This window comes from Triturus cristatus, chromosome 6, assembly GCF_964204655.1.
Source record: "Triturus cristatus chromosome 6, aTriCri1.1, whole genome shotgun sequence".
NCBI lineage: Eukaryota > Metazoa > Chordata > Amphibia > Caudata > Salamandridae > Triturus > Triturus cristatus.
The window spans coordinates 1,175,442,643-1,175,514,731 of NC_140589.1; positions in this window are offsets into that span (position 1 = coordinate 1,175,442,643).

Here is a 72,089-nt window from a genome sequence, read left to right on the forward strand (position 1 = left end):
GCTTAAAATAAGAACCATTATGTCTTCTAATTAAAGCATTATACATTGTGGTCAAAGCCTTACTAAATTATTTCCAAATTTTACAATCTGCTACTGTAAAAAAAACCAATAAGCTCGTGAATTGAACTTCTGTTACAGTCATATTTCACATATTTGAACTAACTTTTCATTGTAAATGAACTTTTTGGTGAATATTCCCCACTGAGGTCTAAAATGAACAGGGGCAACAAATTCTAGCGGTGATAATCGATATACCACAAAATAGAATAATTAACTATAATGCATTCAGGAAACAAATGCAGTTTCAAGTGCTTATTTGAAAGTATTACATTTGTATGTACTGGAAAAAAGAGCACCATATTTCCAAGGGTTGAAATAAGTAAGAGGAACTAGGAATTAATAAATGAATAAAGGAATTTGATAAAGCAAATTAATTTACTGTGTACATAAGAACAATTTAGGCTAGAATTCAGCAAAACAAAGGATTGTGCTCTTGGGGACTAATTCCACATTTGAAATACCTTTTCATGAATCCCAAAATGTACCAAACTATTCTTACAAACATCTCAGTTGGTAACAGACGCATGCTTTGCATTGTGTCAGATAAAACTAAGTAAATCCTAATTAAACCAAGAGGTTCAATGGTATTTCACAGTAAGAGTACTCTACATCCTTATCCCGGCTTCTGAATATGCCTTGAAAAACAGGAACATGCGCACAATGGTGGGGGGGTCCAAACAGGCGGCCTATAACCTACTAGTGTCCCATCCTGTATATTTAGAAATCAAGCATCAAACAAAGTTTGCTATATTTCATTAAAGGCATCTCAAAAGGAAAGCACTATGCATTGCCAAGCCGATTCATCTCACAAACCGTGCTCTTCCATTAGTGTGTACAGGAGTGCTGTAAACATCCAGACATGCAAAAAGAACAATTGATGGACAGAATACAGAACGATGTCATACATTCTCCCCAGTACAGAGATCTAGGCCTAAATCCATCGTTTTTTTGCTAACCATAGCATTCCTGTTTGGACACTGCCGTATGCAAATCAGTTTTGACCCTGCACCCAATGGGAACAGTCCAGCCTGAACTGCCAGGCCAGTTCCTCGCTGGACTGGAAACAAGCATCCTAGGACCTGTTTCAGGGTTTCACCCCTCATCAGCCAGGATAGCTTGACTCCAGTGGCATGGAGAGAACGATACCCACATGTGGGGGTACCCTTCCCACTTGGGGTGACAAATGTAAAAAGAACAATTGATGGACAGAATGCAGAACAATGTCATACATTCACCCCAGTACAGAGATCTGGGTCTGAATCCTTCGTTTTTTTGCTCACCATGCCATTCCTGTTTGGACCCAGCCATATGCAAATCAGTTTTGTAGCTGCACCCAATGGGAACAGTCCAGCCCGAACTGCCAGGCCAGGACCTCGCTGGACTGGAAACAAGCATCCTAGGACCGGTTTCGGGGATCCCGGTCCGGGGAGGACCTGGCTTGGCAGTTCCGGCTGGACTGTTCCCACAAGGAACAGGGTCAAGACTGATTTGCATGTAGCTGGGTCCAAACTAGGGTGGTGTGGTGAGCAAAAGAATGATGGATTAAACCCGGAACCTTGTGACTGGGGGTGAACGTTTGTATTGTCCAGCATTCCATCCATCAATTGATTCTTTTGCATGTGTTGCCCTGGGTGAGGGGGGGGTGTGCCCAGACGTGGGTCCCGTGCTCGCTATGCCACTGGATTCGAGCTTGCCTGGCTGATGAGAGATGCTGTCCTGAAACTGGTCCCAGGATGCTTGTTTCTGGTCTGGGGAGGACCTGGCTTCACAGTTCGGGCTGGACTGTTCCCACAAGGAACAGGGTCAAGGCTGATTTTCATGTGGCTGGGTCCGAACTGGGGTGGTGTGGTGAGCAAAAGAATGATGGATTAAACCCGGGTCCTTGTGACTGGGGCTGAATGTTTGCATTGTCCAGCATTCTGTCTATCAATTTTTTCTTTTGCATGTGTCGCCCTGGGTTGGGGGGCATGCCCAGACGTAGGTCCTGTGCTTGCTACCCCACTGGATTCAAGCAGACCTGGCTGTTGAGTGGTGACGCCCTGAAACCGGTCCCATGATGCTTGTTTCCGGTCCGGGGAGGACCTGGCTTGGCAGTTCGGGCTGGACTGTTCCCACAAGGAACAGGGTCAAGAATGATTTGCATGTGGCTGGGTCCAAACTGGGGTGGTGTGGTGAGCAAAAGAATGATGGATTTAACCCGGATCCTTGTTAATGGGGGTGAATGTTTGTATTGTCCAGCATTCCGTCCATCAATTGTTTCTTTTGCATGTGTCGCCCTGGGTGGGGGCGTGCCCAGACGTGGGTCCCGTGCTCGCTACGCCACTGGATTCAAGCTGGCCTGGCTGATGAGGGGTGATGCCCTGAAACCGGTCCCAGGATGCTAGTTTCCAGTCTGGGGAGGACCTGGCTTGGCAGTTTGGGCTGGACTGTTCCTACAAGGAACAGGGTCAAGACTGATTTGCATGTGGCTGGGTCCAAACTGGGGTGGTGTGGTGAGGAAAAGAATGATGGATTAAACCCGGATCCTTGTGACTGGGCATGAATGTTTGCATTGTCCAGCATGCCGCCCATCAATTGTTTCTTTAACATCCAGACATGCTACAAATGTGAATAATTACCTACCATGGTGAGTGTTATGAGGACTTAACACTCATTTGTACACGGACAAAATTGTTCAGTGTGAAAAATGCTCATTACTGACATCGGGTGTTATATGCAGATTGTGATTTCAGATTTTAGCAAGGCCATCATGGCCTTCCATCCTTCTGAGGCTGCTAAATTCAGTACCACTAAGGACTGATTTCTTCACAGAGCGCTTACTAGCAAGGGTCCAACACATGGATGCCCCTAGAAGATGTGGGTATGTGCTGAGGCAGATGCCACTCAGTACTAATTGGAAAATCATCTGACTTCTATAGGTTAAATGCACTCGTGGATTGTCTTTTCCTTTGGATTTAGCACTTTGAGGAGAAAAAAAAAGAATTGCCCATTCCCACACGGTTCCAGATCAACTCGAAGTACCTGCGCATTGGGTGAAATTGTAACAGTAACTGGCCATTAATGCATATTCACCCTTTCTGGTTCTAGATGCAGGCAGATGTCTCAACAAAGACACTTTAAATACAATGAATTATTTACTTTTTTTCTCTGAAGTGATTTCTCCAGGCTAGATTTAGCTCCCCTTCCTACGAAACAAGGGGCATGTTATCAAGCCAGGCGATAAAATTATCGCCGCTTTAGCGGCAGAAAACTGCCGCTAAAACGGCGATAATGGGCTTGATAATATGCTCTATGGAATTCCAATTGAACCCATGTTAGACGTCCTTCACATTTAACATGGGCTTCAATTGGAATTCTATAGAGCATATTATCAAGCCCATTATCGCCGTTTTAGCGGCAGTTTTCTGCCGCTAAAGCGGCGATAATTTTATCGCCTGGTTTGTTAATATGCCCCCAATTGTTTTAATGTGTTCTTTATAAAACTGTTCAATTCCTACAAGCATTGTATTAAGGAGATAAACATTCAATACATTTTAATGATTTGTCATCTGTATATTTTGGGAAAAATATTCTTTTGCACATTCACGCCTGGACAGGTTTCGCATTTGCATTGCTAATCCTGTGCAATTTGTCGTCGCAGATTTTCTTTTGATTGTCATAATCATGAACAGCTCGTGCAGACATATGTGCTGGCATCGCCTCTATTCAAATGAAGAGATTAATTTACAATGATTTGGTGTAATTATTGTATCTTCAAAGAATTGTTTTGTAGCTCATGAAATGACTAATTGCATTTAGTGCTCTAAACAAATGTATCTTCCTGTGCAGTCTGCAAAGCATCTGTTTTATCTCTTTTCGACGTACGGTTTTCTTTCATATTTCTGAGTTAAGGGACACCAGGTAATGCATGCACGTCTAAAGCAGCCACAGAAATATATGGGGGCAGATTTATGAGCCCCTTGCGCCACTTTTGCGTCACTTTTAACATGGGAAAAGTGACGCAAAAGTGTCCCAAGGGGCTCATAAATCTGCCCCATGGTTTTTACCAGGTATCCCTAAAAGAGTAGAGCACCAAATATAGCGATGTGTGAAATTTGCATAATTTCCTTTTGAGTAATCACGCAAAAAAAATCTGAAAATTAGGTCAGATTTCTGAAAACGCAAATCTAGCGTTTGTGCTGTATTTTAGTGTTATATACATCCTCATGTCAATTTTGGACGCAAGGAATGCACTTTGCTTGAAAACAAACAAACAAAAAAAAACACATGGATGCGCCAAACAAGATATGCACGTGTTATCTCTGATTGGCTTGTTTCTGTGCTCTGACACAATAATTGTATTTCCGCTTTCATGCATTAATTTAGTTCTGCCTGGTTAGTAGTTGGTAGGTTTTTCCACACCCGTTTTTTTCTGTTTAAGAAACTTGGGGGCATATTAACAACAGATTGCGATAATTATCGCAATGCGCGTTTAGCGAGTTTTCTCTTATCGCAGTCTATCGCTGGTTTACATCGCCGTGTTAGCGGCGTATTAGCAACACTTTGCTGACACGTGATGCCAAAACCAGCGATAGACGGCGATAAGCTGCATTAACGTTGGAATTCCAGCGATAATCATGCGGCGATAGTGAACAGCTTGATGATAGTCATGTGTGGACTTAACCATCCAATCCACCTCCCATTCACAGGATGGGTAAGTCAGGTTTCAAAAAAGTGTTAGATTCCAGCGATAACCACGCCTAGCATGGCATTTTTTATCGCTTCGTGGGTCCGGGGCCGTGTTGCTAATACAGCGAAGTTGTGATAGCGACTTTCTGAATGCAGTTCATGTAGGGAACGCCTACTATGCATATAATTAGCGATATTTATCTCTACGTTCAAAGATAGGCTTCTATCGCAAGTTAACATGCGGTAATGCATGTTAGCCTGGCCTTGTTGATAGTCCGTTACAAAATGTGTCGCTTTAGCGCCGGAAAGGTGCGCTAAAGTTGCGATAACGTGCTTGATAATATGCCCCTTGCAATATTTTGGGCTGGCAGGAAAACCGTCCCATTTCTGTTTTTTCTAACAAGGGAATTATGGAATGCTATCCCCTTCTAGGAAACAAATGCCCCTTTATTCTCCTACTCCCCAACCTGTCCCTCATCCCCCACCCGAGGTCGTGGCTTCCACATAATGTACCATCTGCTCAGAGCAGGTGGTAAACGAATGTTGAAAAACACAATGCAGTGACTAATTCTGTATGTTTTTACAGCTTAAATCAACAGCTCGTGGTACTTTTCCATTCCAGAGGATTTGAGTGCATGGTATTTGGGGGCATATTAACAAGGCGGCGATATGAAATTAACGCCGCTTTTGCGTCCGTTTTCGTTTTCATCGCCTTATCAGCAAAGACACGCTATCGCGTGTCTTGCTGACTTAGCGCCCGTTTGCAGCACGCCTCCGATCGCATCTCTAATGAGATGCAAAGGAGGCGTGCCTGACAAGACTCCCTTGGGAAAATATCGCGAAGGCAGCTTCGCAATATTAACAAGGGAGGGTAGCGATTTTTTAAAATCGCGTTAAGTATGCCTTAACGCAGGAATTTAACGTCTGTTAAATTCCTGACTAAGGCATACTTAACATGGGGGGTGGATTTTGTGGCTAAGACCACAGGCCCTATCATCTAGGATATCGCCGTTTTCCACCATGGAAAACGGCGATATCCCAACTATCTCTGGAATTGTTATCGCCTCGGCGATGCGCGTTGTTAATAACGCGCAAACCGGGCGATAAATTCCAGAGATAGACGGCGATAAATATGCAAGCGCTAAGCGCGCTTTGCGATATTTATCGCCGGCCCTTGTTAATATGCCCCATAGTTCGATTTACCTGAAAAAAATCAACTCGAAATTGAGTCTGAAGTGACAGACTAGAATCATTTCAACGAATCTCGCAGGAAAAAGGCAACACGAAATGTCAGAAATAACCGACGGCGCAAGGGCTCGTAAATAAGCCCCTTGGTATCATATCTTCTGATGCTACTTAGCTCATCTCTCTTTACTCATTATGACAGACCACAGTTACTGTCAATCATTGTCGCTTTGACAAAACATTAATCAGCAAACAATTTACATCAATTTTTTTTTACTGGATCCTCAAAGGAGTTCCTTAATGCTTTGCTGCTGCCCGTGGGCATGTTCTAATAAGATCCATAAACTTGCAAGAGGTAATTATCTTGCGTTAATTATTGTGTTACGCCCACACGTCTTCGCTTCGGGACACCTATGTGGTTTTTCTCTTCAGTGTACAGTGATATTTCTTGTGGGATAATTGATGTGGGCTTCTGCGGTTAAGTCGTACATTATTTTCTGTGGGGTGTGTTTTTCCACTGTTTATATACTATGCTTGTGGTAAGAAATATTATGTGTTTTTGCCCTACACATCTTTAATGCTTAGCATCAGCTCTTTGCTTCTGTGAGTAAAGCGGAGGATAGAATTTAGGGGTATTATTTTGCACTGCAACCATATTACTTATATGTTTTGGTTAAAAAATGTGTGTCAAATATGTATACATCATGAATAAAAGTACTTGTGCCCCTAGAAAAGCAAACTGGTACACAGGGGAGACAGGGGAAACATGGATTCATTTTTTTTAATTGTACTTTTTTCTACACTTTTAAATATTTTATAGTATTTTGAAATGGCGCAACTTTAATGGGCAAAAGTCCCCCATGACAAGTGTTGCCAAACATCAAAATATTGCAAATTCTGTCAGGCAAGTGCAGCGACCTATTTATTGAACTGTATTGTGATGTTTCACATGCATGAAGGTGTTTTAAAAGAATAATTTCAATATTAACAATTAACATAACAAAGAAGGCAAACATACATTTTAGCATTCAATAATTAATGCAAAAATATTTCTTAATTATGATTCTCATTTCATAAATTGAACTTATGAGGCATCCCAGAAAACATACACACTTTGACTAATTGATTGTGACTCAAGCGTACATTACATTTGACACAGTATGGGGGTGTGGCTGAGCATGCACGATGGTGGGTGCAACTAAAGGGATCTCTGTTTGATCTCAAAATATCCTTAATATCGATCTGGGGTTACCCCCTATAAATTAATTTCAGGTCTGGGAGAAAGTGGGAGGCAGAAAAAAGAAATTAAATACAAAGAATTCCCACTAGACCTATATTCCTTTTATATAGGTTGATTACAGCTCTTCAGGGCTATCCTCAATGACAACTTAACAAACTCACAATTTCTACATCTTTTGTTTTCTTTATATTTTTATTTTCTTTAAGTAGTTTAGTATTTCAAAATAATTTTTTTCATCATTTATATCAACATGAAGAAAAGTAAACAACACATTTTTGTATCCACATTTCTTTTATAAATATATATATCCAACAATTTCATCTATTATAAAAGATCACACTTATATATTATCCTGTTTCATGGACAATGATATCTGAATCATGTCAGTGCAATTTTACAGTCCCTAATGATTAACCACACTTTCATACTAGCCAATCACGCCAACATTCATACCAGTTCTTTCATCAAACCATACCATACCCTTCCAAGTTAACATACACTGCAAAGGTCACAATGAAGACAAATACACAACAGTCTCCATGACAGTGTTGTCGGTTGAGTATCAAGCATCCAGGTCAACGCACGTTTTGGTGGTTAATATTCCTGTAGGACCACCTTCTTCATGACCACTAATACAAAAAATAGTGGCGAGTGGTAGAAGAATCCGTGAATGTCAAAGCAGAAAATTGTTTAAGGATGCCCCATTGTTGAAGACATACTTTCTTCTGAGATTTCTTACTGAACAATGATCCATTGGTTTGTTAAAACTCAGTTTATTCACTCACCCTGTCATTCAAGTGTACATTAAATATGACAGTATGGGGGTGTGGCTGAGCATGCAAGTTGGTGGTTGCAACTAAAGGGAGCTCTGTTTGATGTCTAAATATCCTTAGCCATACTCACTGACTTGTGCTTACAAGTGGCTTCACTGACTCCCCCTAAATGCCAGACGGACCTTACCTGCTGACGAGGACCCAGAGTCCCTGAATTTTCTGCTGACACTGAGAAACGTGCCCTGATGGTTACTCGGTGGCAGTAGGGCCTATGATGCCATGGAAGAAGGTAGAGAGAGTCTACTGGTCATTTGAGCAGCTGGTTGCCTTTCTCTCTCCGAGTGATTAGACAGCGACTGCACTCCTGCTCCTGGAGAGCTAATGGGAGCTTTTGGCTTTGCGACATCGCCGTGCCTGCCTGGGAGTTTGCTGCTCTGGCACTGGGCCTCCTAGACCGTTGTGGCCTGCTGCCTCGCCTCCCTGGTACTGCGAACTGGCATATTGGGGGCTGCTGAGTGCCTCCCAGTGGCCTGCATAAGGACTCTGTCTCAGCCCCAATTGAGTCGGTGAGCCGGGCCTTGCACTCCTGAAACGTTGGATGACCGAGCCCTCAAAATTGGTCAAGTTGGCATGTTTGGGCTGCTGTAACCTGCCTTTGTGTGGAACAAAAGCTGACATCTGAGACTTCCAAACCCTTTCACTGACCCCTGTGCACCTGTGTATTTGCCTCATTGGGACCCTGAATGGTGGTGTACAGTCCTAAAGCCCATGGAGGTGCTCTCCTGGATTTTTAATAGCGCCATGTGGGCCCGCTTGCAGCACACTATGGTCAAGCCTGAGGCAGAGGTTTGTCGGGCCGCACAGTGTTCCGATCCTTTATTAAATTGAATACAGTAAGGACCACAGCACCATATGAGATGTGAATAACCCCATAGAGTGAGCCTAATGGTTGCCGTTTCTGAACTGGTCAAGTTTTATTGATTCTGCCTCTCATCTCCTGGAAAGAGTTGAACACTGGAAAGGCTCTGACGATTGGGGCAAACATTCCATTGATCTGATATTTCCACATGACATTGACAGACTTATTGTATTATGTCTGGATATCCTTGACACTCGGCACAATCACTAATATCTATGCCCTGACTTTCTCTACCGCATGATTTTATGCACAGCCTAATATGGCCTGAATTAGAGGATGCAAGCTCAACCTGGCATTACAGACAACCCCTAGAATTGAATTTTAACTCGATGCCTGGGGTAAGCATCTTTCTTATCGGGTCTTCAAAAAACTCACAGCAAAAAAACTGTCGAAGCTAGAGGATATAGCAACATTAAGCAAGTGCTCTCCTGCATGGTCAGTAATCAACTCCTATACCTCCACCAAACTGCAGAACTACATTACTTGTACGTACACTCTGTGGATTAAGGCTCAACTAGTGGCACTAAGACTGGGTGAGTGGAACCTGCGAGTCCACCTCCCGGCATGGTGATCCTTAGAACCCCATGATACAAGGTGTCATCGCTGCTGCCAGGAATAGGAAACCCTAACTCACATTTTATGAATCTGTCCTTCTTTGTTGCAGCAAAGAAAGATTCTTCTCCGCACTGACTTTATCCGCTTAGGAGCTTGCACCTGCCGGCAGACAGTCATAGCTAGTTTGAACCCTGCCAATACCAAATTTAATGTCAAAGCTGTTAAGTTTCTTCAATGACTGTCGCCAAACTGTACGATGCTAACTCTATCTTTGCTGCAAACACGTGACACCAAGGGGCATATTTAACGCCTCCATAGTGTCATTTTTTTAATGCTAAAGCGGCCTTTTTTATCTCCATATTTAAAAATTGTTGCAAAGCCCCTTTAGTGACATTTTCACCCAGTTAGCAACAATTTTTCACCGCGCCACTTCGGTTTGCATGACTTACCAAAAATGAGATACAAGGTAGTCGTTCCAGCGGTAAAAGTCCCACAAAACACACAGTGTGATATTTACAAGGATTTCCTTGTATGTCGCAAAAACCTGCCGCCAAGTCCCACTAGCTGCAGTTTCTTCCAGCTAGGAATTACCTGGTCCTAAAAAGGATGCTAACACGCTTGCATAAAAGTAGAACTCCCCCAATTCTTCCTTTTCAAGCTCAACTATGCCATGGATCTTCTGCTATTGCAGGTAGGAGTAGCAAGGAGACCACCACCACAGAGGCAACATCAGAGAAGGGAGCAGATTTACTGCCTGAGAATCACCATCATTCACTAAGAGGAGGTCATAGCCCATTGCCGGATAAAGAGGGGAGTCCATTGTTCGCCTTCTGAACCAGATAGCACAAAGGCTGCAGCCCACATCCCAGTGCTGCGCCTACATCTCTCCACAGAACAAGCTACTCGCTGTCCTCCACATGCTGGTATCAGGAACTTTTCAACCCACCACCGCCAGAGTGGCAGGAGTATCACAGGCATCCTTTTCCAGGTTCTTCCCACTCTCTTGGATGTCATTATAAGCCTCACACCACAGTACCTCTACTTCCCCAATGCTGTGGAGGAACTACTCGACAGCAAGCAAGGATTGTATGCCACTGCTGGCTTCCCACATGTGTTGGGGGAAATGGAATGCAAAAACTCTAAAGTGAACGTCCTCTGGGAGTAATTAAGTCCTATCTTCAGTCCACCTTGTACCTCATCAGTAACTTGATGAACGCCAGTCAATTGAAACTCAATCCTGACAAAACTGAGCTTGTCCTGACTGGCGGTACCTCCAACCCTTGGAACGCCAATTTTTGGCCCCCTCTCTTAGGTAACCCTCCTCAACCTGCTGACTCCGTGAAAGCCTTGGGGTCATCATAAATAAAGATCTGTCTATGAAAGCCCAAATTGGCGCAGTTGTATCATCGTGTTTTTTTCATCTTCGTAGAATCCGAAAGATCTCTAGATTTCTGACCACCAAGGCCCTTACCTTGGTTCTTCTGGCCCTAGTCATCTCCCGTATTGACTATGCCAATTCACTCTATGTTGGCATCCCGGCTTACCAGCTTCACCGTCTACAACTGGTCCAGAACCAAGCAGCCAGGCTCATTTTCCACCAACCAAGACATCAACATGTACGCCCCTTGATGAAGAGCCTCCATTGGCTTCCGGTTGCAAATCGCTGCGCATTTAAATTGGGCTGCACTATTTTTAAAGCCCTGGCCGGTCAAGGCCCAGCCTTTATCTCATCCCTGATACTTTGTTACACTCCTTCACGAGCTCTTCGCTCCTCTCACTCAAATTTGCTCGTTGTCCCTCCCTTCAAGCGGAAAACACACGGCGGCCTTAGATTTTCTCTCCTGGCCCCCCAACTCTGGAACGCCCTTCCTACTGAGCTCAGGCTAGTAACCTCAAATTCCCGATTTAGAACTCTTCTTAAAACCCTCCTATTCTCACAGGCATATGAGTAAGCCCTGACTATCATACTTCTGCTGTATCTCCCCAACTAGCGCCATGAAACCGTCTGGTGTTAGAGCGTTCTATAAATATTTTTAACATAACATAACGTAACTTGACAATATTCCACCACAAACAACATCCTTATTCAACCAACAAGCATTAGACATTCAACCAAAAGGATCACTGTTAACACCAACAGTCCATGTATTGGCACAGAAACCTACAACTTATACATTGATGTGCTGACTTTATTAAAAATATATAATACAAAATTTAAACACGTCATACAAGGAGAAAGATAAAGAGTTCCTTTTCCCTCAAAAAACAAAAACAATTTGATTGACAATAACACAAAGGAAATTCTTTAAAAACACAACACGAGAGTTAATAAAGACATTGCATTTTGTCATTGAGTACCATAACCAATACCAAAGGCAGGAACCCGCAGAGACCTAGAGAGCACCGCACCATCTGCCCCGCCCCACGCAGCGCAGCTCTACCTGAAGAGGAAGCCCAGCTGACAGACGTGCAGGAAGGTCCAGCAGCGTGGGGAGGACAGCAGCCTGTCGGAGTTAAGAAAAGGGCCATAGGAGAAAAAGGACCCATACGAAAGACGGACAAATATTGAAATCTGAATTATGGATTTACCACCCCCGTGCACGAAGGTTAATCAGCAATAAGGCAAACTTAATCAGTTGACCGTAGGTGGTGACATGTTCAGCGTAATTTGCAACTGGTCCAGGAATCAATATAGCCAAATGTATAGCAGAGCTTCCACCTAACAAAAGCACATATAAGCAACAGGTGAAACCAGTTTTGACTCGCTCACAGAGAAATTTGGACCTACGCACCAGTGGCCAAATAGTGTTCTGATTTCAAAGAACAATGTATCATAGATGTTTTAATCACCGAGAGTACAGTTCTCTGTAGTCTTGAAAAAGAAGGTTCAACTATACTATACCTTTGAAATGCATCGACGCCTGTTCACCATAAACTCACCGCTCTTAATTTACCCTAAATGCTGATGATTTATGACACATTAGGGTGATTTTGTATAGCCTTTGGTATTGGTTATGGCACTCAATGACAACATTTAATGTCTTTATTAACTCTTGTGTTGTATTTTTAAAGAATTTTCTTTGTGATATTGTCAATCATATTGTTTTTGTTTTTTGAGGGTAAAGGAACTCTTTACCTTTCTCCTTGTATGACATGTTTTTAAATGTTGTATTATATATTTCTTATAAAGTCAGCACATCAATGTATAAGTTGTAGGTTTCTGTGCCAATACATGGACTGTTGGTGTTAACAGTGATCCTTTTGGTTGAATGTCTAATGCTTGTTGGTTGAATGAGGACATTGTTTGTGGTGGAATATTGTTAAGTTAGGACTTAATTACTCCCAGAGGACATTCACTTTAGAGTTTCTGCATGAATCCTCGTCATTTGGGTTCCAAAGGATCCCTCTCTTTTTTAAGAGGCAATGGAATGCACCCATGTGCAACTTGTGCCTCCTGCAGAAACTGCACACATTTACAGAAACAGGAAGCACACCTAATCCGTGAATGTGCAGGCTATTGTGGATCATCTTGGTGTTTTTATCAAAGTACTTGCAAAGTACCCTGGCAGTGTGAACAACTCCTACATCTTCAGCCAATCTACCATCAATCAGTGTTTCCAGAATTGTACCTATGGGAAAGGACTCCTTGTTGGTAAGTATGACTTTAACACACAACTCACCACAAGGCATTCAATCATGTAGGTAAACAATGTCAAATTATATTGGTCATGTTTTTACTTAACCCCTTCTGTGCCCCGCCCTTTCCCCGCCCTGTGCCGGGCTTTCTATTAGCGGGCGGAGTTCATGACGAGATGGTCTCGTCATGGGCACAGCGCAACCGCGGCCCATGACGAGACCATCTCGTCATGGGCACTGAAGGGGTTAAACTGTGCATACTTTGTTGCTGTAGCAACTTCTATCTCCAATCCTATAATAAAAAAGTGCAACATATAGTCAATAAGTCGCACCAAGGGAGTAGCCAAGAAATGAAATTACTACCTACTTTGAGCCTCAAGTAAACAAATATCCTTCCAAAGTCCTTGATCACAACACTTACAATTAAAGGGCCAGCGGTCTTTGCTCCTCTTCGTATAATGCTTTCAATTGATGCATATTGCAGCATTTTATCATAAGAATTTGGCAAAACTGCACATTTACCAGCATTAACTTCTTACTTTCATTCTTAACTTTTTATCTCTATCTGTCTCTCCTACCTAATACTTATATCTTACATTTCTATTCTCATCATTAAATTCTTTCATCTGCCTTTACTTCTGTCCCTTCTTTTTTCATTTCATGTGGACACCTTTTTAGCTTTCCTCCCTTCTCATATTCCTGTGCAATTTTCTTTGCTGCTTTCCATCTTCCCATTCTTCTCTTCTTGTTTCATCCTTTCTTTTAATTACCCTCCAGTCGTTCCATCGCTCCTTCTTTCATTCTTTCCTTATCTTTTGAATATTTTCCATTTGTTAAAACTTTCTTTCTTTTACCCTTCCATCTATCACTCAGTTTTATTTTATCATTTATTTGTCTGCTTTCTTTATTCATTTGTCTACTTCCAAATGTATTCACATTTAATTTTTTCCATTCTCAATACTTTTTCCTAACTTTCTTTCCAAGCTTAACTTTTTTCTTCCTTCTCCCTCCCTTTTGTATTCTACTTTCTATGTTTTTTGTGTACTTATGCTCCATCCTGCTTCATTTTACCTTTCATTCTTTACCCATTTGTGTTCTGCATTACCTCCGTCCTGATGTTGTATTGCCTTTGCATCTAGTTTTGTTTTTCATTTCGATTTAAATACAGTCTCATCCTTTTGTCATGGTTTTAAGCCCCTTTTATGGAAATGTATAGCCTGTATTTAATGCTTGCACTGTTGGTAAGTTTTTCTTTCTGACTTCCAATGACATTTTAGCCAAAGATGACAGTTAAGAAGGGCTGTAAAACAAATCTGTCACAAGCTCCCCGCTTAAGCAGGTATAACAGGTGCTTCCCTATGCGATGAGGTGCACATGTTGGCACTCACTAAGCTACCGTGACCCACATAAATCAGTCAAATGGAATGAGGGACTGTCATCTATCATGATGCTACGGTGGAGCAAATGGACATTTTGTTAATACCTGGTAATGCGAAAAAATTCTGCAGAACATTGCAATGACTAATAGATTTGAAGTAAGGCAAGCCACTAAAAAGGACATCACACAGTTTTCAAATGACAATATTGTATACCATGGACAATTTACTACCCCCTCCCAGTCAGGAACAATTTAGACCACAACCTGATTATACGCATCCAATGTAGAGGGACCATGTGACAGTGTGCAAGTGGTGTGCCACCCTACGGAATCACAACTGTGGATACAAAAGTATAGGGCTCATTATCATCTACACTATGATTAGTAGAAGTATTATGTATCACGCATTGTAAGAGGGAGAACAACAGATTTCATGTCAATGGTTTTGAAATCTGTACTACATTACCTAACGTCATCTCCAGGCAACAAGATGACCAGGCACAATGGGACAATGGTGGCTGCTCAGTTAGCCCAAAACAGCATTTCGTCATTAATTGAACATAGAACAGCATGATTGTTGTGTACGTCAAAGTAAAGCACATACCATCACTTCGCTTTGCATTCAGATTATATCAGTCTTTTACACAATAAGCGATGTACAGTGACAGAAAAATAACATGAAGTACCATGTGCATGTCAAAATAGTGTCTAAGACATTCATGTAACAACACATCATAATGATTAGGGACAGCCAGGCATTGAGAAAGCAAAGCATCCCCCGTGTGAACTCTGTGTCCCACAAGTTATTACCATAGACAAGAGGAGAGATGACATTATACATTTCTGTGAGTGCAAAACAATTACATACAGTAGTACTGCAATAGTTACTAACAGCAATGCTGCATTACATCACACATCAAACATGCATATCTTATCCAATGTGCACAACATGTAACAAATTATGGTGACTGAGTTACACCATCTCTCATCCAAGGGCCCCATACTGTGCAGCAAGGTACTCCCTCATATACACAACATATCCCCTATTGCAGCTAACAACATCTCCAAGGGCATATTGTGAGTGTCATAGAGGAAATCTGCACTGCTATTGCCAGGGCAGACACACAATAAATGGATGACAAATATAGTCAAAGCTATGGCCTACCCTGGCCCCAAGGTGTCTTGCATTGCAGTGTACACAGTTGACTTGTTCAATGGTTCTGTGCAACCTCACAACACATCTAGTAACTTATGTTTAGTGTGCCTACAGTGGACACTGTGCACCACCTTGTGTCGAAAAACATCTTACAGGGTCACATACATCCGCTTTCATGTCCATGCCTGAGACATTGAAACATGTAGATGCTTGCAAATTTCGTGCCAAAAGGAAGAAACTCCTACAGGTACTGTCATGTGTCATGTAATTTTAAGGATGAGGATTCACTATTTTGAATGGTACCCATACATCCACACATTTAAAGCACGTTAGACAAGTGCCTCATAAATCTTTAAGTACATGTGGCATTGGTAACTAATTACATCCTACAAAGCATTGGCACTTTTCTGAATCTCTAAAATTGAAGGAATCATAAGGGACAATTCAAATGGCTGTGTAGTAATATGTAAGCTATTACCAATTGATACTTGTATGTCTTGCATACTGTTTAATGGCATGTACAAGACTGTGTGCAAGGATAATGTAGAAAGCTGGACACAATGTTGACTAATGTACTTCCCACCCACGTCATGATTGTAAGCTAATGTAACTCTTTTTTCCTTTTTTTCAGCTGACCAAGGCCATGCACTCATGCCATCGCTGATAACACTGCTAAGAAATCCTCAAACCCAGGCACAGATGACCGACAATATTGTACTTGGCCACACCAGGTCCATTATGAAAATCATGTTTGGTGTCTTCAAATTCCATTTTAGGTGCCTGGACATATCTGTCAGTAGACTGGTACACTCAATACCCCTGCTACGTAAAATCATTCTTGTCTGTTGTATAGTACAACACATATGTGTCCGGACTAATGCACCTTTGCCCAACAACAATGTGGATCATGACGATCCTGAGGATGGAGGGGAAGAAGAAGGGAACCAGAGGCAACCTGCCCGTACAGCAGCTGCAACTAGAGGAGGGATGGACTCATCAATAATTTCTTTACAGAATGACACATTAAGTTAATATTCACTTTTAAATATGGTCTAATTAAATTTATGATTAAGTATATAAATAATCAGTCACTTAATTAACATGTTGTAATCTTTTTTTATCATATTTGAACATTACACTTCTGTCATCCCGTAGTTGATCCACTTAAGTCTGTCACACAGACCAATCAGCTGAGCATATGACACTACCTATGACATAATCTGCTACCATTAAACTTGTAGTGCATGTCAACTAAAAATGCAGATGGGGCACTATTGGGAAATACTATGTGCTTGGTGTGGTGTGCACTGAGCAGCAGCAGGTCCTTCCTTTATTTGAGTCAAGATATCCTACTTCCTGTGCATAGATTTAACTGGGGGCAGACTGCTCTTCTCACTGCCAATAGTGTGTGAAATCTTCTTGGTGTGCTGCATCTCACATATAATATGTGTGCAGACAAAAGTCCCATAGCTACATGACAATGATGAGCAGAATGACCTGGAAGGTGGGGAGGCTGAAGAAGAAAAGGATAAGGTAGCAAGACCAACTAATGCAGCAATACAGTGGAGGGACAACAGCATTCACCAATCATACACATAATGTCTGGTATAGCAGATGATACTTCCCCTATACCTCACACATGTGTCACTGTAACTATAGGTTGGTAAATGTATTGAAATGCAAACACTGTGTATGACTCATCTTACCACACTGTCCTAACCTCAAATTGCCCTACAACATATATCACATACACTGAACCATAGGTAAGCCATGTGATAACTGAGAAAGCAAAAGCTTTCACTAATGTGCACATGGGCCAAATAGGATAACAATGCAATATTGACAATGTGTGGATGTCAAAACCCACCACCATGAAAGTGCCTTGGCACTCATATTTGATAACAGGTGTTGTCCTCATCACATCAACCTTCCTGTGTGTCTCAATCCACAAAACAACTGATTCAAGTCTTATGAGTAGAGTGTGTCAGGGATCCCAACAAGCATGGCCAATATATGCAAGGTATACTGATTGAAAAGACTGTCGCACTCCTGTGGATATTGAAAGGTAAAAAATGGGTATTCACTTCTTATAGGATGTTGGGTGCATGTGGGTATCCCCTACTGATCCAAAGCAAAATTTGAAATGTTCACTGATGCGTTACCCAACAAGGGAGTACTGTTCCCACTATGCACATCACAACAGGAATTTATTTTGAGCCTTGTGAATTTGTTTTTCAAATGAATAATCTTTGTAGTAATAAGTAAATATTGTCAATTTTATCAATTCTAATTTTCATTTATTAATATAAGTTCAGCGAATTTATAGTGTTAATCCATCACCCTAAAAGATTTGTTATGTTCAATGCATAAATATTCCAATGCATTTCAGGACTTGCCGTTCATCAGGGGGTATCTCATAGAATTTAATAAACATTAAGTAATCAACTTATGTGGAAAAAACAACCAAGCATTTCATACACTACATAAAAGGTAACATACAACTATTTGCACCCTCAAAGCCAAATACAATGTGCTCAGAAATTTCAAAAAGCTAATGGCACCACAATGAAGAGGCATCACCTAGCTGGAAAATGCTACACAACCAATTGAAACATTGATAGGTCAATGGATATAATCTAGGTATTTGTTAGCAATACACCTGTCAACATATCTATATATTTGCAAGCATAGTAGAACACAAGTAGGAGCACACACTCCTAGGAAAAGGCCATGCCACATAATGTCGTCTGTCAGCAGGAATCTGCACAACACTGATGAACACACACAAATATCATTCACATCATTTTATGGTATCATCTCCTCATACATTCATGTACATATGGACCCAAAAGCATAGCGGGACTTAAATAACTTTTGCTACAGCATGCAGGACACAAATCTGCATATTTCAGTATGTAAAAGGACTTTTCTAATGTGTCTAAACTACTTAGGGCCACATTTACCATGGGACACCGCCAACTGAGCATCTTTTTTAGTGATGTTCTGATGGCAAATCAATCAATCAAACAAGAAATTTGTAAAGTGCACTACTCACCCGTGAGGGTCTCAAGGCACTGGGGGGAGGGGTGCTGCTACTGCTCGAAAAGCCAGGTCTTGAGTAGCCTCCTGAAGGTTAGTAGGTCCTGGGTCTGCCGTAGGAGGATGGGGAGGGTGTTCCAGGTTGTGGCAGCGAGGTGGGAGAACGATCTGCTGCTGGTGGTCGCTCTTCAGATGCAGGGGACGGTGGCGAGGGTGAGGTCGGCGGTGCGGAGCTGGTGGTTCGGGGTGTAGAAGGTGAGTTGTCTGTTGAGGTATGCTGGTCCGGTGTTGTGAAGTGCCTTGTGTGCGTGGTTGAGGAGCTTGAAGGTGATCCTCTTGTTGACGGGAAGCCAGTGCAAGTCTCTCAGGTGGGGTGTGATGTGGCTGTGGTGGGGGATGTCGAGGATCAGTCATGCCGAGTAGTTCTGTATGCGTTGTAGATGTTTAAGGAGTTTGGCCGAGGTTCCTGCGTAGAGGGTGTTTCCGTAGCCCAGCCTATTGCTGACGAGGGCCTGGGTGACCGTTCTTCTTGTTTCGGTGGAGATCCACCTGTAGATCTTGAGGAGAAAGCGGAGGGTGTTGAAGCGGGAGGATGAGACGGCGTTGACTTGCTTGGTCATGGAGAGTGTTGAGTCGAGGATAAACCCCAGGTTGCGTGCGTGGTTGGTGGGTGTTGGTGCTGCTCCCAGTGCGGTCGGCCACCAGGAGATGTCCCAGGCTGAAGGGGTGGGGCCGAGGATGAGGACCTCCGTTTTGTCCGAGTTCAGCTTCAGACAGCTGTTCTTCATCCACTCGGCGACGGCTTTCAAACACCCCTTCTCCTGATTTACAAAGTGGGGTCAAGCCACATAACATGACTGAATGCTGCATTGCAATTGGGCCATATGTACATGCTCCACTTAGTGTGAAAGAGGGGTGCAAAGGGTGTTTCAGTGGGTCACCGGCTACAACATAATTAGCCTCATGATGTGGCCCCAGATTTAGTAATCTGAGTCTGTGCTAAAATATGTAAAGGCCCTGAAAAAGAGGCTTAAAAAGGGTGATGCAAGTATAAATCATTGCATTTCCCTCTTTGGGCCTGATTCTGATGCGGTTTGGAAATCATTCCGACCAAATCAGTTTGGGAAGGGTTTATGACCGACTCCGATTGGGAGAGTCCGAACGACCGAGTACGATGCATCTGGATGCTTCCAGATATGATTTGGTTGGACTCCCATTGACTTCAATGGGAGCCTATGGTCCGACCAAATGCATAGTCTACCATTGAAGAAAGGGGTGGTTGGGGAAAATTGGGCACCCTGTGGCGGGCATCCCCTGGTGCCTCCCACACTGTGCATGGCTGGTAAGGGGCGACCCATAGGTATCACCACTGCCCCAATTAGGAATGCTCCGGGAGCAGGAGGGACTGCTACGGGCACCCAAAGTCTGATTCCGACTGCTGATTTGAGTCAGACGGCACGATTCGGTAAGGCTGTCTGAATCCAGCATCGTAATCGGTCATTCGGAAATGCAGCCCGTAAAGATGTATGATTCTGCTCCATACAGCTCTGTCATTCCGAATGCCATTGGGTTTGGATTGGGATATTCCTAATGCCTAACTCGCATCGTACTCGGTCGGTCGGAATCCTTTCTGATTTGGTCAAAAAGGCACATTCTCGATCCAATTCGGATGGAGCAAATGCCGGTAGGAGGCCTTCTTAACCGCATCTGAATCGGGCCTTTTGTTTGCTCGTCAAATCTGTGATGCATGCTGCTGCACACATTGGAACAGCAAATTCCCAATCAGAATTGTTAGGGGTAATCTATGACGAATGGTCTGAGACTGGTGTTGTGCAAAAACTGGTAGCACAGTGCTTAGTCTTGTATTAACACTCAGAGATGAGGCATTTGTACCATATTTATGGCGCATCCCTGGGCGTGCACTTGCGCTGGTGCCAGCAATTCTAGACAGTGCCAGTGCAGGCACACTGCGTAGCAAAGGTGACTGCGCTGCATGGCCTATATTTTCTGTATATGAAGGTACAACTTCCAGCACAAAAAATAATCTAGAAAGAGGAATTGCCCCATCCATGTGTGCTGCAAAATACAGTACACATGAAATGAGCTGAACTACTGGTGCTGCTCACTTCCAAACCTGCTGTCACCCACTTCCACCAGCACTAAAACCACTCAAAGCTGTCACAGAGCAGATCGAGCAAGGCTGTCCTCCGCAGGGAATGGTGAATGGGGTTTCTTCAATAGAACATTTTGAAAAAAAAAGATTCATGGGCTCATTATGATGTCGGAGTGCCTGCCACCACCAGCTCGTCGGTGGCAGGCCCTCCACCATCGTACTGCTGTTTTTGCCTGCCATATTATGATGGCGGGGGAATCGCTGGTTAAGCATGGTGGTCGTAAAGACCAGCCAGCAAGGTTCCGACAGGCGGTTCTTTTCATACCACCTGTCGAAAAAAAACATTGGCTAACATTGAGGTGGTGCCTTGCAGGCAACACTGTAGGGATTATGATATCCCTTTCGTCAGTTAGTTTTGTGGCTGACAACCCGCAGCAAGACGAATGGCGAGAACAGATTTAGGGGCCCGTAGTGGGACCCCTCAATCTTAATTGCAGGGACATGTACCCTGTGGACCCCTTTGGTGCCCCCTACATATCCCTTTGTCCAAGCAAGGATCAGCGACTCTGTGTACGTGTGCTTTTTGCAGCCTGAGACCTTTGTGTGGAGTGCCCTGTGATCGTGCACCCGAAGCTCAAGGGAGTCTCAGCAACGCTGTGTGCATGTGCCCTGTGGCAGCCTGAGATCTTTGTAGCAGTAGTGGCCCAGACCGGCAGCCCCGGAGGAACTGAGCTACCGACCCGAGCCGGCCGTTGCCAATTCACAAAGATTTCATCGGAGGCCCAAGCCGCTGGACGAGGAGAGGAGGGTAAGTTTGCGCCCCCAGGTAACGTGTGACGACTCCTGGGGTGAGCCTCTGATTCAGCTCGTATCGCGGCCCGTATTGCCAAGGGAGTGGCAGTACCGGGGCCGGAGTGCAGAGCTGCACTTTTTGTTACACCATATCCGTGTTGGGGCACCTGTTGACAGAGGCTAACTACGAGTCAGAAGGAGTGGCGAAGAGACCGCCTAATGCACCGTAATCGGTGCCGGAGTGTATTACGCATTATCTTATTTCTGCATAACGGAGAACCTGATTGTCATATTACACATTGTATCATTTCTGCATACGGAGTGCCTGATTGTTGTATGACGCATTGCATTGTTTCTGCATTACCAACTACCTGATTAGTGTATTACGCATTGTCTTATTTCTGCATAACAACGTACCTGGTGTTTGTATTACGCATTGTATTATTCTTACATTGCAAAGTGCCTGGTTGTTGTGTTACGCATTGCATTATTTTTACATTGCAAAAGTGCCTCATTCTAGCCTTACGAACTGCATAACATGGTATTAGGATTACAGTGGAATGTTTAGATGTGCTCATTAATATCGCCAGAAATTACAAGGGCTGGCTGGCTTAACAAGCGGCCAGGAGAAATAGTACACATACTCATATGTTGGATTCATATCATGTGGTCTTATTGTATATGTTTTTATATAAAATGCATCCTCGTTTTTATAAAACTTGTGTGGAGTCTATTTGTGGTGTCATCATTGGGTTGCTCTGAGCGTGGTTGTAAATACTTTACACATTTGCCTTGAAGATAAGCCTGGCTGCTCGTGCCAAGCTACCAAGAGGGTGAGTGGGGGCTATCTCAGAAGGTGACCTTCCTTTCCCTGACATGGAAACGCGGATCACTATTTGGCCTAAGGTACCTACCTCAGCCAACCAGGGATCCTGAGTCGAACAATTACTATATTGAAGGACATAAAATACATGATGAAAAGTGCGTACTCCTACAATGCCTCCTTAACTAGTTGTACCTAAATGTAACTAGCATCTGTGTAGGTGTTATGCCAAGAATCCCTCTAGGATCTAGTCAACCCCATTACCTGACAACGAGAGAATATGGGAACCCACCCTTGTCTCGAGTTGGACACCCCATGAGGGATGTTCGACCACTGCGAGCTGGAGTGTCTGCATGCAGGAATCTCAGCATTTCTGGTCAGTGTGTCAGCCGGGGAGTCTCGCTCGCCTCTGTCTTTCTAAGCAAGACATGATGTATATATACCCATAGGTCTCCCCAGGGGTCCTAACTTGCTGGGTTACTGTGTCGGCCTAAAGGATGACATTGGGCCTTAACTTTATACAGAGATATTATACAGGAGATGGTAGTCCTGCTGTGCTTCCAAGAAACCTCATGCATAATGTATGAGATTTGAACTATGGAAAATCCTGCGTTCTGATTGCGGTGTCGTATCTAGGTAAAAGGTCAGTCCCTAAGAACTGTTATGTATGTAATCTGGGGGAGAATATAGGTAAAAGGTTGCAATGTTACCTGCCCTATATAGGGTACCTATATGGAATATAACAAAGGAACTCCTTCTTGTACAAACATAATCCCCAAGGCATTTTCCTCTTTCTAGGCAGGACACATAGAAAAAGGAAGTAACGAGGAGAACTAAAGGTATTTCTCCTCGTTATGCCTCACTTAGTGAGGTGTAGCAGTATGAAGCACTCCCAGGTCTACCGGTAATGGTAAATCTGGAAATGCACCTAAATCCATGGGTGAATGCATAGGAACACCCAAGCTCACCCATCGATCACCTTCCTAGGACAGAGTAATGCAACTCAATGATTTGTGCTGCGTTGTATTACTTTGGATTTATTAAGCCACGTAGAGCCATGCAAGGTGGCCTTGCATGGCTTGATAAATCAAACTTACGAGTTGCATCGCACTTGCGCCCTGTTGTGTGGCGCAGGGGTAACACAACTCTTTCATAAGTTTTCCCCTGAGTTTTAAAGTACTAGCAACATACTAGAATCTTATCTCACTTCTTGAATTTGGAAACTGTGTTTCCCGAGGTTCTACCTCCACCACTTCATGGTGGACCCTATAGACTCTTCTCTTTTGTGTTTTATTTGTGAAGCTGCACGTCCAGGTGGATTGCACCTCCACCGCTCCTGGGTGGGCCTCCTACACTCATAGCACAAGCAGGCCTCAATTACGTGTCAGAGAGGAATTCTGCTCCACTTGACTCTGGTTGGGCTGATTTTCTGGAGTGTTGGAAACCACATATGGTTGTGGCCTTGTTTGAGTCTTTTGGCCATTCTTCACTACTTTGCAACTATATAACTTTCCCTGGCACTAAACCGATGGTGACCTAGGCCTAGTTTGCCATAGGGATAGAAACGTTGACATTAATTTCTAAAATTGAACAGCTGCTTCTCCCACTGATCAGGCCATTATACGAATCTTTTAAAGCATAGTAAGTTCTGGGCTCATTACAGTGTGAAAGACAGCCATTTTTATACTTGTTACACAAGAGTGACAAGCACACACTGTTTTACGTTCTTATATATATATAGTATACATCTTTTTAAGACATGGTATGCACAAAAATCATCAACCAATCCTTTGGATTTTAAAAACTTCTTTATTCAAATCTTCATAAAAACAGATTTTCAAATAGCCAACGCGTTTCGTCTCTTCACAAGACCAGCATGGAAACCATGTTGGAAACCCTGCATTGTAATCTTAAGGGTGGAAAGGCCCGCCCTTGAGGCACTAGCTGGCTTCCAACTGGTGAACAGGCTCTACAAGGCCATCAGAAACCAGCCGGAATTAATGGGCGGTTTAGTTTTTGTCTGCCTCCATCACAATGAGGTGGTCGGAAAGGAAACCGAGCTGCCCATTACGATGCGTTCCTAAAGGTTCCAACAGCAGGGAGGAGCATTTACTGGCCACATCCTAATCGGCCCCCATGTCGGAAGGCATGTTTGGGAGCCCACAAACAGGGCCCCCTTTGGTGCACAGCCTCTGGTTGGAGACCAAGAGGGCACCTATTGTGCTCCCCTGCCGATCCCTTGTGGCAGGCACTATGAGGTGCCTGCCATGGGATGAAGGGATGAACCACACCTCCCATTTCCCTATGGGAGCATGCATGACGGCTGGTTTATGGCCATAATGCATGCTCCCATACTGAAATATACGAATGAGGCGGTCGGGTTCCCAGACCTAGTCGGTGTCTGGCGGAATGAATACGCCAGACATCGAAATCAGGCCCCAAATGTTTTTGGTTATATTTTTACATTTACTACTATGAAAAACATAGGGGCAGATTTATGAGCCCCTTGCGCCACTTTTGCGTCACTTTTCCCATGTTAAAAGTGACGCAAAAGTGGCGCAAGGGGCCCATAAATCTGCCCCATAGTGCTTAAATAATGTTGAACAAGTGACCTCAGGTTCAATCCTGCACGTACCACCTACCTGCTTGTGCAACGATATGGATTTCCAAGGCATTTACGCACCAGGTGAGAAAGGGAGTGTAGGAGAAATGTTTTCAATGACAGAACAGTGCATTTTAAAGTAACATGGGTTTTGTTTTATGGCAGCAGGAAATGAGCAAGGCTTCTAATATATTTGTATAAATATCTGTGACTGTCACTTTTAAACACTTGCATCTTGATGGAATACTATATAGAGACTTTGTCGGGCAAATACTATTCAGTAAAATTCCTTGAAGTCACGAGTCTTCAAAGACATCATTGGCATATTTTTGATGCACTGTGGTAATTGCAGAATTGAACATGGGGTCACGTGTTCACCATTATTTAAGCACTCTGAATTTGCTCACCTGTGATCAAGGCCAAGTCAGAGGCCGAAATGCATCAGGAAATGAATATGCTGCCAGCCTCATTTGAGAATAAAATGGCAGAATGTCATTGAGTTTGGCTTCATTATGTTTTTTGTGCCGTGTTTAATTACGGGCTGCTCCTAGCCTGTTCCAAAGACGCCCTGCAGGGAAGGTGGCTCCCATCACTAGGAGGACGTGTGCTGAAAATATATATATATATATATATATTCAATGAAAAAACCAAAGGTTTCACACATGTTATAGTTAGCTGGACATTTCACTCGTAAAAAACCATTGAAATTCCCCCGTTATAGTTAGTTCAGCTAACTATAACTCGCGCGCCCGCAATGCACTACTGATGACGTCACATATTACATCACTCATGACATGGTCACTGACATCACTCATGACATCACTGATGACATCTCAAATGACATCACTGATGACATCACTGATGACATCATCCTTGTGATAGAGTGGCAGACCTCCTCTCCCCCTAATATAACCATTGAAACACACATTCAAAAATAGAAACTAAAATGTTCAAAATAATGAACATATCAATATCAGTTACAACAACCTATTCAGTAATTCTAAGAACCACATACACATACAGTAATTCACCAACAGTCCTCTACAGTCACTCATACATGTACTCACTCATCATATGTACTCATACACCTGTACATCCCGTTACACAATGCCACTCATCCATAGAGTAACTCACACACATAGTCACTCATGCTAATAAAGAATCAATCATCCATTTACTTGCATATACAGTTATACACACACCACCACACTTACTTCTACAGAAACTTACATATACTTACTCTTTTAAACAATCACTTATAGAAACACATACTTATTCATACAGGAACTCTTCCAATCTCTCACTCTCACATATACTCACTTATATACACCAATAGTCACATATACTAGTTTAAAACATATGTAGTTACTCATAAAGACACTATTGAGACAGTCATTCACTCACTAACACACCCATGCACACACTCATCCACCCATACAGTCCTGCACACATGCTGTATTCAACACATACAAACAGTGAGTCACTCATTCATGCACCTATGCACTAAGTAATACCCCCCACCGAACCATACAGAAACTCAGACACTCATAGTGATAAAAAACCAACTAATAACCTATATAGACACTCATGTAGCTACTCACCAACCCATGCAGCCACTTATACACAAAGTAAGAAACTGATACAGATATTTAAATATTTAAAGATTACTCAGTAAGCCATGTATTCACTATGATACACTTAAACAGTCAGTTACACAAAAAAAATTCCAAAAAAAAGTATCCATTTAGACACTTATATACCCATTTATTCTTCCTTTGACCTTGAGATATACATAAATATAAAAAATATATAATTTTCATAAAAACACACAATCACTGGATGATGTCATCAGTGATGTCATCAGTGATGTCATTTGAGATGTCATCAGTGATGTCATGAGTGATGTCAGTGACCATGTCATGAGTGATGTAATATGTGACGTCATCAGTAGTGCATTGCGGGCGCGCGAGTTATAGTTAGCTGAACTAACTATAACGGGGGAATTTCAATGGTTTTTTACGAGTGAAATGTCCAGCTAACTATAACATGTGTGAAACCTTTGGTTTTTTCATTGAATTTCTAAGGTTTTTTAAATGCTAATTCCTAACTATAACGTGTGTGAAACCCATGGTTTTTTCAGTGAATTTCAAAGGTTTTTTAAATGCTAATTTCTAACTATGCCTACAGAGATAGGACATGTGAAGAAAGAAGAAAAAATGCACAGAAAGAAACAAAAGAAGTGCAGAAAGAAGCAACAGAAGTCCTCAAATACGAAGATAAGTGCAGGAAGAAGGATAACGTGCAGAAAGAACAAAAAGAAGAGCAGAAAGAAGCCTTGTTGCAAAATCATCCTGTACCCTCAACTTTTTCAGACGGATACTGGTGGTAACTGAGTCTGACTAACCAGTCCTAGAGCCAGTGCTATGTTAAAAGACACTTAGAATACAGTGAAAACACCTACATACACTAGGGAACATTATGCGTTGGGGTCCCCCTGTGATTAGCATGACCTCCTCTGTAAGCCCCTAGTGTATAATAGGGCATGGGGATTAAAACTACCTCTTAAAACAGGCCACAGGGCGTTTTTGCACACATTAACTCAGGCCCCGTCCCCTCCCTTCACCACTGTGTAAACACGCCCTGTGTCCATTTTTAGTTGGGAGATTAAGTTCATTTGAATCCTGAGGGTCCCTAGGGTCCAACTAGCCCACTAGGTACCTCCAGTAAGTGCCACAGAGCTGCGTTGCAGAGAGGTGTAAAAAGTGGCACGGCCTGGACCACCTCTCTGCAATGCAGCTCAGTGGCGCTTACTGGAAGCACTTGGTGGGCTAGTTAGCCCCCAGGGGCCCTCAGTATTGAAGGGAAATTATATCCCCAATTTAAAACATGCCATAGTGCGTGTTTGCACACGTCACCTCAGGCCCCGTCCCCTTCCTTCACCACTGTGTAAACGCGCCCTGTGGCTGTTCTAAGTTGAGAGTCCCCCTGAATCCTAAGGGTCCCTAGGGTCAAACTAGACCACTAGGTACCTCCAGTAAGCGCCACAGAGCTGCGTTGCAGAGAGGTGTAAAAAGGGGCTTGGCCTCAGAACACCTGGCTGCAGCGCAGCTCCCTGGCGCATACTGGAGATGCCTGTTGGGGGCGCGTTTGCAGAGTGCTGCACGGAGGAGGCATGGCCTCCGGCACGATGCCAGTCTTTTATTTATTTTAGTTTTTTAAGAAGGGGGGCTGTTTGGTTCCCCTTCTTATTCTAATTTATTGGCCCTGATGACCCCATCCCCCAGGGCCAGTCTCCTAATTATATTTTTTTGACCCCAATCCCCAGGGCCGGCCACTGTTTTTTATTATTTTTAAAAAATATATATTTATAGACACACCTAGGACATGCTGGACAAACCGTACGTACCTATCACCATGACGATTTGCGTGATATTCATTAAAAGGCGACTATGCATGCAATGAATCCACGTGGAATGTATTTACACCACTAGTGAAGCTCTGACATGTCTGATGCCCTACCGTGCCTAATCCTGGTAGACACCCTTGTCGTTTATTTATACAAACATGGGTAGCTATTGACGGGCACATTTAATACACATGCACACCAAGCCATTCAAAGGGGATTCGACAAAAATTCGACCAAAACTATGCAAGAAACCCCCCTCACGGTTAATAAAACACACATCCACTGCCGGATGTGTAATACTTTTTATTTTACTCTCTGGAAAGGGGACGAACATCACTTGAGAGTCACAGCGTGCTCCTGACAGAGCCCAATGCTGTGTTACACCCACCATTGCCTGCCGAGTGCCACACACCTCTGTGTTGTATTCCACTAGCTAGTGCATATGCTATGACACTCTCTAGCCCATGTGCACTGTAACACCACCCCGTGAATATGTCATGCCACACTTGTCTTCGCACGGGTTATATTGCCCCATCTAACGTGCCTTTCTCGATGCCTATGTTATAACGCACAGTGCTATGCCATACATATTACAATCTGGGATCCATATATTTGTCACAGTGCATATGCAACGTTACACTCCCCAGCACATATTTTATATTACAACTTTAGAGACTAGTTAGGTTACACAACACTGCCCTGTGCATATTACACTCCAAGGCGCATATCGCATAGCACGCGCTAGTGCCTGTGCTATCTCGCGTTCTCCAATGAATCTGTCATTGCGCACAATGTATTGCAAATTATATTTCACGCCCGGTTCATCTTATATCACACTTTTTGGTGCATAGTTTATACCATACACTATATCTAGTTTTCATTTTCAATCATGCTCTCAGGACTATGTTCTATATAACACTGTGTTCACCTACCCTTTTCACGGGCATTACATTTTGCGATAGGGGGTGGAGGGTCAGGGGGTGTTTCTGCCAAGTGAGCCCGGAGTCACAGTCACAAACGTCCTCTTCTTCCTGAATAAAAGTGAGATTATGCTGCATACTTGTTCATATTTTAAGTAGTTCGCACAGACACAATGTTTTAAAAACAATAAAGTTCCTAATACCCGCCTTCTCTGAACAGTTAGCTTGCTGCCCCATCCCCTTCCTCCCTATCCTCTGTTGTGTGAATCCATGGACTAGCCTCCTCCCTCCTGCCATGCATGGTCTGATGTGCTGCCACTGCCCTCAATTTAGTATGATGTACCAGTCCAGTCCTCCTGCCCTCCATTGCCCAATTCTATGCCCCATCATTGACCTCCTGCTTAAACTCTGTGCTTAGCTTGCTGCCCCTATTCTCCTTCCCCCTGCCCTCCGATGTCTTTGTGCATGCCCCTGCTCCATCCTTTTTGCCCACCATGTCCCATGGACCTGCCACTCCTATCTACTCTGAGTGTTCTGTTGAGCTGCCACTCCCCTCCCACCTGCCTAGAATTGTCAGATGACTGTAACCTGTCCCTGCCACCTCCACCCTGCCTGTCCACATGCCATGCCCCTATCCTCTTCCTCCTGTCCTACATGGTCCATTGTACTGCCACACCCTTCTGCCCTCCCTGGTCTGTTGTGCTGCAACTGCTCCTCCTGCCTGCCCCGTGTGGTCTGTTGTGAGGTCCCTTCCCCTGAACTTTCTTGTCTGTGCACAGGTCCTGACCCTCCCTTCTATCCTCCATTGTCCTTTGTGCATGCCCCTCCACCCTCCTTCTTGCCCATCATAGCCATTGTGCTGCCACTAACCCTCCCACTTGCCATGCATGGTCTTCTGTGCTGCCATGGCCCCTCCCACCTTCCCTGTGTGGTCAGTTAGCTGCCCCTGACCCCCTCCCACCTTCCCTCCATGGTCTGTGTGTATGCCATCACAGTCTCACTGTTGCTCTACATGGTGTGTCTTGCTTCTAGTGCCCACTGCCTGACCTCCATGGCTATCTTGCTGCTCCTGCCCTGCCCCCTTGCCCCCAGCCCTACTCCCTCCCTCCTGGCTTGTCTGTTCCATTGTAATGCCCCTGATCCGTCCCTCCTGCCCTTTATGGTCTGTTATGCTGCAGCTTTCTCTCCTGTCTGTCCATTATGGTCAGCTAGCTACCATTGCCTCTTGCCCCTCTGTTCTCTGTTGTCCATGTGCATGGTCCTGTCCCCTCCCTCTTGCTTTCTATGGATTGTTGTGCTGCACTCCCGTCCTGCATGCCCTGTGTGGTGTATTGTGCTGCTGCAAACCCTGATGCCTGCCCTGCAGGGTCAGTTTGGTGCACCTCTCCATGTCCCTCCTGTCCTCTGTTATCCAAGTCCATGTCCCTATCCCATTTCCTTCCATGATCCAATGTACCATACTTGCGAACATTTTGAACTTGGTAAGAGGGAGATTTTGAAAAAAAACTGGGGTATTGATTTTCCCCTTTGAGTTACATTGAAAAAGAGGATATTGTAGACAGGAGACAGATCAAATAAAGCCCATTTGAGCTTAAAAACATTGGACGTTTCCTGGCTGAATCGGGTCTGTTGGCATGTATGGTTGTACTACCATTGCCTCTTCCTTCTGCCCACAATGGTCTATTACATTGCCACAGCCTTGAAGGAGGGTAGATTTTGTATCACAGGGGGCCCCTGGCCCGTTCTGTCCACACCTGAAGTATGAGACCCTTGTCCTTGCCCTGCCAGCTGCATTTGTAGGCCGTATTAAATTGACCAGCGGGTCCTGTATTGCTATATAATTATCCTGAGACATCCTTACCACTCAGCCAGCATAAAACCCCTGTGTAGGCCCTTCTGTTCAATATGTAGGCCTCTTTGTTAAATTGACCATAGCTCTGCAATTTTAGTGTATAGCAGTCTGAAGGCAGGTCTGCGAGGCCTTCTGATCCAAACTAGTAGCCCCCACCCTACCCGAGTGCTCCGTGCTCGGTATCAAAGTTCAACATCCCCCTGAAGCTGTCGACATACAGTAGGCTGCATCCTGGACTGGTACTTGCGTCCTGGGCAGGTTTCACGCTTTTAAGGAAGTGGCAACCGCAGAGCGTCAAGTTAGGAGAACTGAGGAGATTTTATACATGAATATATTGAATTCCCGTACAATACCCATTATTTTCTGCTTGCTCTATGGAACTTACGATAAGCGATTGGCCTGAGAGACTGACCTTTTCACCCAGTCCATTGTCAGCATTAAGTGGGTAAATGACGAAATGTCTGGTAAAATCTGCAGTCGAAGCTTTTGGGTAGCATACGTAGGTAGATGTAGCGTGCAAAGGAGCCCACAAAATGATATAAAAAGGGAGCACCCACAGATATCGACGGACTACCTCGCCGTCTGTATGTAGGTTAACAGGCAGTGCAGGTTTTCCCCAAGAGCTGGGAGCTCTTGTCTTCCTTTGCTTAAAATGTCTTGCTCTGCTTTGCTTGAAGTATCTTATTCTATTTTACCTATATGAAATGTCATGTTATGTTTAACCATTGTTCTCTTTACTTTTGCATTTAAAAGATTTTGTATTGTAATTGCAGGAATGCTTGCTCTAAGAGTAAACGTGAGTGTTCCTAGGTAACATTTTCCTTGGTGTAACTTGTTTCTCATGATGCATTTATAGATGTGTTTTCTCTCTCTCTCTGTCAGTACATTAATTGAGATACAGAGAATATTATGACAGCTGTATGATTATCTGGATTCTGTTTTTTGTACTTTATGTCTCTATTCTGCGGTTTCTTTGAAGTTGCATCTTCTCATTAAACTGCCATTGTATTCTGCCTCCAATTCCATGTCTCATATGTCTGTTTTCTTCATTTTTGGAGCAAGCGTTCCTAGGCACCCCGGCTCAAATTAAGGTGCCCCTTTTGTCCCTGACTCACTCTCCTGCTCAGTTCTGTGGTGGCTCCCGGGGATCTGGGGACCGCCCCTAGCTTCCTTGACCCGTAATAGATCTTCCCTCCAACAGCCTCTCTTGCAAGTCCTGTATTGTTGGTTTGTTGCCCCTGCCCCCCTTTCCACTGCCCTCCATAGTCTGTTGTGCTTCCACGGCCCTTCCTGCCTGCTCAGTGTGGTTAAATTGTTGCCTTTGCACCCTCCTACCTGCCTTCAATTTTCAGAGTCCGTGCCCCTGGCCTCTGCCTCTCAACAGTATCCTAATGAACAACTAGATTGCTAACATTCTATATTTATTACAAAAGTGTGGAACGCCTGACATCATCTTGATGTAATCAAAACTGTAATACCTAGAGCATTTCCTTTAGAAATTACATATATGAGAGGGTCTTATTGGCATCAAAATTATGGTTAGTGCTCTAAAAGACTAAAATAAGGACATATTTTCTGAGTTTTCAAATAGCGACAAAGCACTTTTAAATTATTTGTTATCTTTATGTTTTTTTATCCAGTTGACCACTTGATTAAATGTTGCACTTAGGGGAGAGGATGTGGTGTTACTTCCAGAACTGCAGACTTTGCAACTGGGGAACCAGGTTGAAGTTTCTGCTTCAGCTCGACATTCTGTGATTCTGGTCAAATCACTTAGTCTCCCCATGTCTACAACCAAAATGAATTTGTTCTTGTGTGATGTAACCAATGCTCATGTAAAGCACTCCAATACCTGACAAGTCTGCACTATATAACACTGCAAAAACACAAAATAATAAGTGTTTTGCACACTTCTGTCATTGGGCTATATTTGGGCTACATCTGGTTGATTTTGGGCTACATTTGGGCTCTTTTGTCTCCGGTGGCCATCTTGGGAGATTTATTTGTTATGAAGTTTCCTAATTTCCTCATGTACTGCAGTCTCCTCAGTAGGAAATGCTTTCAGTTTTTTACTTTGATTCCATCATGAAGGTATTCAGATATGTCACACATTTGCCATAAATTCTGAATGTTAGCACTCTAGTTGCTCATTAGATCACTGTAGTAAAACTACTCCACCATGGAAGTCTGCTCCTGGTATTAAAAGTGCATGTTTCAGTCTGCATGTCAGAATTTTTTAATGAAATAGAAGAGGATTTGAGAAGTCACTCAAAATGTGCCCTCATTTTCTTTCTTCAGTATTAATCATAATTTCTATGGCAAAATGAACCTCCTCATTGTGTTCCTTTTTAAATTAAATGTTTTAAGTGTTACCAGTTTATTCCAATCAAGATGGCTTCAGGTGTGCCATACTTTTGTCATAATGAAGACAGTAAGCGCTCTAGTTGTTTTTAAGAACATTCTGGGACATTCTGTCATTGGGCTATACTTGGGCTACATCTGGGTGATATTTGGGCTACATTTGGGCTCTTTTGTCTCTGGTGGCCATCTTGGGAGACTTATTTGTTATGAAGTTTCCTAATTTCCTCATTTACTGCAGTCTCCTCAGTAGGAAATACTTTCAGTTTTTTACTTTGATTCCATCAAGAAGGCATTCAGATGTGTCACACATTTGCCATAAATTCAGAATGTTAGCACTCTTTTTGCTCATTAGATCACTGTAGTAAAGCTACTGCTCACCAGGGAAAACTGCTGCTGGTATTGAAAGTGCATGTTTCAGTCTGCATGTCAGAATTTTTTAATGAAATAGAAGAGGATTTGAGAAGTCACTCAAAATGTGCCCTAATTTTTCTTTCTGCAGCACTAATCATACTTTTTATGGAAAAATGAACCCCCTCATTTTGTTCCTTTTTAAATTAAATGTTTTAAGAGTTACCACTTTAATCCAAGCAAGATGGCTTCAGGTGTGCCATACGTTTATCATAAGTAGGACTGTTAGCGCTCTAGTAGTTCTTTGGAACACTCTGGGAAGCTGCAGTAGAACACAAAGGAATCAACTGACAGTCTCTGCCCTTGTTGGATGTACATGTTTTACTGAGAATATCAGACTTCATTCTCACATGACTGAGAAAGATAATGTGAATTTACAGAAAATAAGCTCTCAGTTTAGCCTATAGATCACCTTCCAAACCTCTGTGGTAAAAGCATGAGAAAATATTTTTCTCTCAATCATGATATCCCAGAAGAAGGCTTTTTCACATGGTGAAATCACCTTAGAACATACCACAATTCCTAAAATGAGTATGGTACCATCAACAAATGATTTATAATGTAACTAAAGTCTTAAAACCTTCTATTAACTGCAATGCTTTTTAATGAGGTGCTATCATGTATATTTGTCCCAAGATGGCTGCCAACACTTCTTGGATGAAGTGCTGACAGCCAATCAGATCTCAGGATGAGATGTGTGGTTAGGCTCCGCCCACATATATATATGCTTTTAAATGCTATTTACTCAGGAAATACTGAACAGATTTACACCAGACCTGCAAAAGGCACTTCCTTGACCTTATGGCTACCTCTCTGCCAAATTTCTAGTAATTCTGTTCAGCCGTTCGGGCTGTAGCTCGTTCTAAAGGTCCTATGGAAAAATGCATGGGAAAAACGCGTTTTGGGACCCCCCTTTTATCTCAGCCCCCGCTTGACGAATCCCCCCGAGACTTTCAGGGTAGGAGCGGAGCGTAGCGCCCCACCTATTTTGAGAAATTCGCGAGGATTCATCGACCGGCGCCAAAGTTATTCAAAATAGAATGTTGCGGATTTCCTATGGAAAAGGGGTCCTAACTATAACTACCTACTGGCGACCGCCAGTAGGTAATATATATATATATATATATATTCCAATCGATTTCGCTCCGCAAATGAAGATACCCACGCAGCGGTAGTTTTCTCCCTTTATTGCAGAGCAGCAGCAGCGGACATGGAATCTCCTTCAAGCAGTGTACACCAATTGCCTACGTGTTTCAGAAAGATGTTTCCTTATTTATGGCTTGGCATTCTGTAGTGGGTTGGAAAGCAGTCACAGTATTTACAGGTGTTTTGAGGTAAGTATTGGTTCCGCCTCACTGGGCGTGTCATCTGCAAAACTTTCTGGTTGATGTAGATCCAGACAGTGTCAAATCGATAGTGGGTGCCTCTTTCAAATCCCCTCATATCATATTTCCCATCGGGTCGCTTTCCTGGTGAGCCCAGACCTGCTGCTTTTCTTCTGCTGATCCCGCAAGGCACGCTGCTCCGTTGGACGTGTTTCTCTTGAAACACACGGACCCGCCTCACAGCGGTGGGGTAATCTTCGTGACCCGGCCGGCCACATAATACTCCAATCGATTTCGCTCCGCAAATGAAGATACCCACGCAGCGGTAGTTTTCTCCTTTTATTGCAGGGCAGCAGCAACGGACATGGAATATCCTTCAATCAGTGTACACCAATTGCCTACACATTACAGAAAGAGTTTTCCTTATTCATGGCTTGGCGTTTTGTAGTGGGTTGGAAAGCAGCCACAGTATTTACAGGTGTTTTGAGGTAAGTATTGGTGAGCATTGAGGACTGGGCAGTCATCGCTGGGCAGTGGACTGGTCTGGGGACCAGGGCTAGGATGCTTGCGAAAGATGTAGGAATCATGCACACTGCCTGAGAAGTTTGTGACGACATTAGTATACAGGCCCCGGTGGGCCAGTTTTGCCTTCACATTGTTGGTTTCTGTTGCGGTGACCGTGTGCAGTGTCAGCAGGGGGCACAAGTAGTACATGTATGCAGTCAGTTGCCCCCAACATGTGCAGGAAGCCTGCCATGGTGTGGTTCCCTTGCTTGGTCTCCAGCTGTTCCTGCGCAGTGTGGGTGAAGTGAACATGCAGGTGTATCAAGCTGAAATGAACCGTGATGCTTACAGGTGTGATAAATCCTGCATAATGAGACCATAACAGAAGTTTGTGTGATTGTAACGTGTGGTTGTAACATTCCTTTTCTTTCCTATGAAGGTTACGACCACACAAACATCTGTTACGGTCATTTTGTGCAGGATTGATCATACCTGTAAACATTCCGATTTGTCCAAGTGCAATACATTGTACCATATTACGTTTGTGACCATACTAACGCTTGACCATTGTCTTAATTTATCCAACAGGTTTTCTGAATACGGAGTTTTGGGATTTCCAGGACGATCTACAGTTATGTCGGTCCACAAGTTGATGTTCCCTGTTGGCAAAGTCACTCGTTGTTTGATGTTTTGTTTTGTTAATTTATGTTTTTCTAATAAAGTACTGTTATTCCACTACTGTTGACTACTAGACTTCATGATCTGGCGCACCTCCATTTCAGTGACTACAATCTTGGATCTGGAGCACAGAGGCATCAAGAAACGGCTGGGGTTGGGGTTGGTTGTGCAGGAATACTACGAATTGGGATGAGCGGGTGGTGCAGATTCAGGGGCCCTACGTTGCTTTTGTAGACATGCATCCTAGAGGTGTGAGGAAGTTTAATAGGGCTGGCTGTGAGACTCCTCCGACTCTCGCAGTTGTTAGTTGGAAGGTACCAGAGGCCAGCAAGTGCAGCACAGCCAGCAGCTTTGTCTGCGTAAGGATGTTGATTGTCTGCTGTGTTGGTACTGTCAGCCTGTGGGCAATGTGTCAGTGTGCACCAACTTGAGAATGGGGCGATAATTCTTTCAGCACTCTTGCTGCGCTAAAGTGCTGATAACTCGGCTATAGGTCCAACTGTAGCTACATGCGAATCACAAGAAAAAAGATGTAAAACAAGTAAAGGTGGGCAGAGTACAAACACCATGACCCCCTAGGCTTGCTCGGGGGATCACACAAAAAGCCCCAGGGCCCAAAAATTATTACTATTTTTTTTTAAAAAGCGGCTGGGTGCACGAATCCGGCCAAAAAAAAAAAGATGTGGCGTATTCTCAAGGGCTTATCGCTGAGTTATCGACACCTTAGCGCAACAAAAGAATTATCATCCCATTTCCACCTGGTGAGATAACTTCCGCAAAAAACATCGCCACCAATGAGAGCGACAACTAACTCTAATGATATGCCAGTCAGTCAAAAAACTTTATTTCGGCCACAAGGGCCATAAAAGCAGAATACAATACAACAATTTATATGTCGAAAGCAAGAGCAGATCACATTTTAACCACCAAAACAGAATAAAATAATCAAATTAAAATTTTCACGTTATTAAAAATTGGTGGAAAGTTTCCTACGCTGAAACCATACAGCATTAAGAAAGCGTGAAACTGCGAACACAATTGGGGGATGGGTGTCGTATTTTAAAACTCGCAGGGCATTAACACAATCTCTAAAACCAAGGTTCCTACAAATCGATTTTACCCAACGTTTCCTATGGGTAAGGTACGCAGGACAAACAAAGAACACATGAATTTCATCCTCCAGTTTGTAGCCACATGCAGGGCATGAAATACTATTCTTAATGTCCCATCTAGAAGTGAAAGACCTGAGTGGTAAGGTACCCATTCTAAATTGAACATATAATTTCCTGGCTAGAGGAGGGAAAATCAGATCCAGGAATAACTCCCTCCCATAGTTCGGTTTAATCTGGAGAAACTGTTCGGTCAGCCTGCCTATGTTAGGATCCATGTGCAGGCGTGTTAGATGAAAGTATCTTAGTTCTTCAGCAAGATTGGTTTTAGAAACAGATAGGCAGGAAGCTTCTGGGGTATCCCAGAGTTCCCTGCGACCAATCCTGAAGCAAGTTTCCCTAACGTGAGTTAACCAAGGGATCTTCATGTGTTTGAGTGTAGGCCAGAGATCCAGAAATTCATCTCTGAAAATTTCGAGGTCTGGATTGGACCATAATCTCTTCCAATATTGGACAGGCCGGGCCACCACCACTTCTTCAATGGGAAGCAGTCCCAGATCTAATCTAATTGGGACCAGCGGAGTACTAGGGGGTAAACTTAATAGTTTCCTGATAAAGGAGTTTTCGACCCTCATTAGACTATCTATTGGGAGTGGCCCCATAGTTCTGCTCCATAGGTAGCGGCAGATCGGGCTTGAGTTTTAAAAATTTCTACCACTGGGGCCGCTGAATTAAAAAACTTAAGTGTAGAATTGACCACCTGGCCTCCCCAGCCAAGATCTTCCTGGAGTGTAATCCCCAAGTAAGTGAACGTTTTCACCCTTTCAAGGGGGATACCATTCAATACTGGGCTCGGGCGGGTACTTTTAGGAGGGTTGAGAATCATAAATTTCGTTTTGGCTAGGTTGATCTCAAGGCCCCTGTCACCACAGAAGTCAACGAAGCCATCTAAAACTCGCTGAATTCCCATGGGAGTGCGTGACAACAACAGGGTGTCGTCAGCAAACATTAGAGCAGGAACCTTGCCCGATACAAGCCTAGGGACGTCAATGTCTTTGAGGGCTAGAAGGTGTTTTATGAGTCCATTAATGTATAGGCAAAACAACGTGGGAGCTAGCACACATCCTTGTCGAACTCCTCGACTAACAGGAAAGCGGTCAGAGAGTTCGCCATACTTCCCACATCTAACCTGGGCGAAATTGGCCTTGTGTAAGTTCTTCAAAACATCCAAGAGATAGGGGGGAATGTTGAGCCTTTGCAGAACGGCCCAGAGCTTTTCTTTCGGGACCAGATCAAAAGCTGACCTTAGATCAACAAAAATGAGGTAGAGGCTGCCACCCTCTACTCTCACAGTCTTCCAGAATATAACCTGAAGACGAAATATCTGGTCAAGGGTTGAAGTACCCTTCCTGAAGCCGGCCTGCAAAGTGCTTAAAACGTTATTTTCTTCTTCCCAGGCCTGTAATCTATTCAAAATTATGCGCCCGAATAGTTTTTGGGTCGTATCAATTAGGCTTATCGGGCGATAATTTGAGGGCTGTAAAGGGCAGCCTTTTTTGTGAATAGGCACTATCTCCGCGCCACGCCAGGTTACTGGTGGCTCTGCACCATACAAAATGGAGTTGAAAAGGACACATAAGTAGGGAGCCCACACCGTAGGTTCAGACCTAAAAAGATCGCCAGGGATTTTGTCCAGGCCCGGCGCTTTGTTAGGTATGAGCATAGAGATGGCATTTTCAACCTCCTTAATTTCGATTCGTGGGATAGCTGCAGCACAACAAGCTGTAATAGAGGGAGAATCAACTGGGGGAAGTGAATTAGAATCCGCTATTGAGTATAGGCCACCGAAATGCCCTTCCCACAGTGCAGGGGCAATATTAGAACCAGTAATGGGGTCAGAGTCTTTCTTACCATTGCTAACAATGGCCCAGAAGGTCTTAAAGTCCTTATTCTGTAAAGATACTCTTAACTCCTCCCACATATCGTCTTCCCAAGACTTCCTTGCCCTGTTGGTCTGTTGTTTATAAAGGGCACGGAGTGATTTAGTTCTAAGTTTATCCTTTGCTTTTATTGCCACAATCAGCTCAGTTTTTAATTTCCTGCATTCACCTGTGAACCAAGATTGCTTGTTGGGCACTAATGATATGCAGAATAGACGTTCCCATGCAAAAAAAACATGAAAACACCACTTCCCAATATTTTCAACGACCAGCCAAATCTGCGATGCGATCCAAAAACAGGCGATAATCTGCACTAGCAGTAAGAATTTAACATCTGCCTTTTGCTGGTGTAAAGCAGGACGACTACCTACAGTATGAAAAGCAGCCCAGCCCAGAGCCACATCTGAAGACCAACACATGTCATAGAGCTGCTAATCAAGCAGCTCCGACACCCAAGAAGGCCACAACACCCACCGCCACCACCCCCAGGACCTCCCACCCGGATCACCCCCCCACTACCACCGAGGCAGTGCAGAACAGAACAGCAGACCTTCCCAAAATGGCATGGCTCCTTACAGACACAATAGCTGAATGTTGGGAGACATGGGAACCAAGTATGTGCGAAGGAGGCAAGTCATCCATCAGTAACAATGCACACAATGCCAAGTGTAGCAGTGATCTGCTGGACAGACCTCACTATGCAGAGCACAGGCCTCTCCATGTGTACATATACTGGTGGTGCTTGTACTATTGTGGACAGTGGACGCAACCATGTTACCTCAGGCAGTGGGGAAGATCGGTCATGTAGTTGTGTCGTCCCCTCCAGTAATCGGAAGAAGAGTGTGCTGGACCAACGTACGCCACTCCAGCATAGGTGGGTGAATAAATAGGCCAGGGCTCTGGGCATGGTTCACTTCTGGGAAGGCCAATGCGTCTGCCAGAGCGGCGACCCTCACCCTGCCACAAGGCCGCCGCCGTGACCGCCGGCCTCCTCGACACAGGCCCCCTGCGAACCCAGTGGCACAGCACCGCAGAGTTATGTCTGTACAGACTACTGCCTTCGATGTACACTGCAGATAGCAGGGCTCATAATTCACATTGAGTTGCGAATACAGATGACGCAGTCCAGTAGACAACAGACATTGCTCCCAGTGCGACCCTTCCGGACCACTCATCATCGCTGGCTGTGCACACGCTGAGTGGTTCAGGTACCACTAACTCTGTGTAGCTCAAGTCAATGCCACGTGACTGTGGGCCCTTGCTGTCGCTGCCTCTAGCCTACACTGTGGTCAGCAGGGCTCACAATTCAAGATTAGTGCCGATGCAAATTGATTAAGAGAGTATAATCGGTCAAGAAGACCAAATGCTCCCAGTCTGTGCAGCTCCAGTCAACACCACGTGGCTGTGGGTCCTTGCTGACTGCTCCCTCCAGCCTAAACTGCAGTCAGCCGGGCTCACAATTCAAATTCAGTCTTAATTCATTAATTGCACAGTCCAGTAATCAACAGACATTGCATCCAGTGCGTCCCGCCCGAACCACGCATCATCGCTGGCTGCGCACACGCTGAGTGCTTCAGGTGCCACTAACTCTGTGCAGCTCAAGTCAATGTCACATGCCTGTGCGCCTTTGCTGACCGCGGCCTCCGGCCTACACTGCAGTCATCAGGGCTGACAATTAAAACGGAGTCTTGATTCATTAATTGCAGAGTCCAGTAGGCAACAGACATAACTCCCAGTGCGGCCCGGCTGGACCACGCATCATCGCTAGCTGTGCACATGCTGAGTGCTTCATGTGCCACTAACTGTGCAGCTCAACTCAATGCCACGTGCCTGTGAGCCCTTGCTGACACCTTCCTTTAGCCTCCAATGCGGTCCTCAGGGCTCACAATTAAAACTGAGTCTTGATTCATTATTTGCAGAGTCCAGTAGGCAACAGAATTTACTCCCAGTGCGGCCCAGCTGGACCACGCATCATCGCTAGTTGTGCACATGCTGAGTGCTTCAGGTGCCACTAACTGTGCAGCTCAACTCAATGCCACGTGCCTGTGGGCCCTTGCTGACCGCTGCCTCCGGCCTACACTGTGGTCATCAGGGCTGACAATTCAGATAGAGTCGCAATTGCAGATGACGCAGTCCAGTAGGCAACAGACAATGCTACCAGTGCGGTCCGCCCGCTGCGCAAACGCTGACTGCTTCAGGTGCCACTAACTCTGTGGTGCTCAAGTCAATGTCACATGGCTGTGGGCCCTTGCTGACCACTGCCTCACACCTACACTGCGGTCAGCAGGGCTCACAATTAAAATTGAGTCTTGATTCATTAAATGCAGAGTCCAGTAGGCAACAGACATTGCTACCAGTGCGGCCCGGCCGGATGACGCATCATCGCTGGCTGTGCACACGCTGAGTGCTTCAGGTGCCACTAACTGTGCAGCTCAACTCAATGCCACGTGCCTTTGGGCCCTTGCTGACTGCTGCCTCAAGCCTAAAATGCATTCAGCAGGGCTCACAATTCAAATTCAGTCTTGATTCATTAATTTCAGAGTCCAGTAGGCAACTAACTATAACGTCCCTGAAACCTACACATTTCGACAATGTATTCCATACATATTTCATCTTTTGTTCCATACGCCTACACTGCGGTCAGCAGTGCTCAAAATTTGAATTGAGTCTTGATTTATTAATTGCAGAGAGAATTGTACTCCATGTCCTTGGATTTTGTCAAGAGGAAGTGACAAAAAGCATTCCTCGATGTGTGTGCTGACTACTGCCTTCCATCTACACTGCGGACAGCAGGGCTCACAATTCAGGTCAAGTCGCGATTGCAGATGACGCAGTGTAGTAGACAACAGACATTGCTCCCAGTGCGGCCCTCCCAGACCACGCATCATCGCTGGCTGTGTACAGGCTGAGTGCTTCAGGTGCCACTAACTCAGTGCACCACAAGTCACCACCACGTGGCCTTATTGATGCAGAATTCATTAGGCAAAAGACATTGCTCCCAGTGCGGCCCTACCGGACCATGCATCATCGCTGGCTGCGCTCACGCTGAGTGCTTCAGGTGCCACTAACTCTGTGCAGCTCAAGTGATTGCTACGTGGCTGTTGGCCATTGCTGACCGCTGCCTCAGGCCTACACTGCAGTTAGCAGGGCTGACAATTCAGATATTGTCGCGATTGCAGATGACGCAGTCCAGTAGGCAACAGACATTGCTACCAGTGCGGCCCGCCCGGGCCATGCATCATCAGTGGCTCCGCACACGCTGAGTGCTTCAGATACGGTCAACGTCACGTGGCTGTGGGCCCTTGCTGACTGCTGCCTCTGGCCTACACTGCGGTCAGCAGGGCTCAAAAATAAAATTGAGTCTTGATTCATTCATTGCAGAGTCCAGTAGGCAACAGACATTGCTCCCAGTGCCCACTCGTACTTAGTGGTTATTGCTCCCAGTGCGGCCCACCCACACCATGCATCATCGCTGGCTGCGCACACGCTGAATGCTTCTGATGCCACTAACTCAATGCACCATAAGTCACCGCCACGTGGCCTTATTGACGCAGAATTAATTAGGCAAAAGACATTGCTCCCAGTGCGGCCTGCCTGAACCACATATCATCGATGGCTGCGCACACGCTGAGCCCCACCATTGCCACTAACTTAGTGCACCACAAGTCAACACCACATGGTTGTAGGCCCTTGCTGACCGCTGCCTCCGGCCTACACTACAGTCAGCAGGTTTCACCCATATCCATTCCAATCCTATCCTGCAAGGACACGCCATCATCGCTGGCTGCACACACGCTGATCTCTTCAGGTGCCACTAACTGTGTGCATCACAACTAATGGACCCTTTATGATTGACTTTCGTGCTGTAGACACCGGACGCAACAATGTCACCTCAGGCAGCAGGAATATCCCGAAGAGACATTACCAATTTCTTCACATCTGCTCACTCATCTCTGGTGCCCCTACCTGAGTGCACCACCAGTCATGGACCCTTTACGATACAATCTTTTGTGTGTGATTTAAGATCTGGTGCCCCTACCTTAGTGCACCACAAGTTATTGACCCTTTATGATTGAATCTCTGTGTGTGATCCGATGATCACTGTTGTAGTTGTTGCCAGCACCAACTATTCCCTGAGGGCTGGCTTACACTCACCCCACACGCATCCAGCACTGACGTCACTGGACATGTGACCCTGGTAATTAAAAGGGCCGAGCACATGTGCCTCTAGCCAGTTCCACTATCTATCTATCTAACTGTGTCCGTGTGTTCATTATGTATGCATGATGGCCCTGGTCCCTACCACATTACAATGTGCTGTTGACTGCGCACACAACCATGTTACCTCTGGCAGTGGGGAAGACCTCGGTAACGTAGCTTTGTCTAGGTCATTCTATGAGTACATGGGTAGAGAGTGGATGATTAGAGTACTGCAAGGAGAGTGTATAGTGAATTTATAAGTGCTTGGGGATTGGCGGAGTGATTGGATAAGTACATATGTTGGCAGAGCCTAACCCCTGAGCACGAGCTTGGCTCTAATTGGCTGCCAACCAGTGGCAACCTTGGCGGAGCATCAGGATTGCAAACCAAGCCTCAGGGGAGCCGACGCTACGCACGGAGCGTGAGCAGGCACTGCGCCGGTTCCTGAGGCACCCGCCTTCATTACAACAGGAACCCCACAGCCTTTGCTCTAGCACTCTGGGTTCCCGCCCACTAAAATCTGGGCCACTGGCTAGTGGAAATACTGCACGGATGCCTGGAAAACCGAGTCCAGGAGCTTGGTATTCTCATTTTGGTATACTGCATTCTCATTCAGTGGATACCCTCCCAGGTCGTTAATCTCTAGATCAAGGAATTCTGACTGTCCCTTCCACTAGATCCCCTAAAGAGAGCTGCTGAGTTCGTGGAGCACCGGTAATAAAAGGCCCAGAATCCTGTCTGCAAGATATTCCCAGCCCCACAGCTGGATCATTGACATACGGCAGATAGAATCTAAGGAATTCTGTAAGCGGAAGCGGAGTGGGCAGAGCCGGCATACGCCAGTCAGGGGTGCAACTAGAGTCAAATTTCGGGGGAGTCTGATAAAAATTAATGGGGGGTGCTAATTCTTCCAGTCATAGGCAGAATGGAGATACAGGGGCTCTAAGAAGAGGTGAAAACACAACAAAGCCTCATTTACAGGTAAATGGTCTTTTAAAGATCTGTGAATTAGTCAGGTGCCGTGCTGAGAGCCGCGCACCCAGCGCGTTCACACTAGGAGGCCGCGCTGAGAGCCATGCACCCAGCGCGTTCACACTAGGGGGTCGCGCTGAGTGCCGCGCACCCAGCGCGTTCGCACTAGGGGCCATGCTGAGCGCCGCATTAGGATCGCCACTCCAAACTTTCATAAAACAAAACGGTCCACTCCCATTAATTTATATTCGCTTCAAGGACCCCATCCCCCGGGGCATGCACAATTCTTGAATGTTTTTATTAATCATTAGGAAGGGGGGCCGCATGGTCCTCCTTCCCTTGTCCACTTCTGGCCACGGGGACCCCATTCCCCGGGGCCTGGCCTCTTCGTGGGGAACGTGGGGGGAGCCCCAATGACCCCATGCTTCCGCCGGCTACCCGCCTCCTGCGGGAACCCGCATTGCTTTTGGGCAAGGGGAGCTGCTAATATACAGCTCCCCTTGCTCAAAATCAATCCTGATTTGCTTCATTGTATTGTTTGTATTGTATAACTCTTTTATATAGCGCAACTGTCACCCAACGGGTATCCTGGCGCTTAGAGACAAGGATGATATAGAGCATGTAGGACGATCAGTCAGCTAGTTAGGGAAGTTGCTACCTGTTCTTGGCAAATAGCCAAGTCTTAAGGCCTCTCCTGAAGCCCAGCTAGGATTCGGCCCGTCTCAGTTCTTGGGGGATCTTGTTCCAGAGGCATGCGGCTGCCGTGCCAAAGCCCTCCTCCCATCCTTGCTAGTTTAATTCTAGCGAGGGATACTAGGCCTTGACTGGAGGAGCGGAGGAGTCTTTTTCGTAGTGGGCCTGTGTTGTGTAAGGCTTTGTAGACCATGACCAGGGACTTGAAGCTAACTCTGTCTTTCACAGGCAACCAATGTAGATCCTTCAATGCCTGCATCACAGAGGAGCCACGTTGTCGCTTCAGTGCCATTTTAGCTGCCATGGACTGGATTCGTTGTAACCCCTGCACAATGTATTGGGGAGCACCCAAATACAAGGAGTTACAGTAGTCCAGTCTACTCAGAATTACACTCTGGACTACTAAGGGCCTAGCCTCGCTTGGTAGAAGTGGAAGAATTTGGCGAAGAGCTCTCAGCAAGGAAAGTCAGGTGCTGATTGTTTTGTAGGCCTGGGTTTGCATCTGGAGGTTTTCGTCCACCATGACCCCCAGGTTGCGGACTGTTTTAGCGGCTTCTATAGGGGCATCCTCTGGTCTGAGCCTAAACTTGCCCAGGAGAAGATTAGACATTCTAGCAGCGTGGCAGTGCAATAGCTCTGTTTTCCCAGCGTTCAGCTGTAGGGAGTTGGCCTTCAGCCAGTCTGAGATCTGCCCCATACATGCTTGAAAGGAGCTCATAGGGACAGCATGCTCTCCTTCGAGGAAGCCTCACTTGTGTCTTGTTTTTCACACACTTTGGTGTGGGAAAGTTGTGGCATCACCGGGCTCACACAAATTTACCACCACCCAGCATTCCCCCAGGTCTCCCGGTAAAAATGGTGCCTCACTTGTGTGGGAGGCCCAAGTACCCGCGGAAGGCTAGGGACCAAACATTTTTTTGCTAGGCAATGTTGATTTTGCCTCACAACGTTTTGAGCCCTTGCCTGCCGCGGGTACTTGGGCCTCCCACACAAGTGAGGCACCATTTTTACCGGGAGACCTGTGGGAACGCTGGGTGGTGGTAAATTTGTGTGAGCCAAGTGATGCCACAACTTTCCCACACCAAAATGTGTGAAAAAAGTGATTTTTTCAGCTAAAATTGAGGTTTGCAGGGGATTCTGGGTAAGGAAACTTTGGGGGATCCACGCAAGCCATACCTCCCTGGAAGCCGCTGGGTGTCTAGTTTTCAGAAATGCATGGGTTTGGTAGGTTTCCCTAGATGGCCGCCGAGCACCGGGCCAAAAACCCAAGTGACCCCCCTTGCAAAACCAGGTGGTTTTGCGATAGGCCATTTTGATGTCGCCTCACTACGTTTTGGGCCCTTGCCTGCCGCGGGTACTTGGGCCTCCCACACAAGTGAGGCACCATTTTTACCGGGAGACCTGGGGGAATGCTGGGTGGTGGTAAATTTGTGTGAGCCCGGTGATGCCACAACTTTCCCACACCAAAATGTGTGAAAAAGTGATTTTTTCAGCTAAAATTGAGGTTTGCAGGGGATTCTGGGTAAGGAAACTTTGGGGGATCCACGAAAGCCATACCTCCCTGGAATCCGCCGGGTGTCTAGTTTTCAGAAATGTGTGGGTTTGGTAGGTTTCCCTATGTGCCGGCAGAACTAGGGTTAAAAAACTACAGCTAGTCAGTTTGCCAAAAAAGGGTCCTTTGTCACTGCAAAATTGAGGTGTGACCACGTTGCGTTTTGCGCCGTTTCCTGTCGCGGGCACTAGGCCAACCCGCGCAAGTGAGGTACCATTTTTCTCATAGGACTTTGGGGAACGCGGGGTGGGTGGAAATTTGTGGATCCACGCAGATTCCAGAACTTTCCATCACAGAAATGTGGGGAAAATGTGTTATTTTTGTCAATTTTTTACGTTTGCAAGCGATTCTGGGTAACAGACCATGGTGGGAGGCACTCAAGTCACCCCATCCTAGATTCCCCTGGGTGTCTAGTTTTCAAACATATATAGGTTTGCTAGGTTTCCATAGGTGCCGGCAGGGCTAGGGTTAAAAAACTACAGCTAGTCACTTTGCCAAAAAAGGGTCATTTTTCACTGCAAAATTGAGGTGTGACCACGTTGCGTTTTGCGCAGTTTCCTGTCGCGGGCACTAGGCGGACCCGCACAAGTGAGGTACCATTTTTCTCGTAGGACTTTGGGGAACGCAGGGTGGGTGGAAATTTGTGGATCCACGCAGATTCCAGAACTTTCCATCACAGAAATGTGGGGAAAAACTTTTTTTTTGTCAATATTTTATGTTTGCAAGGGATTCTGGGTAACAGACCATGGTGGGAGGCACTCAAGTCACCCCATCCTGGATTCCCCTGGGTGTCTAGTTTTCAAAAATATATAGGTTTGCTAGGTTTCCCTAGGTGCCAACAGAGCTAGGGTTCAAAAACTACAGCTAGGCACTTTGCCAAAAAAGGGTCATTTTTCACTGCAAAATTGAGGTGTGACCATGTTGCATTTTGCGCCATTTCCTGTCGCGGGCACTAGGCCGACCTGCACAAGTGAGGTACCATTTTTCTCATAGGACGTTGGGGAACGCGGGGTGGGTGGAAATTTGTGGATCCACGCAGATTCCAGAACTTTCCATCACAGAAATGTGGGGAAAATGTGTTTTTTTTGTCAATTTTTTACGTTTGAAAGGGATTCTGGGTAACAGACCATGGTGGGAGGCACTCAAGTCACCCCATCCTGGATTCCCCTGGGTGTCTAGTTTTCAAAAGTATATAGGTTTGCTAGGTTTCCCTAGGTGCCGACAGGGCTAGGGTTCAAAAACTACAGCTAGGCACTTTGCTAAAAAAGGGTAATTTTTCACTGCAAAATTGAGGTGTGACCACGTTGCGTTTTGCGCCGTTTCCTGTCGCGGGCACAAGGCGACCCGCACAAGTGAGGTAAAATTTTTCTTGTAGGACTTTGGGGAACGCGGGTGGGTGGAAATTTGCGGATCCACGCAGATTCCAGAACTTTCCATCACAGAAATGTGGGGAAAATGTATTTTTTTTGTCAATTTTTTATGTTTGCAAGGGATTCTTGGTAACAGACCATGGTGGGAGGCACTCAAGTCACCCCATCCTGGATTTCCCTGGTTGTCTAGCTTTCCAAAATATATAGGTTTGCTAGTTTTCCCTGGGTGCCGGCAGGGATAGGTTTTAAAAACTACAGCTAGGAACTTTGCCAAAAAAGGGTCATTTTTCACTGCAAAATTGAGGTGTGACCACGTTGCATTTTGCGCCGTTTCCTGTCGTGGGCACTATGCCGACCCCCACAACTGAGGTACCATTTTTCTCGTAGGACTTTGGGGAACGCGGGGTGGGTGGAAATTTATGGATCCACACAGATTCCAGAACTTTCCACCACAGAAATGTGGGGGAAAAGTGTTTTTTTTGTCTTGAAATAAGCTTTATTTCGATAAAAGATATCTTAAAAAGCACATACAAATATAAAAATATACAGACATGTGAAACCATTATAAGAACCATATACATATAAACTCTTCATATCATATTTGATGTTCCCAAGATCTTACAAGATTTTCTAAAAAAACATGCAAACATTATAAATAGGACAATATAAAAACATGCGCAAACAAGTAAAAGAAACAGCCAGGCTATTTTAGCCTAGAACTGCCAGAGCTTTCGATCTTAGGAGCCAGGCCCACCTTAGGAATTTTGATAGTGCGCAAGCGTACAAAGGTCTCGTGTCTGATTTAAGGATGCGCAGCGCTGTAAGGTGGTCACGTGTGCCCAAGATTCTACATAGAGGTTTGAGCCAATATGATCTGGGGAATTTATATTCTGGGCATGCGAAAAGCACGTGTGCAATAGATTCAATTTTGGTTTCACAGAAAGGACAGAAAGGAGAAGTTTGGGAGGGAAATTTCCAGCGGCCGGTGAGCTCACGCACCGGGAGGGTACCAACCCTAAATTTGAAGTAGAGAGCACGGTCATATGGCTTCTGAATAATATCAAGGTAAGGCTCAAAGCAAACTACATCTTTGAGAAGAAGGAACTCAGTGGTGCATCTACCTAGTTGGGAGCTAGAGTTCCTTTTACCTATAACCCAACTCCAGTAGATTTTCTTTAGTACAGGTTTCGGGGGCGAGGTTCTGTTTGTCCAAGCATCTTTAAGACCAAGATCGTAGAGGAGGGTCTTGACATCTTTCAGCCACTTGATTTTATTCCAGGAAGGCATAGAAAGTATTTCAGTCAGACCCTCCGCATACTTGGTTAGCTCCGGAGTCCGCCAAAGCCGTGCCCAAAGAAGTAGGGGGCGTACTTTTGCCAGGTCTGACAGTGGATGGCACCCTAAGTCCGACAATAGAGGCACTATAGGTGTACTCTGTGGGAGTGCCATCAGTTCCTTGTAGAAATTGGAGTCGGATCTAGCCAGTGCCTCGATATTATTTGAGCCCCATAGTTCAGCACCGTAGAGCGCTGAGCTCACGCCCTTTGCCTTGTAAATATCTAGTGCTGGGGCTATTGGCCTAGTTGAGGATGAACGGTGCTCTCTAAGAAGGGCACCAGTGACCCTTTTGTGAGTTAAGAGCATCTTCTGTACATGGGATACCCAGCGCATGGTGTCTGTTATGCGGATGCCCAAATAGTCGAACTCTTTGACCCTTTCAAGAGGAACTGCATTTAAGACTGGAGGCCGACCTAATTTCTTCGGAGGATTCAAAATTAGGTATTTTGTTTTGGTGGTATTAATAATAAGGCCTCTGTCATTGCAGAAAGATTGAAAATTGTCCAAGAGAGTTTGCAAGCCCATAGGTGTCTTAGACAGAAGGAGGGTATCGTCAGCAAACAGGAGAGTTGGAACACGTTCGCCCGCCAGGGAAGGTGCATCTGCCGGAACTTCCCGCAGATGGTCTACCACCCCGTTCACATAAAGTGAGAAGAGGGTGGGAGCGAGAACGCATCCCTGGCGGACGCCCCTGTTTACTGGGATTCTCTCAGTTTTCTGGCCCTGGGGACCCCAGCGTACTTGGGCATAATTACCATCATGGAGTTTTATTAGCAGGGCCAATAGATAAGAGGGGATGTTCATCGAGGCCAGGACACGCCAGAGGTTATCTCGGGGAACAAGGTCAAATGCTGTTTTTAAATCTATGAAGGCTAGATAGAGAGAGCCCTTTCCAAGAAGGACAACCTTCCAGTAGATAAGAAACAGCCTAAAGACCTGTTCTATAGTGCCTGTTCTGGCCCTAAAACCTGCTTGATAATCAGAGAGGATGCCATTATCATCCACCCAAGCTAATATCCTCTCCAGTATCACTTTCCCGATGACCTTCTGGGAGGAGTCGATCAGGCTAATCGGCCGATAATTAGCAGGATCGTCACGGGCACCCTTTTTGAAAATGGGAACAACCTCGGCCCCCTTCCACGATTCGGGGACCGGGGCGCCATTTAGGATGGCATTGATAAGGGTAGAAAGTAGCTTCCCCCAGTTCAATGGATCAAGCTTGAGGACATCTCCAGGAATGCCGTCCGGGCCAGCTGCTTTCTGCGAGATGATGGACTTGATAGCACTATGTACCTCTCCTTCCGTGAAGGGGTCAGCATTCGAGGCATCCATGAGGGGGGGTGAGTCCTCGGGCGGAAACTTTGCCACATTCTCAGAACCAGTAGAGTATAGTTTATGAAAATGCTCGTACCATGCTATACCAGTAATATTATATGTCAGGAGATCGTGGGCTGGTCTGTTCTTTGTTCTAATAGCGTCCCAGAAGACACCGGGATTACGGTTGGAGGAGGCCTCTCTTAGGGTCTGCCAGTACTGCTCCTCCCAGGACTTTTTGGCATTAGAGACGGAAGTCTTATAGTCTTTCCTAGCTTTTTGGATCGCAGATGCAATCCCACTTTTTAGGGCCACTATTAAGGCAGATTTCATAATTCTGCAGCTTTGCGTATACCAGCCATTCTTTAGGATAGGTTTAGGCCCTCCCTTCGATGGGCCACCCTTATTATGTATTCGGAATATATTTCCCAGTTTGGAAATAGTATCATGAAAAACAGAGGGGGCCCTATCGAGTGCAACCTGATGGGTATTTGATTGGGCCAACTCGACCTGTGAGGCATATAAAATTGACTTTATTAATTCAACCTTGTCATCATTCAACATGACTTTGTGCCATTTGAGGCGCCGCTCACAGTTGGCAGGGAAAACCTCAGAGGTTTGCAGAGAGCTGGCTGCTCGAAGGATCGAAGGCCCTTGTTGATCTACCCATAGTGATTTAATACAAAGAGATAGCTGATTATGGTCGCTATCGTGAGAAGGGATTATTTCCATGTCCTCCATGAATGCCCAAAGTTTAAGGTCGAGAAATATATAATCGATCCTTGAACTATGATTAGGCCTGTTGTAGGTGTGCGCACCCTGAGGGTCAGAGGGTGTTCTCCCATTGGCCGCCCTTAGGCCGAATTCCAAGGACATGGTATTCAAAAATACAACAGACTTAGTCCATCTCTTGATAGGAGGCAATGTTAATGACGGAATGCCACGTTTAGCGTCATCTTCTAGTAGATCAGGAAGATCTACTGAGGCCAGGGGCTCGAAGGAGCAATTAAGATCTCCTGCTACCAGGACGTAAGATGCGTGATGACACTTTCGCAGTTCGTCCTCTAGGAGTACAAGTGTGGGTGATAAAGCTCCTCCACTAAGGCCTCTTGCGTAAATATTAAATATATCAAGAGACTTATTCCCCTGGGCTCCCTTGAGGGTTAGACGTAATAAATCTGGGGAAGCAATATGGGCCTGCCTAATGGTGCACCCAAGTGAAGTACTAACCCAGATCAGCAGGCCGCCCAAGGGGCGTCCTCTTCCCGACCGGGAGGGAGTGGCTGGTATGCAAAAGGTGGTGTAGCCAATGTTTTTTTTGTCAATTTTTAGGTTTGCAAGGGATTCTGGGTAACAGATCATGGTGGGAGGCAGTCAAGTCACCCCATCCTGGATTCCCCTGGGTGTCTAGTTTTCAAAAATGTATAGGTTTGCTAGGTTTCCCTAGGTGCCGGCAGAGCTAGGGTTCAAAAACTACAGCTAGACTCTTCGCAAAAAATGTGTACGTTTTCAGTGTGAAAATGTGGTGTGTTCACCTTAGGTTTTGAGCCACTTCTAGTCGTGGGCACTATGCCTACCCACACAAGTGAGGTACCATTTTTATCGGGAGACTTAGGGTAGTTCAGATTTGTAAAGCAACTGTTATTACCTATTGATTTTTGATGCATTTCTCCCTTCCAAATGAAAGACATTGTGTAAAAAAAAAGTCATTTTGAAAAATGACCAATAATTGTAATGCAAGTATGAGTATTCCCATTTTCGAAAATGTGCAAATATGCACTGTTTCTAAACTCTGTAATTTGTTCCCATTTCAGAAATACATAGGTGTCTTTCATACCAATTTTTCCATGTATACATTTTCACACAATAATTGCTATATACCGAGAACAAAAAAAAAAAACCATTACAAAATGCTGCTCAGTTTTTTACTCTGGGTTCGTTGGGCTCTTGGTGAAACTACAAGTCCTATATATCCCCACAACCAGGAAGGTCCAGCGGATGTAACTGTACATTGCTTTTAAAGAGATGTCATAATTAAAAGAAGTTACAGGTGAAAACGTTGACACAAAAGGCTGCTTTTTTCAACAAATTTTTAATTTTTCCTATATTTAACTGTTAGTTTCTATAAAGAAACCTTGATGGATCTGCACAAATGACCCCTTGCTGAATTCAGAATTTTGTCTACTTTTCAAAAATGTATAGCTGTCCAGGATCCATTATAGCTTTTCTACCCATTTCTACCATTATCTGGAAGGAGGTTGAAAGCACAAAAAATTGCAAAAATAGGGTATGTCCCAGATAAATTTCAAAGCTGTCTAAAAAATGTTGGATTTCTGACAAATATCTGTCATTCCATAAAAGCTGGAGAAATGGTGATTTCAGCCCCACAAACCCTTTTTTGATATCATTTGCAGAGAAAAACCCAGACGCTTTCATTTGCAGCCACTTTTCCCCATTTTTCACAAAAAAACAACATTTTGCTGTATTTTGACTAATTTCTGGGAACCCTCTTGGAGAATCCACAAACCCTGGGTACCTTTAGAATCCGCATGATGTTGGAAGAAAAGGACGCAAATTTGGCGTGGATACCTAATGTGGTCAAAACGTTACAGGGGCCTAAGCGCCACTACCCCAAATAGCCCAAAAAAGGCTTAGCACAGGAGGGGAAAAGGCCTAGCAGCGAAGGGGTTAAGTTATTATATAAATTCTGCTCACCATGGTTAAACAGTTTTCTCTTGATGCCTCAAAGTCCCATCAATCACCTTTAAGCTCATGTCAAAAAATGAGGCTGGAATGTAATTCTAGTCCTTCAGCTGCAAAACCGGCATTTAGGTGTCTCTTTAAAAGTCCAAACAACAGGCACTAAAATCAACTTTTAAAACAATGTTGTTCACAGTATTACTGCCTTTTCGGTTCACTTAGGAACTCCAAGCATTTAAATAAAAAATGTAACCGGGAGACAACCTCATAATGTGAATGAAAGTTCTGCTTTTAAAGTTTATATTTTTTACTCACAAAGGCAGCAGACAAAATTATATGTACTGTAAGTCCTGTGTGTCACAATCCGACACTCAGTATTGCAATCCTATGACACCACCACTCGGCCAATATCATTTGCAGTGCCCAGCTCCAGGACAAATGTGGTATTCCTAGGATGAGGTAAAGCCAATTGTGAAAGAAGTCCAGTCTCCTCCAAGGGACCGTCTGCTCCCAGCGTTGACCCTTCATCTGTGCTTCTGCTATTTCCTCATTTCCATTACCACACTCCTTGCCTGGCAGCACGCCTGCCTTTATATCCAAAGAAAAGTTTGTGTCCAGAGGGACTGTGCCTTTCCAAACAGTACAATCTCAGTCTGCTCCCTGTTCAACTGAAGGCAGTTTAGGGACATCCACGTGGCAATGTTTCTCATACATGTACTGAAACAGGTTTTGACATTCACTATCTATGGTCCAATGGCAATGATCAGTTGTGAGCCATCAGCATATGGGAGTATTTCAAAGACGAAGGGCTTGACCGACTGAGCCAAAGGGGAGACATAGATATTAAAGAGTGTAGGGCTCAGGGCAGAGCCTTGAGGCACACCCCTTCCTAGGGCCAAAGACTTGGACTGAAAAGGACCAAGCGTAATTATTTTAGTCCTGACCTTGAGAAACTCTATTAGCCAATTCAATGCAGTACTGTGTATTCCTGTCTCAAAAAAACTATGGATCGGGATGGGAGGAGACACAATATCAAATGCTGCCAACAGATCCAGCAGGACCACCATCACAGGTGTGCCTGCATCCAAGGAAATGATAAGCCAATCAACTACCGCTACAAGAGTGGTTTCTGTACTATGAGCAGGGCAAAAACCCAATTAAGAGGAATTGAGCAAATGGTGTTGTACTAAGTATGAGGAAAGTTGTCTGTTGACATGAGATTCTTACAGCTGTCTAATCAAGGGCAACAGGGAAATAGAACGGTAGCTTGACACGTTCATGGGCTTGGCTGATGTATTTTTAATAATAGGTGTGACAAAAGCAGTTTTCCAATCCTAAAGCAGTGTTGCTGAGTACGAAGATAGGTTGCCTAAAAAAGTAACCACTAGTGCAAGAGAATTGGATAGCAAGGCTGTGATATGAGGGGGCAGTGTACTGCTGGAGAACCAGATTTTGTTTTAGTTTAAAGATCAATACTTGAGTGTGTGATCGATCCAAATCTTCCTAATGTAGCTTGGGAGTTGATTCCTGAAGAATTATCAAATTCTACATATGTTGGCACCAACGAGTCATTGTAAAATCTTACGGTAGATATAGTCTATTTTTTTTCAAAGTGTGAAGCCAAGGAATCAAGAGTGTTTGAGAGGCTATATTAACTGAACTGCAGGCACAGGGGTTAGAGTGCTCCTTTACGACTTTAAACAGCTTTTTTGCCAAGTTTCCAGCCAGTTCAATTCTGCCAACAGTATGGAGTCTTCTGGCTGCTTTGATTTTTGCGTGGTAAGCCCCCAATACTTTTTTGTATTGGTGCCTGTGGAGGTTATCTTTCGAAGACCTCCATATACATTATAGTTTCTTACAGTTTGATTTGACAATTTTTGGTTGTGCTGTGTAGCAAGGGGAGTTGGATCTGGATGATTTGGATGTATAGGTTTTATATGGAATGACTGTATCAAGAATAGGAAACGTTACAATGCACGCGTTACAACGCGTGTCATCACAACAAATATTTTACAACGTGAAATCCATTACAACGCATGTTGTTACAATGCTTGTGATTACAACGCGTAATCCATTACTACGCAATTACTATTCTAATTCCGATGGGGCGTTACTTTGGGGAACACGTTGTAATGGATTATGCGATGTAATGACATGAGTTGTAATAGATTTTGCGTTGTAAAAAAACAGTTGTAATGACAAGCTTTGTAATACTTGTGTTGTAAACTATGCTTCCCCTGTATCAAGAGCCTCGGAAAAGGACCCTGATAACTTATCCCAAGCAGCATTAATGTTTGGTGTATTATCCATGTCTGGGGTTTTTAACACCGCTTGAAAGCTGGCTATAGATAGCTTCTTCCAGTGTCTAGTTTTAACCTGTTTTCCTATTCCAGATATTGGAGGGGAATGTTCAACAACAATATTACATTTAATTAAATAGTGATCTCTCCAAGTCACAGGTTCAGGTTTGTCAGTATATATACACTGGGAATTGGAAAATAAAAGGTCCAAGGTAATGGCCAGCAATGTGTGTGGGGACCGTTTAATCAAATGGAGGTCGAGCATTTTAAGGTTGAAAGCAGGTTAGTGACGTCGGCGTCAGATGCTAGTTCAGCAAGATCATTAAAATCTCAGATTAGGAGGAAATTGGGCGTCGATAGCACAAAGGCAGCTATATATTTCATCAGTTTAAGACTGAAGTCTTTCTTGGGACCCAGGGACGGTATATTAAAGCTCCTTTCCACTTCTTCTCATGGGGTAGATCCACTTTAAATATAGCTATTTCTGTCAACTTTGAGAGTACTGTGTCAATTAGCTGTAATTTAAGAATATCTTGGAAATGAATTGCTACTCCCCCCTGTCCCCCGGCCTAACTACTCTGTCTAGTCTGACCAGTTTGTAGTTGTCAGAAAGTGAAATAGGAACACAAGGGAGGGCCGACGTGTGAAGCCAGATTTTTATAACTAAACTAATGCCTGGGAGCAAGTGACTGAATATGTCCCATATTCATATAGATTGTTTTGGAATGGACCTGGCATTTAGATAAAGACAGTTTAACCTAGGGGAAATTATAGGTGGTGTCTTAGAAGTATGACCACTATCTGTGGATGAGTTATTTAACCGCATAGACTGTGTCCTGGAGGAGGTGCAGTTCTACTTTTTCAGCATAAATTAAATTAGGGGTGCCTACATATTTTCAGTTTATGCAGAAAAAAGCGCCCTCTAAGTGATTGGGAATTAGGGGAAGGAAAGCCTGGCCTGAGAGTCTAAGGTGTTTTTGCTCATTGCCTGTGTAGCATATCCAACGAGGACTGGTGGATTCTGGCTCAAAAGATGTAGGGGTTCTGGCTCCTGGGGACATTCAGGTGTGAACGGGGGCAGATGGGCGTGCCTTTGGTGAGCCAGTGGTGGGTCCTCTGCGCGTCGACTCCATGGTCTGTTTAAGCAAGTAGATGGGAGGTAAGTAACTAGACGGCTATCCATCAAAATGGCTGCCAGGAGCAGGAAGTGGAAACTCTATACTCCCTCTGCTCAAACAGCAACAAACATGCTGTGGCAGACCGGGGAGTCAAGGAAGTTCCACTCAAATGCATGAACCGCAGAAAGTAGCCAGAGTCAAATAAGTGCCCCAAATTTACGCCCCTAGAGAATAGTACACCAAAATTATGAAAATGATGTATGTTAAATCATGGAAAAAACACAAAAGTAAAAAATATGTATGCGATGTTGTCAGTGACTGTCTATCTGGTGCACGTCGGTGCCATTATATGCTTAAGTAAGTACATGGGAGGGAAGCAACTAGACCTTTACCCATCAAAATGGCTGCCGTGAGCAGGAAATGGAAACTCTATACTCCCTCCATTCAAACAGCAACAAACATGCTGCTGTGGATGGGGGAACAGAGAAAGTGCCACACAAACGCGTGGACCACAGAAAGTATAACTCTGAGTCTTGGACATCAAACACTCCTGGATGAAATGGGAGTATAAGGTTCTGCGATTTGAGTCTGGGCTGCCTACCAGCCTATACCAGTCTAATAATGTGGGTCCTTAATGTGCTGAAGAACAAGCTGTTAAGTGGGAGAGGTATATTTAGGAACAAGGAACAAACATAGCAACTTTGAAAGTATTACCATCAATTTTATTATGCATTACCATTTTCATAAGGCCTACACGGCCATCAAGTAAAAGAGGCAAGGGAATCCAAGGTGTTATCTTCTCAGTGATTTTGATGATAGCAGTTCAATTGTTTTTATGTATAACCACATCCTTGTCCCTATGCACCAAAATGTTCAGCAATTTTAGGGAGCATGTGTCTAATGCAGTCAGTGGGAATCTGGGGGAAAATGTGGTTTGTTATCCATTAGAGAGAATATCTAGGATTTACTCCAGTTTATGTGGACACTAGAAAGACATCAAATTGAATGTATTCTCTCATAATGTCTTTAAGACATATTTGAGGCTCTCGTACACAGAAGGTAATATTGTCTGCATACAGGGATATCAGGATTGGTTGGCTTGTATAGCTAAATGTCTATTTGCCATGATGCTGTCAGAGCTTGGCAGCTAGTTGCTCCATAGCTAGCACAAAGAGGATAGGCAACATGGTGCATCTCTGTCTCATTCTATGGGCTATCTCAAATATATCAGAATCAATATTATTGATGAACACTTTAGCTAAAGCCAGTGTATAAAGCAATCATGCTCCATATAAAAAGGTATGTGGTAGGCCCATCCGGCTCAGTAGTATAGAAAGATGGTCCTACTCTAGAAAGATATGTGTTTCTTAGAGGGTACTAAAAAACAGGCACAGCACTGAGGTCTGGATTTAAATCTTGCTGAAGGGCAAATAGGGTACATTGTCGTGTAGTTCCTAGGAATCCCCAGGACGTGCACGTTTTTGATGGCCTAAACTGAGGGCTTGGTGTCCAAACTGCTTCCAGACACCCCAACAGGATATATCAAGCATTAGACCAGCTAGCTCTACAGCGCCACTACCAACCCCCTGTATCTTACAGTGGTGCAGGTAGTTTCTGGCAACCACTGAATATGACAACCCTGATTCCTCAGGGATAGTGGAAAACAGTACACTACTTTTTGCACTCAGTTACTCGTGCTTGCTTATTCTGAATTTCGATGTGTTTCCCTTTTTGTCTTTGGTCGATCTTCAGTCTTTTGTTCTGATCGCCCGTCCCTCTCCCAGTTTTTTGATGAACCCTGGAAGGAATGAAAGGAATGTGTATCAGTGTCCTGATACCTGTCAGGTTTCCTAATGTTAACACGATTCCTAAGGTTATGCCTTTTTTCAGGGGACTCCCATTGGGGAGACCCATCCCTTGATTGTGAATTTTCTAAATTGTTATTTTAGGTTTGTTTGTTATCCCATGTCTTTTAAAAATAAAGAGGGTCCTTGCTTCGAGTTGTCCTTATCGGGACTACCCCCCATTTGTGGCTTCCCTGGTTTGGCTGCCAAACTAGCTCTACCTAATGCGGCATAAGCTTCTTTGATTATTTTTGTTAACTCTAGCTCCTTATTTATATGAGCTATTTCCCTTAGGCGGTGGTGTATGGCCACTGCTGCTGTCTCCCCTTTTATGTTGCTCAGCATGGTTGCAGAGAATTGGGCAAAGTTACCAATCAGTTTCATTTCCAAGTCCAGGGCATGTTCTGCCCCGTACTCATACAGTATCTGTTTCAATACCTCTGGAACATCTGCTATGGAAGGGATACCATGTATTCTGATGTAAATGGCAGCTAAGGTACAATCTTCAATCGAGGGAACCATCCCCATTGGCAAGCAAATGGTTAGCATTGTATGTTTTTTCCTGCAGACCCATATGAGGAAACACTGCTTCTAGCTGTGCAATTTTTTCTGCTATCCAGTACGGAATTTTCTCACGTTTGGATGGAATTGTCCCCATCACTGATTTTAGAAGTGTCTGTGGGTTAATTGTAGGTGTAGTCTGATTTGGACCAACTGAAGTATTTCTCACAGGTTGGAATGTCAATGTTCATATGATGAACTGGTTGGGCTACCCAGATTTTAACTGTGAATATAAGAACCAAACCAACGTTGGCGGTGCCATGTCATGTAGTTCCTAGGACATGCGCGTTTTGGATGACCTAAACTGAGGGCTTAGTGTCCAAATTGCTTCAGGACACCCCCACAGGAAATGACAGCTGTTAGACCAGCAAGCTCTACAGTGCCACTACCACCCCCCTGTATCTTACAGTGATGTAGGTAGTTTCTAACTTTCTGGCAACCTCTGTACATGACAACCCTGATTCTTCAGGGATCATGGAAAACAGTACAGTACTTTTCGCTCAGTTACTTGTGCTTGCTTATTCTCAGAAAATACACAGGATGGCAATTAGGACATTTCAATAACTTTTTATTGGTCCAGCGTAAGTCTTGTGTAAAACATATTTGCTGCGACAATTATTTATTTAGAAGCTTAGAAAGCGCGCAGCTACCCGCAGGGGGTGTCGTGGCGCTACGGACGGTAGGCGATTGTAAGTGTCTCTGAGCAGGTAAGGGTTGGAAAACAGCCAGGATTTTAAATTGCGTGGAAACAGGCATTCAGATTCGGTCATACAAAGCGACAATGGCAGGCTGTTCCATGATTGAGCAGTGATAACTTGGAAGGCTCTGCCCCCCATTCTGGAGTGATGAAATCGGGGAGTACGTGAGAGGTGCAGATGATTCGATCTAAGTGATAGATTGGGCTGGGCATGCTTAAGTCTAGCTCTGAGATAAACAGGCCCTTGACCCTTCATTGCTCTAAATGCCAGGACCAGGGATTTGAACTGTATGCAGCTAACCAAATAGACTGGTGCTCCAACATACAGGCTGTTCGCGGATAATGGTCCTACGTGCGTCCACGGCCTGGCCTGAAAAGGGAGAACTTTATGGATCATTTGAAGCTTACCAAAGCACGCAGAGGTGACCCTATTTTTTTAGCCTTTCAAGACAATTCGTTGTCAAATTGGAAACCAGGATTCCTAGCAGAATTCACCAGTATAGGGGGAGGGTTCAACTCAGGTGGCCACCAAAGTAAGGGTAGAGGGGGATTTTTTTTATTAAATAACAACACCTCGGTTTTGTCCGAGTTGAGCCTGAGAGTGTTAAGTGACATCCAGGAGGAGATGTTGCTCAGGCAGCGTCTGAAGTTGGAAAAACTAGCGTCAGAGTGATCTCTAAATGAAAACACAAGTTGTTTGTCATCAGCATATGAGATCACTCTGACCCCAGAGGATTCAACCACCCTGGCCAGCGGCGATAGATAGACATTAAAAAACAGTAGGCTCGGGCGGTAATATCTATAATTTTTTCATGAAAATTTAGATAAACCATCACAGAGACTTTGGCTAGGGCAGGTCGAGCTAGCTAATGCAGTTGGTTTGGAAAACTCTTTCACTATTTTGAACAGAGTTTTGTAGGAGTTATCAGCAGAGCTGATTTTCTTGATAAAGTACTCTCTCATTACGGTATGTTTCAATTTGTGGAATTTCTTAATGGCAGCTCTATATGTAGCTTTAGTCTCTGAATCATAGGATTGTCTCCAGCTCCGCTCCAGCTTTTTACAATGGCTCTTCTCAGCACGCAAGGCGGGGGAGAACTAAGGTGCTGAAGGTTTAAACCTAGAGGAAACTATCGGTCCCATAGGGGCAATAGCGTCAATGGCTGAGGATAGCCGGCCATTAAACTTTGAGACATCAGTGTCTATATCCCCTACTGACTGACAAGAGGAATTAGAAAGTGCAGGGGCTAGCGATGAGCAAGTGATTTTGAACCATTTCCAACCATAGTCCCTGGTCTTAACTGGAATGTCAGAGCAAGGGATAGTAGCTAGACTAAAAGGGATTAGAAAATGGTCTAACCAGGAGAGAGGAAGGGAGATGTTGTGGTCAGATTTGGATGATTGGTGAACAATAGGTACAGCGTATGACTGGCCAGATGTGTGGGGCCACTAACCCGCTGGGAAAGATTGAGGCCCTCCATGGTGTCCAGGAGCAGCCCCGCTTTGGTGCACGAGGTATCATCCACATGCAAGTTAAAATCCCATAATATAGTGAAGTGGGAGTGCTTAAGCGATAGGTCAGAAGCCATGGTATATAAATCAGTGAGAGATTGGGGGGAAGAACCAGGAGGTCTGAATAAAAGAATACCTGCCAACATAGAATTTGCGGCTTCCGAAATGCTAAAATACATGGCTTCGAAAGTTCCAATGTTAGAGAGTTTCCTAGAGAAGATCTTCTGGCCTGAGCGTAAGATCACAGCAATCCCCCCACCTGCCTTAGTGCTAGTATGATTAATCCACACAAAACGATAGTCAGGGGGAATGGCAAGATTAAGGTCAAGTTAGAGGAGTCTTTTACCCAAGTCTCCGTTAGAAACATTAAGTCCCAACAATGAGTTGTGAGGGATAGCCAGATATCTCCCGAATGACAGGGTAGCGATCTACACAGTTGAGCAGGCATGCCTTGGTGCTGGAAGAGGGGCCCGAGGTCCGGTAGGGGAGGGAAATAATCTGGATGGCACATTAAGACCTGGCTTAAAAGAGAATGGACAAGTGTCACAGTTAAAATGGGTGTTGAAAGACCCTGAAAATTTACATAGCGACAGGGCGTTGCACCCTTTATTTCTAGCTTCCAATAATTGGGACCTGGACCAATATATTCGTGCTCCGGGTGGCAACCAGCAGCATGGCTGGTGCTGGCCGTGGAACAGGGCGTGGACGGGCACAGACCGGCTTGCCAGCAGCATGCCATCGGCACGCCAGCGGCATGCCCGCTGCGCATGTCCACTGCACGTTGAAACTGACATGACCATTAAATAGCAGATGGGCTGTTAGTGCTAGAACACTAACCCATGACTCCTCCCCTCAGCAGAACTGGAAGTGAGAGTCGGGCAGCCTACTCTACCCTCCACATCAATCGGGCACGCCCGTGGTGGACCGGGGTAGGGGCTGAGGCACAGAACATGCAAGGGTGCATGGGCGAGTTGCCAAGTGCAAAGCAGTAAAATAATGTGCAAAGATCAGGTAAAACAGTTAAAAACAATTTAAAAACAAGCAAAGACCTTGAAGCAGGTTCAGCAGCTAGCGCGAGAACATCACAACTGCGTGCGTCCGCTGCGCGTTGAGACTGACATGGCCATTAAATAGCAGCTGGGCTGTTAATGCTAGAACGCTAACCTGTGACTCCTCCCCTTTGCAGAATCGGAAGTGAGAGTCTGGCAGCCTACTCTACCCTCCGCATCAATCGGGCACGCCAGTGGCGGACCGGGGTAGGGGCTGAGGCACAGAAAATGAAAGGGTGCGATGGTGAGTTGCCAAGTGCAAGCAGTAGAACAATGTGCAAAGATCAGGTATAATAGTTAAAAACAATTTAAAAACAAGCAAAGACCTTAAAGGAGTTTCTGCAGCTAGCACGAGAAAATCACAACTGCGTGCGTCCGCTGCACGTTGAGACTGACATAGCCATTTAATAGCAGCTGGGCTGTTAGTGCTAGAATGCTAACCCGTGACTCCTCCCCTCGGCAGAACTGGAAGTGAGAGTCCGGCAGCCTACTCTACCCTCCACGTCCATTGGGCACGCCTGTGGTGGACCGGGGTAGGGCCTGAGGCACATAAAATGCAAGGGTGCATGGGCGAGTTGCCAAGTGCAAAGCAGTAGAACAATGTGCAAAGATCAGGCAAAATAGTTAAAAACAATTTAAAAACAAGCAAACACCTTAAAGGAGGTTCTGCAGAAAATCACAACTGCGTGCGTCCGCTGCACATTGAAACAAAAGCATACAAATGAAATCGCAAGTACCAATATAGTAAACAGTAGATATATTTCTACCATAATGGTAGGAAGATGAACATATACAGTTCAGATATAACAGTAGTACTTGCATAGTCCTAAAATGAGTGTCCTAAGTAATTTGCCTAAATGTACCTAGACTAGATCTGTATGTGTAGCATGTATTTGCGTATAGATATGTATATGAATATATGTAGCCAAGAATGCCCTACGAAAGAACCATCCCCCTCACCTGGTGGTAGAGAATGAAGGACCCCATCTCCGCTTTGAGGATGACACCCTGCAAGGGATGTCAGACTGCTGCGTGTCGAAGATTCAGTATGCAGGACCCTGTGTCAGCGTGGAAGGAATTCTCCTCTGATTTGCAGGAGGAGATAAGGGTCTTATATACTGGAGTGGTCACTCCAGGTTTCTTTCTAGAATCGATATGTTTTGAAAACAATCATAAATGTTTTGGAAACAATCCTAAATGTTTTCTAAAACAATGCGATCATGCACAGCGGGCTGTTGGCCACGGATGAAAAAGTGGCGACCCTTCTAGAGAATAATTATGCAGTGATTGAGTACATGTTTATGTACCTCAGGTGCAGGACTATGATAGAATACTAATAGCCTGAAGTTGAAGAGACAGGAGCAAGCTACTAGGTGATAGGTCACTTGTTCAGTCCCGTTATTGTCTTGTGGATGGGACAATGTATGTTAAAAAGGGGCATACATGACAGGACTAGCCTAAAGGACATGACAACATAGACTATGAAACATCAAATGATCAGGGACAAACCTGATTGATCTGACTGACCAAGGCTGAGTGAAAGGAGCATCAATGGGTTGGCTATATGTTAAACATACATTTAAGCATCATATTTCAGTAGTGATAAAGGACAATATGAATCACATTTGTGTACGAATTTGTCTGTTATCAAGGGGCCAATAACTACCACTTCTCACATGAATGAGGGAGGGCCTAGTGCTTCTGCACCTTGTTAAAAACATCAAGCATTTGGGGGCATAGCATTGATAGAATTAGGCTGGCAGTCCATCTGAACACGGTGCTTTACCAATGGGGAGTTCGCTAATCACAACGAAGATTTTATCTCGGGTAAAGGGTTTTTCTAGGAAGATGCAATGGGGGTCATTCAGCCCAAAACCTCACCCTTTAGATAGTCTACAATGTGGAATGGGGGCGTATGCAGTGGTAATGCATACTTTCTTAAAGTATGGAAAGCATACAGAGAAAATATGCACAATGTTGTGCTGCAGGGTACCCTGGTCACCCTCAACTTCTATAATGTTAGTAGCTGCCCATGGGCACTTGATAATGCTGGTTAAGGATGTGCCAGGTCTCTCACCCTCCCCATATCCCCTGGCTCTATCATGTCTGTCTCGGTGCTTACATTCTTTAGCTGCAACATCATTGAAATCATTAAGTGTAGCATGAATATGTATTAATGTAGATGTGTCATCTCTCCAAGCATGCCAGATGGGTCGGGAGGTTCTTAAGAACTCTGCTTTGCTTCTCTAAACATTTACCCCTAATAATAACGTTGAATGCCTCTCAGACTGTGCTCTTAGAGTCTAGTGTGCCCATAATGATCTCAAGGAATCCTGGCATCTCGGTGTTGAGTTAGTCCACAAACACCCGGCACATAGTTACCACAGGTTTAAATCACCAATTATATCCTGTTGATGATGCTCCAGACATCACCCTAGAGAGGAGTACAGGGGCATGATCCAAGAGAGTACACACCAGGTGTTTGACTTCACATACCCATGGGGCTATCTTTAGGCACCAGTCAATAGTTCACCCATGACCATACACCATGTACATTAGAGTAATAGGTGCCTTCTTTGGCATGCAAAAATGTTTCTTTTCAAGCATCTATCAGGTCATGATCAACTGGTTTACTGCCACCATCCTTCCATTGAATGCTAAATGAGATGTATCTAATTGATCTTGCAGTTTAAAGTTAATATCTCCTACCCATATTAAGGATTGTGGTTTGATCAAGTGTACCCTGCACCCTTGGCAAAACATAACACTCAGGGTTGTTCACATTTGGGACAAAGCAGTTGACTATAGTCAGCCTAGTTTGACGAATTCTATCCCATAAGATGACATATTGTCCAAGAGTGTCACAAAGTGAACCTGTCTGAAATTGTTTGCCCTTTTCAATTAGGATAGCATAGACATTTGATGCAGTAGGGGACCCATCTCTTGAGAAATTTATAGTCAGTACGGAATGTGAGATGGCCCCCCTGCAGGGGTGCCTTATAGTGCCGATCTAGATATGCAAGGACATGTCTTATTTTTGGGGGGCTATTAAGCCCTCCTATGTTCCATGTCTGACAAACTAGCAAGCTGTGTTTCTCTCCATTAGACTTATAGGCCATGTGTAGCAATTTCGCATTATACAGGACTGCAAGGAAATGGCTCCTTTTTCATGATAAATTTCAAATTTTTGGACTGATGCTGCTGGTTTTTCAACTATGAAAGTGCACTGAGACCTGCCAACCAGGCCTACGTGCCAGTACTCTAGCCCTTCTACATCTTATGGGTTTATCCAAGATTGGCATAAGCTAACTTACTTATAACTCCCTAGTATATGGTACCAGGGAAGCTAGGGCCTGTACATTAAGTGTTCCTCCTGGACTGCAGCACTTATAGTGCCACCACAAATGTGACAAAGCAAAACATGACACCCACGTTGTCATTGCAAACAGGTAGAGCATTTTTAAACTGCTACTTCAACTTTGCCATTTAAACAAAGGAAAAGTCCGAACCTTCCTTTTTAATGTTCACAGGTCAGCCCTCAGGCAGGCCTAAGAAGGGCTAAAAGCAGGGTGCAATTTATGAAAAAGAAGGACATGTGTTTTAATAATTTTACATGACCTGACAGTAAAAAAAAACCTGCATTGTCAATTGTACTGTGGTAAGGCCAGCAGCCTCATTGGTGAGAGTGCAATTACACACTGACATCTCAGCAGGCTAATTTTAAGGGTGGGCGGAATTAGCGAAAGTGCCTTTCGCAAAATATCGCGAAACAGCAAAAATCTCCACGATCACGCGAAGTTTTGCATGATCGCGGAGATTTTGGTGTGCAGATTAATGCGTTACTGAATTTGACCTTCAACTCCGGCACCTGCTTTATTTATAATTATATCTGTAAGACTTACAGATATAAATAAAGCAGGTGCCTGAGTTGAAGGTCAAATAAAAGTGCTTCCTGTTGGGATTTAATTTTTGTGACAGGAGCATCATGCCAGAATGAATCCTGCCCTGCATATTTACCCAAGAAGATGCCACCGTTTTGTGCAATACCTCTACTCAACTGGAGTACTTTCTACTGGCTAATCAGTAAGTGCTACCTCGTTGGGTAAATGTATGTGCTTTTCCTACACTACAGCTGCATAAAGGGCCAGAAGAGTTGTCTACAGCGACCATGTGTGTCTGTAACGTTGCCACCGCGTCAACGGGCGCCGGGGTCCCTCGAGTGAGCTGTCCATCATAGTGGGGAAAAGGGCGGGAAGACGTTACACACCACTGTTGTGTGGGGCGGGGCCAAACGGGCAGGGCTTCCATGCAGTTCACATGCCTCTTGTTTATAAAGGGCCAGAGACGGATCAGAGCAGCAGATGAGGAGACAGAACCTCCTGGTGTCAGGAACTACACGGGGATTGCACTCGAGAAACTCCTGGATGCACAGAGCTCCATCAAGGATGATAGCATATTGTTGACGGTAGATATGAGGAGACAGCAGCACACCTGCTTAGGCGACAATTTCCGTTCCCTCGCGGATCGCGGAAGTTTCGACATGTCTGGCGGAACAGAAATTGTCGCCCACCCTTAGCTAATTTCCAATTGGGACAACAAAATCTGGTACTTCAATGTATCAAATGAATCACTGCATTAAATCTGACTTGTTGCTCAAGTTGAACGTAATGTAGCTATTTCACAAATGACAACTTTAGTTAGTTGTAATTTTTTTGCCCAAGGTTTTCCAGTAGCTATTTATAAGTGAAAACAGCTGCTGTCCTTGACACCTCCCAGGGAAAGGTGAGAATGACACTCAGGAAGAGCAACAAAGGACCTGCCCTGAGAAGAGTCATGACCTCCTCCTTGCAGGATGGTCAGAGTGGGTGTGAGTACAAAAGGCAAATGTGAGAAATTGTGTTGTTGCTTGAGGGGGTGAGAGCACTTCCTAAACAACTGCCACTATCCTTGTCAGGGTGCACCACACAAAGTCATTAAATCAACTTGTACTTAACCTCTGATAGCTTGGAACAAAAGCAGTCAGGCTTAAATTATGCATTAGAGGCAATGTGCAAAGTATTTATAGAGAACTCAAACAGTGATAAAGTGAAAATACAACACAAGGACAAATCCCACACCAATTTAGAAAAAAAGTAACATCTAGTACATTATTTGACACCAGAAGGACAACATTCCAGTCGGTAGAACCAGAGATATGCAATTTCAAAGATTTATGGTAAGTATAGCGCCTAAAAGCACAAAGCTTCACTTGCGGTAATCTGGTTGTCCAAAACTGGGTGAAAGTCACAAGTTCAGGCCAACTGCGATGGAGCGTGGGCCGGATACAGGGACCGGGTTAGCCCAGCTGAAAATGATTGCATCTCAAAGTCCAGCTAGAAAAGTCCAGTACGCATTGGAGGAGCTTGTGAAGAGCAGTGAGAGTGTCACAGATGATCGTAACTGTAACTTGAAGATCAGGCCGGGCATTGTGGAAGGTCATCACTGTAGTGTGAAGATCCTATCGAGTGACCTAGCCTGGGCGGTCGATGTTGGAGCTTCACTTTGGTGGTCATCATGGGCTGTCAATACTGTAGGGTAAAGTGCAAATCTCACATTGCCAGTTGTCACTTGCTGTCCTTGTAGAGCGAAGATTTTGGTTGACCATAGCTTTGAATTGGCAGTCAATGTTGGAGCAAGGTCCTGGCTCGAACGCGTCTGTTCACAGTTGCAAAGAGCCCAAAACATTAGGATTCCTCCTTTCCTTCCAGGAGGAGCTCAACTGATGCCACATCAAGGGTTAAGGACCTGAGAGGCTCCTCTTGAGGATCAAGCAAAGGCCTCAGGTCCAGGCTTGTCCAGTGCATCAGGTCAGCTGGGCAGTTGCACGGAGGCCTCTGGAACTTGTTGTCTCCCTATAGCTCAGAACAGGAGGCCCGCCAACTAGCCCTTGGAGTCACTCAAGTAGCTTGGAATAAAAGGACCAGCTCCATTTTCTTCTTCTCAGACAGCAAGGCAGGCCTCAGGCAGAAGCTCAGTCCTCTGGCAGCAGGGCAATCCTTCTTCCGTATTGTACACAGGTCCAGGAGTGTATTGAAGAGTAGATATCAGAGTCCTAGCTTTATACCTGGTGCCCGCTTTGAGGTGGACAAAACTTAGGAGCTTGCCCCCCCAGAAGTGTTTGGAATTTGCTTCTGCCCTGACCTGGTCCCAGTCTGTCTGCAGTCACAATAAGCCTAATATTTGTGTGCGAGCTGAGGAGTGTCTTTGAAATGCAAGTGTGACAGGTGACAGCTTGTCCCCCTCACCTAGTCAGGATGGCCTAAACTGCGAACACCCAACCCCCATACTGTGCTACTGTCTTGGAGGAATATACAAAGGCCAAATACACCTAGTCATGTAACCTAGGATACAGGCTGCAGGCACCAAATGATTACAACAAGAAAATGCTCAATTTCTAAAAGTAGCATTTTCATAATTGTGTCTTAAAATCCAACTTACCATTACTGAGGGTTATAAATTTCAATTCCTCAGACATCAAACACAACATTATCACTTAATAAATGTTATAAGGTAAAATAACATTATCACTTTCAAGGATAAGCTGCAACGCTCTCCTTCTCCACATGTGGAAAGTAGTCCTGGATTCCACAGAACAGTTTCAATAGCTATCTTGAATAGATTATATTTGACCTGAGCTAAAATATCAATCTTTGTGCCTTCTTCATTTGACCACCAAAATGAAAGTTTTGTAAACTAACATTGATAAAATGCTCCTATGACAAAAACTTGATAACTTAAGGATTGAAGAGTTGCATCACATAAGTGAGGCGCCCTCAAGACGTTTCTAAGTGAAACAAGCTATGTTGGATGGCAACATCGAAAAAATAAAGATTAGGAATTAACAACATATTTCGAGTTTTTTAAATTTTGTATGTAGTTTTTGGATGACAAAAATCAAAACTTGAGAACTGTATGATAAAAGCTTCTTCCAAATTATCAGTGTTATATTAGTTTTTGAGAGCATATCTTATGTGATAAATTCATATGTAGACCAGCTGGAGTGATAAGGTGACAATGGCAGAAAGCAGAAGTGAGCACTGAAAGATGGCACAGTGTTAGTTGGTCACAATTGGTTGGTTAGCGATAGTAACAAGAGCATTGGGCACTTGGAGTGAGATTAGGCACCAGCAACTGGGGACAAGGTTCACTGAGTGCATGGTGGCTATCAAAGAGGGTTACAGAAATAAAAGAGAAGTGACAGATATGATTGTGAGAGTGAACAGCCAGAAGAACCCACAACTGCCGTGGTATAATAAGTTGTCTGGGGCAAGAAGAGGAAAGGCAGACTCCATTACATAAGATGAGAGGGTCCAGAGAACAGTACATTTAGAAAGAGCACCGGGATGGTGGACTTGAGTGTGCCCTGACAACAGCAGAAGGAATATTTGGTATTTGTATCGAGTATCGCGCCTTGTTGTTTGAGTACTGGAGAGGGCTTAGAGACTGGCAGAGCGGCGGGACATCGCGCATCTGAATCAAGAGACTGCACTGACAGAGGGTCACACTGTTCATCACGTTCTTTGCAAGACCAAAATAGTGACATGTTTGCACGAACTGGCTGAAGGGGTTAAAGACTGTCATGCGGGAGGGGGCCCTGACAGACTCCATTGCTCAAGCGCTTGGCTTGGCAGACCAGCTTTTTATTTTGGGCAAAGACATTTTAGAATGTTGACATTGTGGGGGAATCCTGAGACCCATTAAAAATGAGTACATTTCTAGGTTGGGTACCATCACAAGTATTGAACCAAGTATAACATTAGATACATGTAGGAGGAGTTGCTAAGGACGGGTACAAAGGCTAATGATGCAGCTGGAGGAGGCACAGTAATCCTCAAATTAAGGTGGTTTGATTGTAGAGGGCTCATGTGTTGCCCTCAGTGCAGGGTCTCAGTGCAACAGTCAGATTGTTGTGTTGCATGTTGTTGTGGCATAGCATTTCATGAAGGTGACAGGCTGGCCACCACCCATTAAGTGGCTAGTTCATAGCATTGCTAAAAATATCAACATTGTAGGGGCTTCCTTCAAGGATAACAGGCAATGTTTCAAGCCGTGCCCTTAGAAGTTGTAGATTATTTGGAACCTTTTCTTCTGGTTCATTCCTCAGAACTATGTACTTCTTAATAACAATCCACACATAGGCACCTATAATGTTAAAACAGGTACATTCTTATTGCATGCTTCTTGCACAAAGCGGAAGTCTTGTAATCTCATAACAAAAATAAGCATTTCCATTCTACTCATGGAAGGGTAATCCGTTAATCATTCACTGTTATGTAAATTTCAGATGTTTCACTCTGCAGTTCCACCACATTGAACAGCAAACAACTCCAATTACAAGGTGAAAGGAATACCACATCAGTATTTTGCTACCACAGTGTAGCAAATGGATTCTGCCCAACTACTCCTCTTGGCGTTTTACATTCGACTACCCAGTCTTTTGGACTTTTACCATTAATGAGCCTCATGTTTTTCAAGAGAAAGCGGAAGGTGCACTCTTAGCGAAGTCAGATACGTAAGCAGTATTTCCGAAAATATTTCCTTTATTTGATCAGTCTTTAAAACTGGCACACAGCCAACGCGTTTCGTTCCCAATAGTGTCAAAAAGGGAACTTCATCAGGGCTGTAACAATCATAGACAAAACATAACATTTACCTTAGTAACCTATGCTATATTTGGCACTTGTCATGTTGTTCGTAACAATTACTTTTTTTCCTTTTCACAGAACACATGCCAAGATCATTTGGCAATTAAGTGGCGTTTTGGTCTATGTTCATTAATATTAAGGACTCCTTGAGACACCGGGACCACAATATATGAATTTTTCGCGAGTCTATTTTTGGAGTTACTCCCCTTTATCATCAGTATTGACTCCCACGTCATACTCTACAAGCGATGCGGTTTTTGGGTGCTATTTAGAATATGTTTTGTCCCCCTTCCACAATAGCTTAATGGTGATACCCTACGTTAGGGATATTATTATTTTCCTGTTCTTATCTCTTAGTAACCTTATGGGTTATCATACGAGTGTCTTCTAATGTCACTCTAATGTTAGGGGTTTGACTCTTCTTTTAAACGTTCACACTGATCACTAAATATAGGAGACGTTCTGAGTGCACTTTCTGTCTTTGCCACTCTAACTATAGCTTTTCCCTTCTTTTAGACCGTTACTTCACATACCTTGCCCCGGGCGGATTGTGCCCTTGAGCTGTTATTTTTTCAAATAAATTTGTCATTCGCCACGGAATAGTTGGATATCCAAGAGGTGAGATTTAGTGATAATCTTTTAACCATATTAATATACGTGCCGTTTTTGATTCCAGTATTGGGAATGAAACGCGTTGGCTGTGTGGCAGTTTTAAAGACTGATCGAATAAAGGACATTTTTTG